At 43.8% G+C, this 72,089-nt stretch overlaps 1 protein-coding gene and 1 long non-coding RNA gene across 7 annotated transcripts in view; both read right to left on the bottom strand.

Moving 5' to 3' along the window:
* Positions 1-19,943, bottom strand: part of LOC116580798 — a 29,717-nt gene extending 9,774 nt beyond the window's left edge. Inside the window, exon 1 of one of the 3 annotated variants that reach the window (XR_004281794.1) lies at positions 19,437-19,943. This is a non-coding gene — a long non-coding RNA (uncharacterized LOC116580798). Of the gene's footprint in view, positions 1-5,220; positions 5,233-19,113; positions 19,236-19,436 lie in introns of those variants that run through there. The other 2 variants (XR_004281792.1, XR_004281793.1) reach the window with 2 other exon arrangements.
* A 12,762-nt stretch (positions 19,944-32,705) lies between these two features.
* LOC116580788 (transport and Golgi organization protein 1 homolog) lies at positions 32,706-53,828 on the bottom strand. Of its 4 annotated transcripts, none has more exons than XM_032327489.1 (17): positions 53,777-53,822; positions 52,773-52,860; positions 49,527-49,658; positions 44,792-44,813; positions 43,945-44,033; positions 43,641-43,712; positions 42,628-42,691; positions 42,324-42,462; positions 40,021-40,122; positions 39,311-39,371; positions 39,167-39,202; positions 39,020-39,087; positions 38,804-38,898; positions 37,858-37,922; positions 34,991-35,144; positions 34,331-34,413; positions 32,706-32,884 (listed from the first exon to the last, which is right to left on the bottom strand). In XM_032327489.1, exons 2-17 carry the CDS (start codon positions 52,836-52,838, stop codon positions 32,864-32,866), a joined length of 1,269 nt encoding a protein of 422 aa, XP_032183380.1. In that variant the 5' UTR covers positions 52,839-52,860; positions 53,777-53,822; the 3' UTR covers positions 32,706-32,863. The 4 variants fall into 4 exon arrangements, with proteins under 4 accessions (XP_032183380.1, XP_032183381.1, XP_032183383.1 ...); XM_032327490.1 differs by lacking the exon at positions 53,777-53,822 and adding an exon at positions 53,515-53,562; XM_032327492.1 differs by lacking the exon at positions 52,773-52,860 and having other exon boundaries at positions 53,777-53,828.
* Between the last annotated feature and the right edge of the window lie 18,261 nt (positions 53,829-72,089).

Here is a 72,089-nt window from a genome sequence, read left to right as displayed (position 1 = left end):
TGTCTGCCCCTGGTAAGGGCTGTGCAAATCTGACTTGGGCAAACACATTTGAAAATCACTGCAACACGCCCCTCCCCCAGAAGATCAGCAAAAACTTCCAGCTTAGACCAAGTTCCCCTATTCAACGAGAACTGTGGCACTCCAGAGCTAGGGGAAAGCAACACACAGAATTCATGGCGTTTTCCCATGATCTTTTAGACTTGAAAAATTAATTTTTTTTAATTTTCTTTTTTATTATTCTATTTTTAAACTTCCTCTTTATTCTTTAATGTTTTTGAACTATTTTATCACAACTTTTTTAAAAATCTTTTAAATTTTCATTGTCATAGTCATATTTTATCCCTCATTATATTTAAACTTATTTTTTGTATACATATTTATCTTTGAAATTTTGGGATATAATTTCTTGTAATAGATCAACATATACCCCAAATCTAGCTCCAGCCTGATCACATTCCCTCCTTTTTTTTTCCAACCAAGTAATCAATTCCTTTTTTAGAATCTTTTCTAATTTTCATCTTTAAAGTCATATTGCAGCCCTTCATCATGTTTACCTTTATTTTTGTATAAATGCATTTTTATTTCTTTAAAATTTGAGAGGCTGGGTGCCTGGGTGGCTCATTTGGTTAAGTGACTGCCTTCCGCTCAGGTTGTGATCCCAGAATCCTGGGCTCGAGGCCCTCATCAGGCTCCTGGTTCCATGGGGAGTCTACTTCTCCCTCTGATCTCCCTCTTATGCTCTCTAACTCTGTCTCTCTCTCCCTCTCAAATAAATGAATAAAAATATTTTAAAAATATATATTTTTTAAATTAAAAAAATTAAATTTTAAAAAATAATGATAAAATTTTGAGAGGAAGTTTTTTCTAAGAGAATAGAATACACCAAAAATAAAGTGAGTGACTCTGTTCTATTCACTAGTCTAACATATAGATATATAGATAGATAGAGATAGATATATGGTTATATAGATATATAGATTTCCCCCCCTTTTACCTCCTCCACTTTCACGTCTCTTCTGAAATAGTTAGCGTATATTTTTCTGGGGTCTTTGCCACCCTCTAAGTATTTTATTCTCTCATTCATATATTCTTAACTGGATAAAATGACAAGGTGGAAAAACTACAAAAAAAGACAAGAGGCAGTACGCACGGCTAGGGAACTAATCTATACAGACATTGGTAATATGTCAGATCTAGAGTTCAGAATGACGATTATCAAGGGGCTAGCTGGGCTCGAACAAGGCATGGACGATATCAGAGAGTCGCTTTCTGAGGGGGAGACAAGATGGCGGGGAAGCAGGAGGAGGCGCCCTTTCAACCTGTACCCTAAAGTGAGCTGATTACCTTCCAAAGAACTCTGATCATCCACGAAATCAGCCTGAGATCAGAATTATACACGTCTGGATCTCTACCGGAGCAGAAGACGCCAGTGGGCAGGTAAAGCGGAGTGGGAAAGTCGGACTGAGAGCAGAAGATAAACAAAAGGGGGAGGGGGCCACCAGAGGCGACCCGATGGAAAGGAATATCCCGATACGAGAGTGCCCTGCGCCTGGGACCAGCATTAACTCGGGAGTCTGGTAGAAAGCACTCAAAAAGAGCAAAGGATCACTGGGGGGAAATTGTGGGGAATCGGGGTGTTAGGGTCAGGGCTTAAGTCCCCAGAGCCAGGACAGCCACCCCTGGCGCAGAGCCAGAGAGACTGCAGCAGAGAAACCAGGTCTCAGTCCCTGAACCACAAGCGCGCCTGAGAGTGCGTGGTGCCCGGCTCCCGTGAGGGGCTGGGAGCCTCACCAGCCAACAGAAACACAGCCGTTTTGCAGTCCCCACGCGAGTGCCCTGCCGTGCCATCAGAGTCCGAGTCGTGCCCCACGCCCTCCCCTGAACGAGGTGCCCACAGGCGCCAGCCCGGTGCTCTCAGACCGGAAAGACCAGGCACTCCCAGCCCGGGCCAGGGGGAAAATCTCAGTGTGCCATCGCTGCTTCGAACCTCTCTGGCGGTCTGGAGCTTCCCAGACAGCCGCCACGGACGTGGTTTTGGGTACAAGCAAAAAATCCTGAGTCCCCAGGGACCACGACTGGGAACCTGCTCTGCCAGGAGCCAAGGGGGGATTTATTTGCGCTCTGCAGCCAGACTGAGGCTTCTCTCTGAGAGGGAGGTCAGGGTGCAGTTTTCTTTCCTATAAACCTACAAAAACCACCAAAAGCGGTCCAGATGAGAGAGAAAAACAAAAGTGAACAAATATAAAAAACTCCAGAGAACAAAAGCCTGAATAAAACAGTTTCCTCAGAGCCCACCCCCTTGAGGGGGGCGGGAGGACTTAACTCAGAGAACATCATTGACTGAAAACCCACGTGGCAGGCCCCTCCCCCAGAAAAACAACCAGGAAAGGGGGGGGAAAAAAAAAGATGACAAGAGAACAACCAGCACTACTTCATAGGACAATTTTTATTACTAGTTCATTCCCACTATTCTGGCTCTTTTTTTTTATATAGATAATTTTAAATTACATAGATAATCTTTTAACCTATTTACCATCACAGTGAGATGTCCAGTACATTAAATTCCATTATAACCTTCTAACCTGAACTTTTTGATATATACACCTGTGTTTTCCTTTTGCATTTCTATTTTTTAAATTTCTTTTTTTAGTCTAGTTTAGTCCTTTTTTAAATTTTTATTTTCTAATATTCATATACAGTTAAACTTCAAGGTAATCCCCTTTCCCCAATAAATGCCACCCCTATAGGTAAACCAATTTTTAATCCCCCTTTATCTTAGAAAGTTGAATCCTTTAACAAAGATATGAAGATACATCCAGGCAGAATCAAAACTACCTTCCTCACCCACATTGAGAATTTACAACCACTCTCCCATCTTTTTCTTCCACCAGTGTTTCTGTGTTTTTGCGTTTGTCCTGATAGTATATAAATCTTACACTCAGGGTTCTTTTTGACGAGGTTCTTCCTTTATTTGCATATATATATATGAAAATATATATGTATTATTTTTTTTCTCTTGTCATATACTTTTATCAGTCTTTTTGTTTGTCTGTGTTTGTTTGTATACTTCATAAATCTTACCTTGGGGCCCATTTGGGCTGAACCTTCTCTTTTATCTCACCTTTCATTCATCTCTCTCTCTCTCTCTTTTTCTTTTCCTTTTCTTTTTCCTCTCATTTGGGTGGGGAACCCTGATTGCTCAGAAGCATTTCAGGGTGCACCTTGACTGCACCACAGTCAATACATCCAGGACACCTGTTCAGGCATCTCTCACCAAAATGACTAGGAGGAGGAATGCCCAACAAAAGAAAAATACAGAGGATGAACCTTCTGCAACAGAGCTAATGGTTATCAACATAGACAGTATGTCTGAAAGAGAATTCAGGCTAACAATTATCCAAGCAATAGCTAGGTTGGAGAAAGCCATGGGTGACCAAAAGGAATTGATTAGGGCCGAACTGAAAATGACCAGAGATCATGTTTTCAATGTTAGGGAAGAGCTGAAAGCTACGAGGGATGAGCTTCACAATGCTCCCAATGAGTTCCAATCTAATCTAAATTCTCTCAATGCTAGAGTAACTGAGAAAGAAGATAGAATTAGTGATCTGGAGGACAAACAGATAGAAAGTATCAGGAGGAAGCCTGGAACGAACAGCTTAGAATCCACAAAAACAGAATCAGGGAAATAAATGATGCCATGAAACCTTCCAACGTCAGAATTATTGGAATCCCTGAAGGGGAGGAGAAAGAAAGAAGTCTAGAAGATATAGTGGAACAAGTTCTTCATGAAAATTTTCCGAATCTCGTGAATGGAACCAGCGTTCATGTACTAGAGGCCAAACGGTTTCCCCCCAAGATTACAGATTCTCAAAAGTCCTCGAGACACCTAATAGTAAGAATGAAGAATTATAATTGTAGGCAGAACATTCTGAAAGCAGCTAGGACAAAGAAGATCCTTATGTACAGAGGAAAGCCCATCAGAATAATGTCAGACCTGTCCACAGAGACCTGGCAAGCCAGAAAGGGCTGGCAAGATATATTCAGGGCACTGAATGAGAAGAACATGCATCCAAGAATACTTTATCCAGCAAGACTGACATTCAAAATGGATGGAGAGATAAAGAGTTTCCAAGACCGGCAAGGCTTAAAAGACTATGCAACCACCAAGCCGACACTGCAGGAAATATTAAGGTGGGTTCTATAAAACAGGAAAAATCCCTAGAATAGCACTGAACAGAAATATAGAGACAATCTACAGAAAGAAAGACCTCAAAGGTAACACGATGTCAATAAAAACATATCTATCAATAATCATCCTCAATGTGAATGGCCTAAATGAGCCCATAAAACGGCACAGGGTTGCAGATTGGATAAAACAGGACCCATCCATATGTTGTCTATAAGATACCCATTTTGAACCTAAAGATACACCCAGACTGAAAGTGAAGGGATGGAGAAGCATCTTTCATGCCAATGGGCCTCAAAAGAAGGCCGGGGTAGTGATTCTCATATCAGACAAATTAGATTTTAAACTAAAGACTGTAGTCAGAGATACAGAAGGACACTACATCATTCTTAAAGGGACTATCCACCAAGATGATCTAACAATTGTAAATATCTATGCCCCCAATATGGGAGCAGCCAATTACATAAGAAAACTGTTAATCAAGATAAAGAGTCATATTGATATGAATACGCTAATCGTTGGAGATCTTAACATGCCTCCCTCAGAAACAGACAGATCATTGAAGCAGAAAATCAATAAAGAAACAAGAGCATTGAATGATACATTGGACCAGATGGACGTCATAGATATATACAGAACATTCCACCCTACAACAACAGAATACTCATTCTTCTCAAGTGCACATGGAACCTTCCCCAGAATAGGCCACATACTGGGTCACAAATAAGGACTCAACTGATACCAAAAGACTGAGATTATTCCCTGCACATTGTCAGATTACAATGCTTTGACACTGGAGCTCAATCACAAGGAAAAGTTCAGAAGGAGCTCAAACACCTGGAAGCTAAAGACCACCTTGCTTAAGAATGCTTGCATCAACCAGGAGATCAAAGAAGAACTGAAACAATTCACAGAAACCAATGAAAATGAAGACACTTTGGTCCAAAATCTATGGGATACAGCAAAGATGGTCCTAAGGGGGAAATACATAGCCATCCAAGCATCCTTCAAAAAAATTGAAAAATCCAGCACACACCAGCTGTCTCTACACATTAAAGAACTGGAGAATCAACAACAAATCAAACCAACTCTATGCATAAGAAGAGAAATAATCAAGATTAGAGCTGAGATCAATGAGGTAGAAGCCAGAGATACAGTAGAATGTATCAATGAAACTAGAAGCTGGTTTTTTGAAAGAATCAATAAGATCGATAAACCACTGGCCACACTAATTCAAAAGAAAAGAGAGAAAGCTCAAATTCATAAAATTATGAATGAAAAGGGAGAGATCACAACAAACACCAAGGAAGCAGAAACGACCATCAGAAGTTATTATCAACAGTTATATGCCAATAAGCTAAGCAACCTAGATGAAATGGATGCATGGATGAAATGGATTCCTGGAAAACTATAAACTCCCAAAACTGAACCAGGAAGAAATTGACAACCTGAATAGACCAATATCTAGTAACGAGATTGAAGCAGTGATCAAAGACCTCCCAAAAAACAAGAGCCCAGGACCTGATGGATTCCCTGGGGAATTCTACCAAACTTCCAAAGAAGAAATAACACCTATTCTCCTGAAGCTGTTTCAAAAAATTGAAACAGAAGGAAAACGTCCAGACTCTATGAAGCAAGCATTATCGTGATCCCCAAACCAGGCAAAGACCCTACCAAAATGGAGAATTTCAGACCAATATTACTGATGAATATGGATGCTAAGATTCTCAACAAGATCCTAGCAAACAGGATCCAACAGCACATTAAAAAGATTATCCACCATGACCAGGTGGGACTCATCCTTGGGCTACAAGGATGGTTCAACATTCGCAAATCAATCAATGTGATAGAACAAATTAATAAGACAAGAGAGAAGAACCACATGGTCCTCTCAATCCATGCAGAAAAAGCATTTGACAAAATCCAGCATCTGTTCCTGATTAAAATGCTTCAAAGTAGAGGGATAGAGGGAACATTCCTGAACTTCATCAAATCTATCCATGAAAGACCCACAGCAAATGTCATCCTCAATGGGAAAAAGCTTGTAGCCTTCCCGTTGAGATCAGGAACACAACAAGGATGCCCACTCTCACCACTCTTGTTCAACATAGTACTAGAAGTCCTAGCAACAGCAATCAGACAACAAAGAGAAATAAAAGGTATCCAAATTGGTAATGAAGAAGTGAAACACTCTCTCTTTGCAGATGACATGATTCTTTATATGGAAAACCCAAACTACTAGAACTCATACAACAATTCAGCAACATGGCAGGATACAAAGTCAATGTACAGAAATCAGTGGCTTTCTTATACACTAACAATGAAAACACAGAAAGGGAAATTAGAGAATCAATTCCATTTACTATAGCACCAAGAACCATAAGATACCTGGGAATAAACCTAACCAAAGAGGTAAAGGATCTGTAGAGAACACTCATGAAAGAAATTGAAGAAGACACAAAAAGATGGAATACCATTCCATGCTCTTCGATCGGAAGAATAAACATTGTTAAAATGTCTATACTGCCTAGAGCAATCTATACTTTTAATGCTATTCTGATCAAAATTCCACCGGTATTCTTCAAAGAGCTGGAGCAAATAATCCTACAATTTGTATGGAATCAGAAGAGACCCCGAATCGCTAAGGAAATGTTGAAAAACAAAAATAAAATGGGGGGCATCATGTTACCTGATTTGAAGCTTTACTACAAAGCTGTGATCACCAAGACAGCATGGTACTGGCATAAAAACAGACACATAGACCAGTAGAACAGAGTAGAGAGCCCAGATATGGACCCTCAACTCTATGGTCAAATAATCCTCGACAAAACAGGAAAAAATATACAGTGGAAAAAAGACAGTCTCTTCAATAAATGGTGCTGGGAAAACTGGGCAGCTATATGTAGAAGAATGAAACTCGACCGTTCTCTTACACCATACACAAAGATAAACTCAAAATGGATAAAAGACCTCAACGTGAGACAGGAATCCATCAGAATCCTAGAAGAGTACATAGGCAGTAATCTCTTCGCTATTGGCCACAGCAACTTCTTTCAAGATATGTCTCCAAAGGCAAAGGAAACAAAAGCGAAGATGAACTTTTGGGACTTCATCAAAATCAAAAGCTTCTGCACAGCAAAGGAAACAGTCAACAAAACAAAGAGGCAACCCACGGAATGGGAGAAGATATTTGCAAATGACAGTACAGACAAAAGGTTGATATCCAGCATCTATAAAGAACTCCTCAAACTTAACACACACAAAACAGACAATCATATCAAAAAATGGGCAGAAGATATGGACAGACACTTCTCCAATGAAGACATATAAATGGCTATCAGACACATGAAAAAATGTTCATCATCACTAGCCATCAGGGAGGTTCAAATGAAAACCACATTGAGATATCACCTTACACCAATTAGAATGGCCAAAATTAGGGGCGCCTGGGTGGCTCAGTGGGTTAAGCCGCTGCCTTCGGCTCAGGTCATGATCTCAGGGTGCTGGGATCGAGTCCCGCATCAGGCTCTCTGCTCAGCAGGGAGCCTGCTTCCTCCTCTCTCTCTCTGCCTGCCTCTCTGCCTACTTGTGATCTCTCTGTCAAATAAATAAATAAAATCTTTAAAAAAAAATATTTAGAATGGCCAAAATTAGCAAGACAGGAAACAACATGTGTTGGAAGGGATACGGAGAAAGGGGAACCCTCTTAACACTGTTGGTGTGAATATAAGTTGGTACAGCCTCTTTGGAGAACAGTGTGGAGATTCCTCAAGAAATTAAAATAGAACTTCCCTATGACCCTGCCATTGCACTCCTGGGTATTTACCCCAAAGATACAGATGTAGTGAAAAGAAGGGCCATCTGTATGTTTATAGCAGCAATGGCCACAGTTGCCTAACTGTGTAAAGAACCAAGATGCCCTTCAATGGACGAATGGATAAGGAAGATGTGGTGCATATACACTATGGAGTATTATGCCTCCATCAGAAAGGATGAATACCCAACTTTTGTAGCAACATGGACGGGACTGGAAGAGATTATGCTGAGTAAAATAAGTCAAGCAGAGAGAGTCAATTATCATATGGTTTCACTTATTTGTGGAGCATAACAAATAGCATGGAGGACATGGGGAGATAGAGAGGAGAAGGGAGTTGGAGGAAATTGGAAAGGGAGGTGAACCATGAGAGACTATGGACTCTGAAAAACAATCTGAGGGTTTTGAAGGGGCGGGGGGTAGAAGGTCAGGGTACCAGTTGGTGGGTATTATAGAGGGCATGGATTGCATGGAGCACTGGGTGTGGTGCAAAAATAAAGAATACTGTTATGCTGAAAATAAATAAAAAATAAATTAAAAAAAAGAAAATCTCTTTCTGGAGAAATAAAAGAAAATCAAAATAAAATAAAATAATTAAAATAAAATAAAATTTAATGAAGTTGAAATTTCAAAAGCTATTAATGAAGTGCAATAAAAAAATGGAACCTCTTGGGGCACCTGGGTGGCTCAGTGAGTTAAGCCTCTGCCTTTGGCTCAGGTCACATCTCTGGGTCCTGAGACCAAGCCCTGTATTGGCCTCTCTACTTAGCAGGGAGCTTGTTTCCCCCATCTCTCTGCCTGCCTCTCTGCCTACTTGTAATCTCTGTCTGTCAAATAAATAAATAATTAAAATCTTCAGAAAAAAGGAATGTCTTACTTCTAGGATAAGTGAGGCAGAAGAGTGAATTAGTGATATGAGGACCACATGACAGAGAATAAAGAAGCTGAGCAAAAGAGAGACCAACAACTACTGGACCATGAGGGGAGAATTCAAGAGATAAGTGATACCATAACATGAAACAATACTAGAATAACTGGGTTCCCAGAGGAAGATACAGAGAGAGGGCAGAAGGTATATCGGAGTGAAATATAGTAAAGAATTTCCCTAATATGGCAAAGGAAGCAAGCATCAAAACCAAAGAGGCACAGAGAACACCCCTCAAAATCAATAAAATAGAGGTCTACACCCCATCATCTAACAGTAAAACTTCCAAGTCTTAGTAACAAAGAGAAAAATCCTGAAAGCAACTCAGGACAAGATGACTGTAACATACAATGGTAGAAATAGTAGATTGATAGAGGACTTATCCACAGAGACCTGGCAGGCCATAAAGGACTGGCATGATATATTCAGAGCACTAAACTAGAAACAGAGCAGCCAAGAATACTATATCCAGCTAGGCTGTCATTGAAAATAGAAGGAGAGAGAAAAAGCTTCCAGGACAAACAAAAACTAACAACTTGAAAACACCAAACCAGCCCTACAGGAAATACTGAAAGTGGTCCTCAAAGCAAAGACAGAGCTTAAAAGTAATAGACCAGAAAGGAACAGAGACAATATACAGTAACAGTCACCTTACTGGCAATACAATGGCACTAAATTCTTATCTTTCAATAGCTTGCCTGAATGTAAAAGGGTTAAATGCCTCAGGGAAAACACACTGGGTACCAGAATGGATTAAAAAAACAAGACCCATTGATATGCTGTCTACAAGAAACTCATTTTTGGCATAAAGACACATCAAGATTTAAAGTGAGGGGGTGGAAAACAATTTACCATGCTAATGGGCATCAAAAGAAAGCTGGGGTGGCAATCCTTGCATCAGATAAATTATGAGCCAAAGAGTACAATAAGACATGAGGAAGGAAACTATATCATACATAAAGGGCCTATCCAACAAGAAGATCTAACAATTTTAAATATCTATGCCACTAACATGGGAACAAAAAGGTCTCTCCAACAAGATGATCTAACAATTTTAAGGATCTATGCCTCTAACATGGAAGCAGCCAATTATATAAACCAATTAATGACAAAAGCAAAGAAACGTATCAACAATAACACAATAATAGTAGGGGACTTTAACAAACTCCTGAATGAAATGGACACATCATCTAAGCAAAAGATGAACAAGGAAATAAAGTCTTTAAATGACACACTGCACCAGATGGACATCACAGATACATTCAGAACATTCCATCCCAAAGCAACAGAATCCACTTTCTTTCTAGTGTACATGGAACATTCTCCAGAATAGATCACATCCTGGGTCATAAATCACATCTCCACTGGTACCAAAAGACTGGGATCATTCCCTCCATATTTTCAGACCACAATGCTCTGAAGCTAGAACTCAATCACAAGAGGAAAGTTGGAAGGAACTCAAATACATGGAAATGAAAGAGCATCCAACTAAAGAATGAATGGGTCAACCAGGAAATTAAAGAAGAATTGAAAACCTTCATGGAAACAAATGCAAATGAAAACACAACTGTTCAAAATCTTTGGGACACAAAAAAGGCAGCCCTGAGAGGAATGTATATAGTGATACAAGCCTTTCAGAAGAAACAATAAAGGTCTCAAGTACACAGCCGAACACTTCACCTAAAAGAGTTGGAGAAAGAACAGCAAAGAAAGCCTAAATCCAGCAGAAGAAGAGAAATTATAAATATCAGAGTAGAAATCAGTGAAATAGAAACCAAAAGAACAGTAAAACAAAACGACAAAACTGGGAGCTGGTTCTTTGAAAGAATTAATAAGATTGATAAATGCCTGGCTAGACTTATCAAAAAGAAAAGAGAAACGACCCACATTAATAAAAACATGAATGGAAGAGGAGAGATCACAACCAACACCCAGGAAATACAAACAACTATAAGAACATATTATGAGTAACTCTATGCCAGCAAACTTGACAATCTAGAAGAAATGGATGCATTCCTAGAGACGTATAAACTAACAAAACTGAACCAGGAAGAAATATAAAACCTGAACAGACCCATATCCAGTCAGGAGATTGAAGCAGTCATCAAAAATCTCCCAAAAAAACAAGAGCCCAGACGGCTTCCCAGGGGAATTCTACCAAGCATTTAAAGAAGAATTAATACCTATTCTCCTAAAACTGTCCCAAAAAAAAGAAATGGAAGGAAAGCTATCAAACTCATTATATAAGGCCAGCATTACCTCAATCCCAAAACCAAACAAAGACCCCATCAAAGAGGAGAATTACAGACCAATATCCTTGATGAACATGGATGCAAAAATTCTCACCAAAATACTAGCCATTGGATCCAATAGTATGTTAAAAGGATTATTCACCATGACCAAGTGGGATTTATTCCTGGGCTGCAAGGATGGTTCAACATCCGCAAATCAATCCATGTGATACAATACATTAATAAAAGAAGAAGAACCATATGATACTCTAAATAGATTCTGAAAAAGCTTTTGACAAATGACAACGTTTTGTGATCAAAACCCTTCACAATGTAGGGACAGAGGGTACATCCTGAAATACCATCAAAGTCATCCATGAAATACCCACAGCAAATATCATTCTCAATGGGGAAAAATGAGAGCTTTTCCCCGAAGGTTAGGAACACAGCAAGGATGTGCACTATCACCAGTGCTATTCAACATAGTACTAGAAGTCCTAGCCTTAGCAATCAGACAATAAAGGAGATAAAAGACATCCAAATAGGCAAAGAAGTCCAACTCCCACTCTTTGCAGATGATATGATACTTGATGTGGAAAACCCAAAACACTCCACTCCAAAACTGCTAGAACCCATATAGGAATTCAGTCAAGTGTCAGGATATAAGATCAATGCTCAGAAATCTGTTGCATTTCTAGACACCAACAGCAAAACAGAAGAAAGAGAACTTAAGGAGTCAATCCTATATATAATTACACCCAAAACCATAAGACACCTATGAATAAACCTAACCAAAGAAGTTAAAGAACCTTTCCTTGGAAAAACTATACACTACTCAAGAAAAGAGTTGAGGAAGACACAAAGAAATGGAAAGACGTTCCATGGTCATGGATTGGAAGAACAAATATTGTGAAAGTGTCTATGCTACCTAAAGCAATCTACACATTTAATGCAATCCCTATCAAAATACCATCCATTTTTTTCAAAGAAATGGAACAAATAATCCTAAAATTTATATGGAACCAGAAAAGACACCGAATAGCCAGAGGAATGCTGAAAAAGAAAACTAAACTTGGTGGCATCACCATTCCAGACTTCAAGCTCTATTACGAAGCTGTCATCATAAAGACAGTACGGTACTGGCACAAAAACAGACACGAAGATCAATGGAACAGAAGAGACAGCCCAGAAGTAGACCCTCAAATCTATGGTCAAGAAATCTCCAACAAAGCACGATAAAATGTCCAATGTGAAAAAGACAGTCTCTTTTTTTTTTTAAAGATTTTATTCATTTGACAGAGAGAGAGAAATCACAAGTAGGCAGAAGGCAGACAGAGAGAGAGAGGGGAGAAAGCAGGTTCCCTGCGGAGCAGAGAGCCCGACGCGGGGCTCGATCCCAGAACCCTGGGATCATGACCCGAGCTGAAGGCAGAGGCTTTAACCCACTGAGCCACCCAGGCGCCCCAAAAGACAGTCTCTTCAACAAATGGTGTTGGGAAAATTGGACAGCCAACACAGAAAAATGAAACTGGACCATTTCCTTACACCACACACAAAAATAGACTCAAAATGGATGAAAGACCTCAATGTGAGACAGGAACCCATTAAAATCCTTAAGGAGAACATGGACAGCACCCTCTTCGACCTCAGCCACAGAAACTTCTTCCTAGAAACATCACCAAAGGCAGGGGAAGCAAGGGCAAAAATGAACTATTGGGACTTCATCAAGAGCAAAGCTTTTGGACAGCAAAAGGAAAAGTCAACAAAACCAAAAGACAACAGACAGAATGGGAGAAGATATGCTCAAATGACAGAAGAGATAAAGGCTTGTATCCAAAATCTATAAAGACCTTATCAAACTCAACACTCAAAGAGCAAATATTCCAATCATTAAATGGGCAGAAGACATGAACAGACATTTCTTCAAAGAAGACTTCCAGCAACACTCAGCATCAGTGAAATATAAATCAAAACCACAATGAGATACCACCTCACACCATTCAGAATGGCTAAAATGAACAAGTCAAGACATGACAGATGTTGGCGAGGATGTGGAAAAAGGGGAACCCTCCTACACTGCTGCTGGGAATGCAAGCTGGTGTAGCCACTCTGGAAAACAGCATGGAGCTTTCTCAAAAGGTGGAAAATAGAGCTACGCTATGACCCATCAATCACACTACTAGGTATTTACCCTACAGATACAAATGTAGTGATCCGAAGGGGCACGTGCACCCAAATGTTTATCACAGCAATGTCCACAATAGCCAAACCATGGAAAGAACCTAGATGTCCATCAACAGATGAAGGGATAAAGAAGATGTGGTATATGTACACAATGGAATACTATGCAGCTACCAAAATAATGAAATCTTGCCATTTGCAATGATGTGGATGGAACTAGACTAAGGTTAAACGCTGAGCTAATTAAGTAAATCTAGAGAAAGACAATTATCATACAATCTCTCTAATATGAGGAATTTGAGAGAGAATGGTGGGGTTGGGGAGTAGTGAAGAAAACAATGAAATAAGATGGGACCAGGAGGGAGACAAATCATAAGAGATTCAATCTCAGAAAACAAACTGAGGGTTGCTGGGAGGCAGGGGGGTAGGCAAAGAGTGGTTGGGTTATGGACACTGGGGAGGGCATGGGCAATAGTGAGTGCTGAAAAATATGTAAGCCTGATGAGTCACAGACCTGTACACCTGGAGGAAATAATAAATTATGTGTTAAAAAAATAAGATTCAAAAAATTAACAAATTTTTAAAAAATGGTCCCTCTGCATAAACATTTACAAATCAATGGCATGACAACCAGAAATAAAACTTCAAAGGCCACGATGAAGAAATTTTGATCATCCCAACATTAATTTTCTCAAAGCTGAATTGGACAACCATGGCTCTAAAATGGGATGCCTATTTCAATCAGTATTTTGAAGCTTCCAAATGCTATCAAAACTACAAATGCATCTCTCTGTATACAATTTGTAAACTAAATGAGATAATCATACAACTAGAGAGATAAAACAGCTTATGAGTCCTCTTTTTCCCCTCTCTCACCTTCTTTGTCTACACAGCAGAGGCAACAACCTTGTGCTCAGGCCACACCATCAGGCCCCATCTGGCACCATCTCCCTCTGCTCTCTCTGCGCCCTCTCATCTCCCCTGATCCTACCCTCTGATCCCTTCACTACCCTGCTTTTTCCTCTGAAGCTCCCTCTGCTCCCTCCTTTCCCAAACCTGTTGAAATCGGCCCCTTTGGAGTTACGACTTCTGAGGATCTAAAGAGACTCCAGATTTCCAAGTTATCTCTTGTTCTTTCTCTTACTACAGTTGACACCCAATGTTACATTCGTGTCAGGCTCACAATTAGTGATTATGGAAGTTTAAATGTTTAAATGTTATGCTATGTTCACAAGCAGACCTACCATCTATGCCATTCCATTACAATGATTACTGACTGTATTCCTTGCGCTCTGCTTTATGTTCCTGTGACTTACTCATTTCACGGCTGGAGGCCTAGATCTCCCTCTTCCCTTGGCACATGTTGCCCACCACAACCAGGAAGTGTGCTGTGGGCTCTCCTTTGTTACAATTTGTAAATGATTGGCATCTCTGCTTCCCTCCTGAGAAGAAAGCATCCACCTGGGATAACTTCTGGCCTTAAAAGGGACATAACGGCTCCGAAGAAAAACTGCAGTTTGCTCAAATACATGATAGGTATTTAGGTCACCTGATCTCAGAACAAGGACCACATCTGGATCCAAGTAGACTCAAGGCATCCTCAACTTCTCACAACCTAAAACGAAATGCCTATACCCAGGCTTTCCTAGACTAACCGGCTACTGTCAACAGTGGATTCCAAACTTCTCAGCCACGACAGGCTTTACTAAACACTGACAAACCTAACACTATTAATCAGAAAAAGGGGGATGACACAGCCTTTGAAACCTGAAACAGAAGTCGACCAACAGCCCCTTCCCTCGGGCTTCCTCACTATCAACTTCCCTTTTCCCTCCCTCCGTGTGACAGGGAAGGGAATGCCCTTGGAGTGCTCACCCCAGGACACAGGGAGCACCATCACCCCGTAGGCTATTGGCATCAACAGGCAGATGCCGTGGCTGGGGGATACGCCCCCCACCTCAGAGCCACCCTGCCCCCGCCCTCTGGGATGAGGCCACTGAAGAACTCGTCACAGCATCCCCTTTCACCATCCCCATGCCCCATGTAGTAGAAGCCCTTCTGAATTCGCCTCACACTCAGCATTTTCCAGCCGGTCACCTCACCTCCTATGAAATCCTCCTGCTTACCACTCCAACAGAACTCTTTCTGGTTCCAACAGCCTCACCCCTGCCACCCTTCTGCCCCCCTTCACGTATGAAACCCTCACAGCCGCTTCACACTGACAGATCACCTGCTGGCTCCCTGTGACAACCTGCAGCAAACTGCTCTAACCGATGCAGACTTTCCATGCTCTTCTGATGGTTCCTCTTTAAAGGAGGAAAATGACAAATATCATGACAAGTATGCTACTGCAACTCCCTTTGAACACACTGAGGCAGCACCTTTCCCTCTGGCTGCTTCAGGCCAGCAGGATGAGTTACACGCCCTTACTCCAGCTTCTACTTTAGCCAACAGCACGACCACAAACATGGATGCGGATACTCGGTTTGTGCTTTGGGTAGCTCGTTCATGGTTCTGGAATATTATGGAATCAATGAGGTTTCCATCCCTACAATTGGGATGAGATGGAAAATGGTGCCCATGTTCAAAACGCATCAGATGCCACACTTCTGCCTGCAGATCTGGCCATTATTAAGGTCCCAGGGATATTCTGCACTTGGATCCCGGGAAGCCAAAGGAAACCCCCTCGTTGATATTCTGTCCAAAAAAGCTTCTCAAAAGGACACAAATATCCAGACCTCTGCCACGTTCAGGAGGGATTTCCAACCAACTGAGAAGTTGGAATAATTGACCAGACATGCCCAAAAAATGGGGCCCAGACAAGGAGAAACAATGTTGTAAATCTAATGACACCTGGATAAAAAGAGATATTTTGGGCTTGGAGCAAAGAACAATCTGGCCCTGCCCAACGTTCTAAAATTCCCACTCCTAACAACTGTGCCAACAGCAAACAATTGCTCTGCTGACAACTTGAGAGCATTCATGAACCACTATGGATGGGGAAATGTTACAACACCTGCAAAAATGGCATACCTTGCTTGTCCCACCTGTCCAAAATATAATCCTGGGAAATAAGTCCATACCTCCCCTGGGCATTTTGAACCACACAGTGAACCATCAGACATTTGGCAACTGGATTTCATGCAATTTCCTCATCTCATGGATATAAGAAGGTGTTAGTCAATGTGCCTATAGGTCTTCTCACTGGACAAAAGCTTTCCCTTGGAGAAAGGCCAATGACTCTTCTGCAGCTAAAATCCTGTTAGAAAAAATTACCCTTCCCTGGGAAACCCTCTTGAACTATACACAGTGACCAGAAAATCCATTCTACCATGCAGGCGTTTCACCAATTTGTGATGTTTCCCTAGTTTTACAACAATGTCATTGTACATTACTGTCCTCTGTCTTCAAAGTTAGTCTCACACAATGACCGCAATACTAGGGACTCAACTGGCAAAAACAACACAGACTTCCCAACTACCTGGGTCAAAGGGATTGCCGTCACTCCTAAATCTAGAGCCCACCCCTTTTTGGAAACCAGTCTCTCCCCCTGGGAGATAGAAACTGGACACTGTGCATTCAACCTCTGCCTCTTTGGACCCACAGTTGGAAAAGGGATATATTTCAATAAAGCAAAGATCGAGTTGCCTCTCTTCAACCTAACCATGCTGCAGTAGAGCAGACTTTTCCCAGTGCACTCCCAGGGACACTAACCGTGACCGTCACACCTTGCAACCTGGACATTCTGTTGGGAAAGACACCAACACAAAGATTCTCTCCAACCTCCCCTGAGAGGCCCCTCTCCAATACTGCTAACTAAACCTTGCACTGCCAAACCCCAGGAATGCATTCTTGGGTCCCCAGGATACCTTAAATGAAGGCACCAAATGCCTGACTTGACCTGTACATCATCTGGTCACAAGAAGGTTATTACTGCACCAACTGAAATACAAAACATCTGGGGAGACCCCTTTCCCCACATGTCCCGACAAGGCCTGCATTCCTCTCCTCACTATTGCTCCTTCTCCATATTCTGTGCAAAGAATATGCCACTTTCTGCATCTCCCAGTCTCTTCCAAAAGGAGGAAACTTCTTTGGATTATCACCTTTCCAGAAAAAACTCACTTTGATCTTGTGAGCATTTCTAGATGTTTAGAAGGTTCAGAGTTCAAAAGTCGTTCCTTTACCTCTACTACTAACTGAATCCTGATTCGAAATCCAAATGCATGGTTCTGAAGTTACAACATAGCAGATCACTTTTGATAACACATAGAGTTCTAAACAGTTCTTCTGAAAAATCAATACTGTTTGGAAATGTCCTGGAAGTATTCCTATTCTTGCAACATGTTCTCTAACGAATGCTTCATGTTTTTCAGTGTACTCTATGTCCCCAAACGTGCTCCCTGATTTCAGTCAGTGCGCTTTCCCAGTATTTCACTATTTCGCTCATAGCCACTCATGGAGGACACTTCCAGGAGACATACAGGACTCTGGGTGGGCCTTCATAGGGAGAAAACCTTCCTCCTTCAGCCCAAACGAGTGCCAATAAATATTTTCAGCTGGCTCCTTTCATATATAGGGTCCTGGTATAGAACCAACATATGGTTTGGAATCGTCACCTTGCTTTGGTTCTGCACTTGCTGTCTCTCAGATCCCGAGAACCAGTGAGGGGATGTGGGCTCACTGATCTCAATCTTGAGCAGATACAGACTTCACATGGGGAGCTGGTGAGATTTTCTCCCTTCTAACCCTCCCTGCTCCTCAGCGGTCACCTGAGTAGTTTAGAGCTGTCATGCACATACCCTCCAACATGAGACAGGCCAACCAGAGAAGGCTTTGCTAGCACTGAAACACAATACCACTAAATACAAAAAACTTGACTGTTGACTTAAAATTCTTCCAGGGAAATTTCCCTAAAGTTTTAATTTACATTACTGTTAACTCACATACACTGTTCTATTCATTTCAGGTGTAAAATCGTGACTCAGCACTTCCATGCAACACCTGGCACCCAGAACAAGAGTAAGGCTCAATCCCCTTCACCTGTTGAACCCATGCCCCCAAACACCACCTCTCTGATTACCAGCAAGTTGTTCTCTAGCTAAGAGTTGTTTCTTGGTTTGCCTCTTTTTCCTTCTCTTTTATGTTTTATATCATATAAAGCAAAGATCAAGTTGCCTCTATTCAACCTAACCACACTACAGTAGAGCAGACTTTTCACAGTGCAACTCCCATGTTTTATATCATAAATTCCACAAATGAGTGAAATCGTATAGTACCTGTCTTTCTCTGACTGACTTATTTCGTTTATCAAGGCAAATCTTGGTCAGAACGAGCAAAGTCATAAGGGGAACGTCACAGCAGAGGGAAGAGGCTTTGGTAGGGGGTGTTCTGACACACTACCACTCCATATAAACGGGGGAACCAAAAGCAGGACATGGACTTGAACTTGCACATGGGTACTACACTATTCTAGCTAGCAGAACTCTATTCTCATCTCTCTATCTAACCCCCCACCTCCTCCAACAGACTCACCCATGAGAAGCCATAATGATTTGAACTACCAGATGCCTCCAATACACTTCTGGTTCTTAACAGCCTTTCAAATTTTCCTTTCTCTGACAACAGTGAACCTCGCCCAAATCCCCCAGTGTGCCAAAGGTTTAGTCACAGCTTCTGTGGCCTACATTCAGTTTTCCTTCCTTCTCCACAAACCCAACATTTGCTGGTAATTCTAACCTTGAAGGTTAGAAACTGGACGGCACACTGTTTTTACCTGGGGCTCTGATTCGAGCAGTAATCAGCAAGTGGGTCCCAAGTGCATTCTTCTAGGGCGCCCCGAGAGTCAGCAGTTGGGGTTTTCACCTCACAGCTACATGCTGCTCCTGTTCCTCTTAATTTGAGTCCCGATTTCTCCCCAGAAACAAGCCTGCATCTGTAACCAACCAACCACGGCATCTCCGGGATGGCACTACGCGACCCCTGGGGCCAGGGATCAGGCCCTGAGTAAAATAGGTCTTATTCAAACACCCTCGGGGAAAATGAGGACCAAACTGTGGGAACAACACGAAAAATGCAACAACGAGGCGGCTCACCTACCAGCATGTCTCGGGAGGCCGCCCAGAGCTCTCAGCCAACAAGGCCACTCCAGCATCACACCACAGGAGGCACCAAGCTGCTGCAAAGACCCGAGGGTCTCTCCGGGGCAGCGTCAGAACTTGCTGTAAATGCAGCCCTGAGGGTCTGAGGGTCTGAGGGTCCTCAGCTGGCGGCACAAACCCTTCGTGCCCTGAGGAACCCAGCGTCAGATGACGTCATGGCGCACCGCCTACCCCTAAGGCTCTGAGCACAGGAGCAAACAGCCCCGCTGGCTGGAGGCATGCGGGCGCCCTCTGCCGGCTGCCCTGGGAATCTCCGCAATGCTCTAAGGGGACAATGAGGGGGTTGAGGGGACTGGGGGCACTGGGGGACTAATGGGGTGCAGGGGTGTGGCGCTGCTCTGGGGGAGGCACTGAGGCTGCTCTGGTCCCAGGAAGCCTGTCCCTACACTGGGACAGGCCTTTACGACAGCACCTCAGATCCAAAAATCGATTCCTTCTCCTCTCTGAGTGATGAGTGAAGCCAAATTTGACAATGTCATTACATAAATTGGAGTGCTTGCCCTGCTCCCTTCAAAAATACAGAATGCAGGGCACCTGGGTAGCTCAGTTGGTTGGGCAAATGCCTTCAGCTCAGGTCATGATCCTGGAGTCCCAGGATCAAGTCCCGCATCGGGCTCCCAGCTCCGAGCTCCGAGGGAAGTCGGCTTCTACCTCTGAACTTCTCCCCTCTCATGCTCTCACTCTCTCTCAAATAAATAAGTCAAGTCTTGAAAACAAAACAAAATACACACTATGGAAGTACAAATGTAAAGGAACAGACACCTGTGTTTACCCACCAAAATGTTCCTACGACATAAGTCACTGACACCCGTTACACTCTTTGAATTTTTCTTTCCTTCTTCCTTTTAGGAATAATTTCCGCTCAGGTCACGATATATGAAAGTCCACTGATACAAGACATCATTTAGCACCAAGATCTTGATTGCGAGAATTTTCGACCATGCCAATAAAATGTTTGGTGACACATAGGTGACAGAGTCAAAATGCAATCCTAGAGGGACCTACAGATGCGTTATGAATTTACTGCATGTCTCTTTAGATCCTATTTTCAATGAAAGGGACTTTAGACATGGTAGATGGATGAAATCCTTTCCACCAGTCTGGTAAGGAACCAATTTTACCTTCGACTACTAACTGCCATCTCTTCACAAGCAGGAGGAGGTGAAGTAGACGTTTCTGCTTGGATGTAAGAGAAGGCTGCACGGGTTGAAACTGTCCACCTCACATCCCACGTCAGGATGGGCAGGCAACATGACGATAGCAACCCCGCATCCTGCTGCACATTGCCAGCTCCAGAGGGAGAACATGGACCTTATTCTCAAATACTCTGGGTTGAGATCAGCTGTGCCTCTGTGCCAGATCCAGACTGCAGGACTGGGGCCTGGTTTTGGAACATGAGCTAGGCCCTGCTGGTGCAGGAGGAACGCAGCAGGGACAGGGCAGGGAGGGAGATGGCTCGGGGTCACTTCCCCACAGGGCAAGCACTAGAAACTACCTGCCAAAGAGCAGCATCCTCTCCCTCAAGCCACCTCTCTCCCTGACGAATCCTGAGGCTGGGCCCCACATCCCCAGGCCGAATGACAGGGACTCATCCTCCCAAGTGCAATGGCCCTCGGAGGGAGATCAGAGCCCTGGACTCAGAGAACTCTGATGCCCAAGATTCCTGCCTTTTCTTGCCCCAAGACTCAAAGCCCCTCCTCCGTGGGCCATGATTCTCCTTCCACACTCCGGGGCCACGTCCCACCTATCTTCCTTGAAATTCCCCCTTGTCCCTTCCTCTCTCTATCCCTGTCACCTCTGGCTCTTCCTCTCCCACTCTCAGACTCCTGGTGCTGCCACACTGTCAGGGTGTTGTCCAGGAGTCCTTGAGAGAGAAGCTGATGAACCGATGACTTAACTTAGTAAGTGTCATGGAGTTCCCACACAGATCAAGCATGAGAATCAGTTGGACATCTTCCCATTTATGTATGTAATGTGAGCCCCACACTGACACCCAGTGAGGTTACAGAGATAAGTGGCCTTTCTAGAGATGTTTTAGGTCTCATACCTTCTCCATTAATATGGGATGATTTGAAAACCACAAATCTTTCTATCCAAAGGTGAATACCCAGGACTGAAGAATATTTTAATGCCACATATGCAGTATCATTTTCATACAGATCAGACCAATTTTTCTTTGAGATTCCCTTTTAGAGTTGTGTTCAAAAAGCTATTCAATTTGCAAATATATGTGGAAACCCTAGTTATCCTTTCTTGATTAATCTAGCACATTTGCAATGATGATCAAAGAACAAACCTTGTGGGTTTCATTCTTCTGAAACATATTGAGACTTCCTTTATTCCCAATTTATAGTTATATTTAAATTCAATTCCTTCTTTGCTATAGGCTAATATCCAGGCAATCCAGGACTCCAGAATTGGGCCCATGGCCCTCGGAGGGCCAGGACATAAGGGAAGGTAGAGCAAGACCTTCGTTTATACTCACACCACCTCCTACTAACCAGAGGGGATCAGGAGAGATGGTGGACCCAAGGAACCTCAGACACCTGAACGGTGGGAGTCTGGGGCCATGATGGATCTTGGGAAACCTTGGGGAGCAGAAAAGGAGGAAGGGACATAGAAAGTGGGAACAGGGGAGGCAGGGTTGGATGCCAGTGAGTCTAGGACTGGATCCAAAGATAAGGACTGGGCATGAGTTGAGGGTGAGCCTACCGTCAATAAGTACCCTTATGGACAAAATGGGAGTCAAAGAAGAACCTTCGAGGGGTAGGATATTTGAATTCAATAACAGTACCACTGATAACGATACTACAATAAATGTCTCCTTCCAGCCCGAGTGTTCCACTTTGAGTGACAAGCTGAATAATCTCGCTATTCTCTAGGTCATTCTACTGCCTTGCATGTGTGGATTTTCAGTTCTCCTACACAAGGGAAAGTGGAGGTTGATTCTCACGACTGAGCTTGGAGATCTCCCAAGAATGTGTGTCTTTTAAAAGGCAGATTCTCTCCTGGGGCACAGAGGGACAACACCCACCATTCTTGGCAGCACCAGGAGTTAGGAGGGGTTGGGTGCCTCAGAAAGTGACTCTGAGACAAGGATGTGAGTATAAGTAGTTTCTCTGGAAGGGTCTTTGGTGGGAAGAAATAATGGGAGCTAAGACGTGAAGGAGGAGTGCAGCCAACACACAAGACAGGGTGTGAGTTTAGAGCTCACTGCTTGGGCAACTCTGTCTCCATCCATTGCGAACTTCCAAGAGATGTGCAGAACAGCCCTGAGTCATCCCATCCAAGTGCGAAAAGACCCTCACGGGATGAGTGTTGCTCTTATGGACATTAATTACCCAGCTGATGACCTCACTGCCGTGGCCAAAGAAGCCAAGGAAGCCAATGGACACCTTCAGGCAAAGAGCTGCAGGCAACTGCGGGAGGCAGCCACTGTGTGGACAAGACAGAGCTTGCCAGTGAAGACCCCAGAGGGCACCAACCCTCTTCTCTCATGGGTGTATTCCCTAGCACGACCAACGGTATCTGAAATACTGAGAAATTAGTGTAGTACTGCACATCACACACCAAATGACTGCCAGGATGCCTTCCTTTCATTATTGTTTACAGTCGCAACACTGATACTTCTTACATAACAAGTAACGGCTGTCCTATGACTACTCCAACCCCACTCTTTCACTCCAGAAGTTTCAATTGAAGCAACTCTTCTTCCAAGCACTCTTCAAATCTTGCCAAAGACAAAGATATGAACCTTTACCAAGGGATGCAGTATTATCGACAGTGTATAACTTGTGCCAAGAACAGTGAACAATTTTGTCCTCCAGGAAAAAATTCCCATTCCTTAGAGTCTCAGAAGACATGATCTTAGGCTTAAGATCCTCCCTATCCTTGAAATTAGTATTAAGAAGTGCAGCTTTAGAAGCTGAACAGCAACTGACAGTATGCTGAAGTAGTGAAAAAATAAAAACTCTAATCATGTTCCCTTCCTATACACATTAACAAATAACTGTGTATCTTGAAATCGACCATACACACACACACACACACACACACGCACACACACACACACACACACTTTTTTTTTTTAGAAAGAGTGAGAGAAAGAAGACTGAATGGGAGGGCTGGGCTAGAGAGAGAGGGAGAATCTTTTTTTTAAAGATTTTATTAATTTTTTTGACAGAGAGAGAGAGAAATCACAAGTAGACAGAGAGAAGGGAGAAGCAGGCGTCCACCAAGCAGAGAACATGATGTGGGGCTAGATCCCAGGACCCTGGGATCATGACCTGAGCTGAAGGCAGAGGCTTAACCCACTCAGCCACCCACCCAGGTGGCTGAGAAGGACAATCTTCAGCAGACTCCATGCTCAGTGTGCAGCCTGATTTGGGCTTAGTCTCATGACCCTGAGATCATGACCTGAGACAAAATCAAGGCTCTGATGCTTCACCAACTGAGCCAAAAAGGCAGACCCCCGTATCAACTCTCTTTGATCCCCTCCAGTAAACTCTAAATAGACTTTGTTGGTATTAATCGTTCTAGTATTACAACCATGATTTTTCTCTCCATGAGTAATTAGCCCCTAGAATGGCAGGCACCAACTTCACAGGGAGCCACGTGATGACACACACACATTCTAGATTAGAAAACTACATTATGATAGAATCCATAATGTTATATATGTTTTGCCTTAACATAAAACAGATGTAATAGCTTTCTGTGATTTCTATATGGTTGTGTATTACTCAATTTCTGTAACATACATAGATGCTATCATTTAAATAAAACAATAGGAGAGAATAGGTGTCATTACTAGTAAGTAATGGTAGGACTAATTATGCAACATTATGCATTAAAAAATAAAAAGCAATGATAACTAATAAACCTTTCAGTGTATAATAGGTTTAGACAAACCAACAAAACGAAATAGGAAAGACAGGACTGAACATTTCCATACATACATACAGCTTGCCAACTACATTCCTTTCTTACAATTCTTCAATGCCACTAGAGTTCACATATAATAGTTTCTGGAATACAACAGAGGGATTCACCACTTCCATGCATTGTCCAGGGCTCATCAGGACAAGCAGTTGCTTCATCCCCATCACCTATTTCTCCCATGCTGCTAACCATCACTTTGTTGTCTGTCATGAAAAGTCTGGATAAAAGACCTCAGACTGAGGCAGGAATCCATCTAAATCCTAGAGGAGAATAGAGGCAGCAACCTCTTTGACCTCAGCCACAGCAACTCCTTGCTAGACACAATCCAAAGGCAAGGGAAACTAAAGTGAAAATGAACTTTTGGGACTTTCTCAAGATCAAAAGCTTCTGCACAGCAAAGGAAACCATCAACAAAACAAAGGGCAACCCACAGAATGGGAGAAGCTATTTGCAAATGACACTACAGACAAAGGGCTGAAGTCCGAGGCCTACAAAGAACTTCTCAAGCTCAACACCCAAAAAACAAATAATCGAGTCAAAGAATGGGCAGAAGATGTGACCAGATACCTCTGCAAAGAAGACAGACAGATCACCAACAGACACATGGAAAAATGTTCATCATCATTAGCCATCAGGGAGAGTCAAATCAAAACCACATTGAGATACCACCTTCTACCAGGTAGAATGGCAAAAATTGACAAGGCAAAAAACAACCAGTGGTGGAGAAGTTGGGAGAAAGGAGAACTCTCTCACACTGTGGGTGGGAATGCAAGTTGGTGCAGCCATTGTGGAAAACAGTGTAGACGTTCCTCAAAAAATGAAAAACAGAGGCTAAGATATTTCACACCAGAGCTGAACCTGGTCCAAAAATTATATGTGGCCAAGGGATTCATTGTGGCTTGCTCACTTGTTCTCAGGACCCCTTGTTTTTCCCTTCTTCCCCTTCATCTTCTTCAGAACTAATAGGACAATCAAATATTTCAAATTTACAAAGACATGCCAAGACTGGAAGAATGCAGAGTGAGTTCAATGAGTTTCAGGCTGAAGGAAAAAGATATGACCATGAGGTGGCAGTAACTTGAAATCCCCTTTCCTGGGGGACTGACAGGTTTGCAAGAGGGGGGACCCATCACAGTATTAATCCTTTCAAGACTGGGGACATTGAACAGGGTACACATGTGCCTAAGTAATGCCTTTCTGCAGCCTGACTCGGGGGGGGGCGGCGGACTCTGCACCAAGGATTTAGAAATCTAACAGCTGTTCAGGGACTTTTAGAGCTGAAGAGTTCATCTCGATTGCTTAATTGACTCACTGACTTTATTTATGATAAGAAAATGTTGGTCACGTTCACGACCTATGGAACTCAGGCAGGCAGTCAATACTTAAACATCTGCTCTCCAGGGTTATGTTCTTAAAAGACTGGATGTGTAGAAAACAAATCTGTCTTAGGCACCAGCAAGAGGTCTTTAACTCATGGGTTGCAACTGCCAGTACACAGGGGCCATCTCTGGCTCACTGATATCACAGAACAGAAACAGAATCTGTCACCATGAAGATGTAATATATTTCATCATGAAGGTTTTCTTTCCAAACAAAGTTCAAAAAGTATCCAAACTCTTAATTCATTTGATTGTGCTTTGTAGCAAGTGAAAAAAAATTTTTTTAAATGAAAGAATATTTACTTTAACACTCCCCTCACTGAAGTAGACAGATCATCCAAGCAAAAGATCAACAAGGAGATAAAGGCCTTAAATGACACACTGGACCAGATGGACATCACAGATATATTCAGAACATTTCATCCCAAAGCAACAGAATACACATTCTTCTCTAGTGCACACGGAACATTCTCCAGAATAGATCACATCCTGGGTTCTAAATCAGGTCTCAACCGGTATCAGAAGATTGGGATCATTCCCTGCATATTTTCAGACCACAATGCTCTGAAGCTAGAACTCAATCACAAGAGGAAATTTGGAAAGAACCCAAATACATGGAGACTAAACAGCATCCTTCTAAAGAATGAATGGATCAACCAGGAAATTAAAGAAGAATTGAAAAAATTCATGGAAACAAATGATAATGAAAACACAACTGTTCAAAATCTGTGGGACACAACAAAGGCAGCCCTGAGAGGAAAATATATAGCGGTACAAGCCTTTCTCAAGAAACAAGAAAGGTCTCAGGTACACAACCTAACCCTACACCTAAAGCAGCTGGAGAAAGAACAAGAAAGAAAGCCTAAACCCAGTAGGAGAAGAGAAATCATAAACATCAGAGCAGAAATCAATGAAATAGAAACCAAAAAATCAATGGAACAAATCAACGAAACTAGGAGCTGGTTCTTTGAAAGAATTAATAAGATTGATAAACCCCTGGCCAGACTTATAACAAAGAAAAGAGAAAGGACCCAATTAATAAAATCATGAATGAAAGAGGAGAGATCACAACGAACACCAAAGAAATACAGACAATTATAAGAACATACTATGAGCAACTCTACGCCAACAAATTGACAATCTGGAAGAAATGGATGCATTCCTAGAGACATATAAACAACCATAACTGAACCAGGAAGAAATAGAAAGCCTGAACAGACCCATAACCAGTAAGGAGATTGAAACAGTCATCAAAAATCTCCAAACAAACAAAAGCCCAGGGCCAGACGGCTTCCCGCGGGAATTCTACCAAACGTTTAAAGAAGAACTAATTCCTATTCTCCTGAAACTGCTCCAAAAAATAGAAATGGAAGGAAAACTTCCAAACCCATTTTATGAGGTCAGCATCACCTTGATCCCAAAACCAGACAAGGATCCCATCAAAAAAGAGAACTACACACCAATATGCTTGATGAACACAGATGGGAAAATTCTCACCAAAATATAGCCAATAGGATCCAACAGTACATTAAAAGGATTATTCACCATGACCAAGTGGGATTTATTCCAGGGCTGCAAGGTTGGTTCAACATCCGCGAATCAATCAATGTGATACAACACATTAATAAAAGAAAGAACAAGAACCATACCTTCCTGATCAAAACTCTTCAAAGTGTAGGGATAGAGGCTACATACCTCAATATTCTCAAAGCCATCTATGAAAAACCCACCGCAAATATCATTCTCAATGGAGAAAAACAGAAAGATTTTCCGCTAAGGTTAGGAGCACGGCAGGGATATCCATTGTCACCACTGCTATTCAACATAGTACTAGAAGGCCTAGCCTCAGCAATCAGACAACGAAAGGAAATTAAAGGCATCTGAATCAGCAAAGAAGACATCAAACTATCACTCTTTGCAGATGATCTGATACTATATGTGGAAAACGCAAGACTCCACTCCAAAACTGCTAGAACTTGTACAGGAATTCAGTAAAGTGTCAGGATGTAAAATCAATGCACAGAAATCAGTTGCATTTCTCTACACCAACAACAAGACAGAAGAAAGAGAAATTAAGGAGGCAATCCCATTTACAGTTGTACCCAAAATTTTAAGATACCGAGGAATAAACCTAACAAAGAGGCTAAGAATCTATACTCAGAAAAGTATAACTACTCACGAAAGAAACTGAGGAAGACACAAAGAAATGGAAAAATGTTCCATGCTCCTGGATTGGAGGAATAAATATCGTGAAAATATCTATGCTACTGAAAGCAAACTACACATTTAATGCAATTCCTATCAAAATACAATCCATTTTGTTTTTCAAGGAAATGGAACAAATAATCCTAAAATTTATGAGGAACCAGAAAAGGCCTCGAATATCCAAAGGAATATTGAAAAAGAAAGCCAAAGTTGGTGGCATCACAATTCCAGACTTCAAGCTCTATTACAAAGCTGTCATCATCAAGACAGCATGGTACTGGCACAAAAACAGACACATAGATTGATGGAACAGAATAGAAAGCCCAGAAACAGACCCTCTACTCTACGGTCAACTAATCTTCGACAAAGCAGGAAAGAATGTCCAATGGAAAAAAGACAGCCTCTTCAATAAACGGTGTCAGGAACATTGGACAGCCACATGCAGAAAAATGAAATTGGACCATTTCCTTACACCACACATGAAAATAGACTCAAAATGGATGAAGGGCCTCAATGTGAGAAAGGACTCCATCAAAATCCTTGAGGAGAACACAGGCAGGAAGCTCTTCAACCTCAGCTGCAAAAACATCTTCCTAGGAACATTGCCAAAGGCAAGGGAAGCAAGGGCAAAAAGGAACTACTGGGATTTGATCAAGATCAAAAGCTTTTGCACAGCAAAGGAAACAGTTAACTAAAGCAAAAGACAACTGACAGAATGGGAGAAGAGATTTGCAAATGACATATCAGATAAAGGGCTAGTGTGCAAAATCGATAAAGAACGTAGCAAACTCAACACCCAAAGAACAAATAATCCAATCAAGAAATGGGCAAGAGGGTGCCTGGGTGGCTCAGTTGGTTGAGCAACTGCCTTCGGCTCGGGTCACGCATCAGGCTCCCAGCTCCATGGGGAGTCTGCTTCTCCCTCTGACCTTCTCGCCTCTCATGCTCTCTCTCACTGTCTCTTTCTCAAATAAATAAATAAAATCTTAAAAAAATGTTTATAAAAAAAAAGAAATGGGCAGAAGACATGAACAGAATTTCTGCAAAGAAGACATCCAGATGGCCAACAGACACATGAAAAAGTGCTCCATATCACTCGGCATCAGGGAAATACAAACCAAAACCACAATGAGATATCACCTGATACCAGTCAGAATGGCTAAAATTAACAAGTCAGGAAATGACAGATGCTGGCGAGGATGCGGAGAAAGGGGAACCCTCCTACACTGTTGGTGGGAATGCAAGCTGGTGCAACCACTCTGGAAAACAGCATGGAGGTTCCTCAAAATGTTGAAAATAGAACTACCCTAAGACCCAGCAATTGCACTACTGGGTATTTACCCTAAAGATACAAATGTAGTGATCCGAAGGGGCACGTGCACCCAAATGTTTATAGCAGCAATGTCTACAATAGCCAAACTACGGAAAGAACCTAGATGTCCATCAACAGATGAATGGATAAAGAAGATGTGGTATATATACACAATGCAATACTATGCAGCCATCAAAAGAAATGAAATCTTGCCATTTGCGAGGACGCGGATGGAACTAGAGGGTATCATGCTTAGCGAAATAAGTCAAGCGGAGAAAGACAACTATCATATGATCTCCCTGATATGAGGAAGTGGTGATGCAACATGGGGGCTTAAAGGGGTAGGAGAAGAATGAATGAAACAAGATGGGATTGGGAGGGAGACAAGCCATAAGTGACTCTTAATCTCAAGAAACAAACTGAAGGTTGCTGGGGGGAAGCGGGTTGGGAGAAGGGGGATGGGGTTATGGACATTGGGGAGGGTATGTGCTATGGTGAGTGCTGTGAAGTGTGTAAACCTGGTGATTCCCAGACCTGTACCCCTGGGGATAAAAATATATGTTTATTAAAATTTTTTAAAAAATTAAAAAAGAAAAAAGAAAAAGAAAAGAAGGAGATAAGCAGGGGCACCTGGGTGGATCAGGTCTTGATCTCAGGATCCTGGGATCGAGTCCCACGTTGGAGTCCCCACTCAGTGTTCAGTCACCTTGTCCCTCTGCCTCTCCCTCCTCACCACTGTAGTTGCATAAAATCGTTAAAAAAGAAAACAGAAAAGGAGATGGGTAAAAGGTACCTTTTGAAGATTTTATTGATGAGTTTCCTTCCAATGAAGACTGGAAAGGATAAATAAAACAATTCCTGTTGTCCTTGTAAATTTAATTCTAAAAGAATAAAAGGATTATGGTATCAGGTACCTGCCAAGTTTTCCCTTGGTTTCCAACTACTGTAACAATGTTGGAAAAAATAAACACTGAAAAGTAACAAAAGCATGTTCCAGTGGAGGAAAGTCTGTGCTTTTACCTGGGGCACTGGTTCTAGCAGAACTCAGAGAGGGGAACGCCAGCTCCTCCTTCTAGAAGGTCCTGAAAGTCAGCTATAAAAACTATAAAGTACTCACGAAGGAAATTGAAAAAGACACAAAGAAATGGAAAAATGTTCCATGCTCCTGGATTGGAGGAATAAATATTGTGAAAATATCTATGCTACCGAAAGCAAACGACACATTCCTGCATTCCTGTCCCAACGCAATGTAGCTCCAGTTCCTCTGAAGCGGAGTCACGGCTTCTTCCCAGAAACAAGTCAGGATCGGTAACAAAGCAACCGCAGCATTTCTGATGTGGTGTCCCCTGACCTCTCAATCCAGAGACCCCTGAGTAAAATAGGGCTTGTTCAAATGCCCTCAGGGAAACTGAGGACCAAACCATGGGAAGAGCCCCAGTATGGAAGCGCCTGTATTTCTCACCTACCAGCACGTCCTGGGGAAGCTTCCAGAGCCCCCTCCTCAGCACTCAGCCAACAAGGCAGTTTCTCTGTCACACCTCAGGAGGCAACAAGTTGCTGCAAAGCCCCAAGGTCTCCCCAGGGGTCGGGGGAACTGGCTGGAAATACAGCTCTGACACTCTATCCTGGGGCAGTGAGAGTGGAGCTGGATCCCTGGGTGGCTACAGAAGCCCTTCCTGCGGAGGCCCCTTGGGTCAGAGAAGCCAATGGCGCGCCCTCTGCTAGCCAAGGCTGCGCACAACAGAGATACCGCCCCCTTCCTGTTGGAGGTGCGCGGGCTCCCTCTGCTGGCCTCCCTGGGAATCCCTGCAATGCTCCAATTGGGGCATTTCAGTAGGAGGGACAGAGGGCGCTGTCTCTCCCCTGACAGATCCTGAGGCTAGGCCCCACAACTCCATGCAAAAAGAGGTGCGCTCATCTTCCCAAGTGGAAAGGCCTCTGCAGAGCTCAGCCACTGAGAGGTCGGAGCTGTGGGCTCAGGGAAATCTGATGCCCAGGATTCCCGCCTTCTCTGGCCCTAATGCTCAGAGCACCTACCTACACCTGCTCCACTCTGGTCCTTTATCCACCACCACACAACTACACCACCAAGCGCTGTTCATCCTTGAAACTCTTCTTTGTCTCTGCTTCTGTCTACCCTATCTCCTTGCTTCCTCTCCCTTGCTAGCACTTGCCCAATTCCCCCTACCATTCACTCAGTGTCTCATCCTGACAGTCTTTTTTTTTTAAATATTTTATTTACTTATTTGACAGAAAGAGAGCACAAGCAGGCAGAGAGGCAGGCAGAGAGAGGAGGAAGCAGGCTCCCTGCCAAGCACAGAGCCTGATGCGGGGCTCGATCCCAGGACCCTGGGACCATGACCTGAGCTGAAAGCAGAGGCTTAACCCACTGAGCCACCCAGGCACCCTCCTGACAGTCTCTTGATCACTCCCCAGACCCCCAGGCCTCCCGCTCTGTGCAGCTCTGTCTGGGAACACCGCAGGGAACCACCTCTCCTGTCAACCCCTCTCTCCTGCCCTCCTTCGGCCTAGGCCCTGTCACAGGACGTGACAATCCCACTGACAAAGGCTGCTCAGGCTGACCCTGACTGCCGCAGTGCAGTTACCAGCCTCTCCTGGGCAGCATGTGAACAGACTGAACTTGATCCTTCGGTGGCCCTGCCATGACCCCAAAGCTGCTGGAGGATGGCTGCGTCCATGACCTGGGAAGAAGGAGGGCTTTGCAGAATCCAGCAGCTCTGCTGCAGAAGGGATTGGCAAAAAGGGCCTAAAAGGGGACAGAAGCATACCCCCAACTCCTCCTGCTGCTGAGGAAGGGATGGGTCTCTTGTCAGTGACCTCTGCCCTGCCCATCCCTCCACAGGGAAACTGTGGGAGCACTGTGGGGCATCATGGGTCTCACCAAGAAAACTGCCACCATCAGCTCCCCTCAAGCACCCCTGTGGTTGGGGGGCAGCTGAGAAGGTGAAATCACTGCACAAAACCCAGATTAATGCTGGGCCTCCTCACCAGGCTCTCAGGGCCTCAACAGACACCTCATTCTCTGCTCACTGTCACAGCAGACCACTGCCTGGGGACAGGCAGCTGTCTTGCCAATCACTACCCCCTCCCAAACTAGCAGGTGCCATGTGCTCAAGGGGATCTGTCACCAGAGTTAATACAAGCACCAGTGGATCTAAATTCAAGTTGGGCCCCCTCCCCGGAAGGATTCCTGGGGTCCCTTGCAGTAGAGGTACCACGAAGCGTAGTCTTGCTCTATCCTCTGTCACCACCACTGCTGCCAGGGTGTTATCTGTGTGTGAAGGCATGACCCTGTGCACTCGAAGGAGAGGGACTGTAGGTCCTCCTAAAGGCGCACGCTGACACAGACACAGAACCGTGAACGGTTTATTGGGGGGATACCAGGAGAGACGAAGCACAGGGGAGAGGATGGGCAGGGAAAGCACTCAGACCACCAGGCAGAAAGCATTCATATTTTTACTAAATAAAAACTCATTGGAGCCTGGTTGTTGGAGGTCAAGGAAGTCTTCAAATTAGAAAATGATTAGCCTGTAAGGCAAAAGGATTTGGGTTAGTACACTAGGACCTTAGATTTTCCCAAACGCTCTTTGCCTCCCATAGTGTATCTGAGGCCTTGGATGAACACTTGCATGTGTGGCCGCCTCTGCGAGTCTATTTGTAATAGACAATAATTGTCTTCACATCTCACATATAAAGCTCTGATTGTACCCGTTCTCCTAACGACCTTTTACTTCATTGTGGCTGTGACCTGACATTTAATAGAAAAAGGGGGCCCTTTGCCTTGTCTTTGAAATGAGAATGGCCACTACCTGGGCTGAGGTGATACACTCTTAGTGCATTTTGTGGACTTAAGTGAACATCTTTTGACGCTCTTCTGCATGGAGCGATTTTCATTTAAACAGAACAGTGAATGGTCAGAGCCCATGTATTATGCATATTACTTGCTTTAGGGAAAGGATTAGAGGGAGAAAGGGCGACACGTGAGCCAAGAGGGAAAGGGGAGATGGTGAGGGAGACAGAGGATCCCAGAGAGGCTCCACACTCATCACCCAGGCCGGCTGGGGGCTCAATCTCAGAACCTCGAGATCATGCCCTGAGCAGGATTCAAGATTCTGCTGCTTCACCGACTGAGCTGCCCAGGGACCCCTGCAGGTTCTTTATGGACTTCAACTCCTATTGCTCTAGTGACCTCAGAATCCAGTATGCTCCCCCTTTCACAGATTAAAAAAAAAGCAGATGTCCTGAGAAGGCCACACTGAGATTTGGTTTTGGGGCTGAGAAAACTGGAACACAGGCAAATCTGCAGGACACTGGGACTGAAGTCCCGGGGGAGGTGCACAGCTGCAGGCACGGTGGTGACATACATACAGAGGCCTGGTGACAGGACTCTAGCTAGGGTGGCTCCTGGTCAACCCTGACTCCCCCACGAACAGTCTGACTCTGGCTGACGAGGCGAGGGCAGCCAACCTTCGCCAGACCTCGGTCCCGTCTTCCCTTTTTCTCAAACCCCACATGCTGCAGATGAAGCGAGAGGTGTTTCATCCCTCCCAGAACAACAAAGGCGGATGCTGGACACGCACGATGGTAAGAGACAGACGTCTGCCATTGTGCAACAGAGACACTTCCTGCCCAACAATGGCACCTGCCCACTGCTCAGTGTGTGCAAATAGCCAGGCACACACATGTCTGTGCTGAGGAACTTCAGAATCTTCAAAGCGCCCCCAGCATGGTTTCCCCTTGAATGTCAAGCCCTGAGCACAAACTCTGCCTTTTCTCCACTGACACAACTGCAAGGTGATGATCTGGAAACAGAGACGCCTGTAATCTCTGCATGACGACTTGCCACTTTGAGCAGGAAAGGACACCACCCACGACCCCAGGATATTCCCAACACACACAGGTCAGGACACTGTGAGGCCCAAAGAGGAACAGGACTCCAGAAATGGGTACAACTGAAAACACCCCTGTACTTACTTGGTTTTCCTCTGGGGCCTTCTTGGGCACAGCGCTGCTATTGTCCCGTGGAGCTGCACAGGCTTCTGAGTGGAAAGGAAGCCCTAGAAGGGACGGAGGTGGATTCAGAAGGGCGATGGCCACGCAGGATTCAAGCCAACCCTCTCCCCCTGCGCCAGCCTATTCCATGCTCTCCCTCTGGAAGGTCCTTCCTGTTTCTCACGGGACTCCCCTGACCCCTGTGGATGAAGGTGGGAACAGTCCCTCACCCTCACACGTACGACCACTCTGCCTGGGCACAGATGTTTCCAGAACTAATCTATAACGCTGGACAACTGGGGCCTCCACACATGAGGGTGATGGGAAGGTTGTGCTTCATCCAGCCCAGAGCCCAAGACCTCGTGTCTGCGCAGTGCCCCTGGGCAACGCGTCTGTGTCTGTCCTCTGCGAAATGTCACCTTTCTTCTCCATGGCAGACACCTGCTGCCCAGTGCTGGGCGGTGGACCAGACAGTCCATGAGATGGACGTCCACACAGAGTGGAGGAATGTGACCATGTCCTCACTCGGGCTTATCTTTGCTTTGCAAAGCCTTGTGGTACCACCTCTCCATCCTCTCCACCGACAGAAGTGGCTAAACTGTGAATGTGCTTTATGACTCACATCAGTTCAGATCATCTCACCGAGGGGTGGAGGAACGAGGTGGGGCTGAGGCCCCCAGGTCCCCCAGTGTGGAGGGGGAGGAGGAGGAGGAAAGCCTGGTATATTCTGCCCCACGTGGTAGGGCATACGGAGGGGCCCTGGGCAAGGAGGAATCACTCTCACACCTGTACCGACCTGCAGAACAGACAAGAACATGTTTTAGTAAAACAGACAAAAGTTGCAACACCAAGAGAAGAAACCAAAGCAAAGAGCTCTCAGCACCCGGCTTCTTCCGGAGAGCTGCATCTGCTGCAAAACTGACAAGCCCCTCCCAGCTGGTGCCAGTATAAAGACGGGGGAGAGGGCAGTGGCTGTCACAGGAATAGGCTGTCACCAAACATCACTGCCCTGGTCTGCCCACGTTCACCAGCAAGAAGTCGTGTCTTAAAGATGAAAAAGGATCATTGCAAACTAGTCAAGCAGCACATTCCAGACACGGGGGCATCGGCATCCAGGACAACACTTCGTCTTTCCTCCTCGGTCCCCGGAGAAGATTCTGGTTAGGTCAGAATAGAGGGAATGGGACGAAACTGAATGCCCTTTCTCCACAAAGTTCCTGAGCCACTCCAGGGGAATCATGCGCTTGAGAGTCCCCAACTCTCCCCACGCTGCCTCGCCTCCTGACAAAGGGTTCTCTCCTCTCTACAGTTTCTGGCCATGGACAAAGACTCTTGAGGAATTAGGGGCTTGTGGTCTGACAGAGGCCCTGGAAAAGCGTCTTCCGAGGAACATGATACCAATAACCCTTCTTTACACTCAGCAGCTGTGTTTGTCTTAAAACACCGTCATTTGGAAATTTCAACCCACTGAGTTCCAGAGTCATTTTGTCCAATGGGAAATGAAGATGGGTAGGCCAAATAAGAGAATTCACAGAAATGTATATGCTTCCCGATGGAAAACTCCACACGTATGATGAGAACAGAAACCAGCTCTTAGGAAAGTTAGGACCAAAGGACCTGCTCCTGGAAGCCCAGTTCAAGGGCTGGGAGGCAGTGGTCAATACAGGTCATCACTGACGTCCCCCATTAGAACGTGTGCGCGGGTTGCGATTCCGACAGTGCACCTGAGAGCTCTGATACTTCAAAATACTTGTAGAAAGGGTGTGAGTAGGTGGTTCTGCATAGCATGTTTTTCAGAGAGGTAAAACAGGGATAACTCGTGAATCTTGCTGTGAGAACGTTCTAGACTGCAAAGGAGACAGTATAAAATTCAGAGAGATTTTCCACAGGCTCCATTATTGAGGATTACCGGACCCATCGAACCCCGGCGTGAGCACAACACCAGCTGCACATGAAGGAAACCTAAAGGAAGTCGGGCCGGCCAGAGGACTTCACTGGGGAGGGAGCGGTCCTCCTCCCCCACTTACTTCCCAGGGGTGCACTGTAGGCAGGCAGGGGTGCACACACACGCATCCTCCTAAACACCAAGTTGCAAGATGGTAGCACCCATGCCAGAACGGCTACCCACCCCCTGGGGTGAACAGAGGCGGTGGGGAAAACTGCCGTCACCGCATGTTAATCTACGTCTGCACCTCAACACAGACAAGGAGTCTTCCGCCACGGATAATCCACTAAGGAAAAAACTCCATTCCGGACAGGCCGGGATCTACATCTAGGACTACGCTTCCCCATCATGGCAAGCAAAGCATCTCCTTCTGTACATTGAGAACACACACAATGAGAGGCCATGGGAAGCCCAGTGTCCACGCGTGGAAGTGCAGCCGCTCGTGGGTCAACCGGCGGCCCACCAGCCCCCGACTGAGCGGCTCTGCTTCCCCCCCTGACAAAGGGGTCTTCTACTCTCCACAAGGACTGTCCATGGCAACAGACACCACCAGGAGGTAGGACTGTCTGGATCCTGCAGCGGACCTGCAAGAGTGATTTCTGAGAGAAGCACGACCCCTACGAGTGAGCGAGACCAGCTCTGTGGATCCGCGTCCCCGACTTTCGGACTCTCCTCAGCTCAGGCGCAGAGCAAATGCGTAGTCCTTGGTGCTGAGAACCACGGAGGGGCCGATTCACCAACCCCAAGTGCAAACCAGTGTGTCTGGAGAGCACATGTGACGCTCCCAGGATGGGCCGGGAGAGACACTAGGAGCTGGCACAGCCACCAGACCCCATCTGAACCCGCTCACGGGAGCACAACTGAAACACGTGTGAGGGGTGGGCCCTGAGGGGAGTCACCGGGATTCCCTCTTCAGGGCTGCTGCTCCGGGGGGCGTTTCTAAGACACACCTGCACCTGGCAGCGTGCCCCATCATCTCGCCCAGGCGCCAACTGGAGGGATTCCAGCTCACGTCTTTGTCCGCACAATTGGAAAGCAGAGGAGGTCTCACAACTCACCATCTCCACCAACACTCAAGCTGCCCAAAGCACGTGGCACAAGTGTGAGGCTGTCCTGGCTTTTCCCATTTTCGCGCTGTGAGGACCTCTGCAAACCTCCTCCCGGGTTAGTCTCCTGACCCGAAAACCAAAAATGCTCCTGCTCCCGCAGGAAAGCAAACCACAAACCAGCCAAACTAGCTGACTTCACTGTGGAGTGAGACGTCATCCTCCTCGAGATATTTACACACATGCACACGTGTGCGCACACACACACACACACACACACACACACACACGAGGTGAGCATCCTACCACCACGTGACTCTAAGCATCTACAGCTTGGGGAGGAAGCGCGAAATTGAGGATCTCTAATGGAGCAGCCCAGAGGCTCCTGGGTGAGCGGCGTGCACTCTGAAAGGGATGATCGCAGATCACATGCAACACTACAAGGCCAGGACAGGGTGCTGTCCACACTGCAAAACATTTCAGAAACGGACACAACTCAAAACGCCCACACCACTTACCGTAGGCATCTCTGGGCCCTTTTGAGGGCCGGTGCGGCTGTTCATCCTGGGAACCGGTCTAGGTGCTGGATCAGACAAAGGACAGACGTTTACTGTGGTTTGCATGCCCTCCATGCCTTCCTCTCCCATCTTGCACTCTTTCCCACACACGTGTCCCTTATCAGAGGGTTTCCCACATGACTCAAGTGACTCCTTTGCTAGGAGAGACACCAGTCCCCTGACTCTTGCGGGAGACACTCCAGGACCCCGGTTCCAGTGTTTCCATAAGTAATGCATCCCGTGTGGACAGGTCAGGGTACAACTGTCTGGAAATCAACACTAAAATTGGGGTGCTCAACACACATCAGGCAAGTCACTTTTTCTTCATAGATTAAACATCTAAGCGAGAAGAGCCTTGGGTGGGTGACATCCACAAACCCCCACCGTGAACGGCCCATATTCTCTTCTCCAGCCACAAAGGATGGTTCGTTTGTCCAGCCTGCGGATGAGACCTAGCATGCGTGACTGACCAACAAGTAAGCATTTCAGAGAAGAAACAGACTCTGACGGTTGTAGAGTCACGAACAAAGAAAGCATAGGCAGATGGAGCAATAAAGCTATGGCATGACACCGACAGCATGAGAGGAATAAAATACATTTCACTGATGAATATGGTCCTATAGATTACCAATAAAACAAAAATATAGGAACCTCCATAACAAGCAAATAAATGCCCTTTTTCACAAATAGTCTTTTTTCCCCCAAGGCTTGACTCCTGAGTCCAGGTGGGAAGGGAGCTCGGCTCCCACCTTCTCAGGCGCAGCTCTTCAGAAGGGGGTGGCCGGGGGGAAGGTGTGGAGGGGCGTGAGCTCCACCTGTCACAGGGGCAAGTGTCCAGGAATGGGAAAGGCACCGTGTGGTTTCACAGCAGAAATCAGGCTGCTGCATTTCACATCGTGCTCCCTACCTTGCCACAGAGGCTTCTGGAACTCAGGCCTTCCCGGCATCGGTCCGCGCCACGTGGGTCCCACAGGCAGCATCTCCCCTTCCATCATGTGCAGTCTTGAACACAGAAAAAGAATGGACATTTCTTAAGAATTAAAACACCACATCCTCTCCTAGGCGCTAAACAGCAGAGCCGTCACCCCTCCAAACCGTAAAAACACACGTCAAACTCTCACACCTGTGTCTCAGGTAGGCGTTCTCCCTGCTCTGCTGCACTATCCTCCTCTCCCAATCCCGAGCCCTCATCTGTGGGAGAAAAACACACCCATCATCGGTTGTGCCAGACTGTGCCCCAAGAGAAGACGAGGAAAAGGAAAACACTTACCCAGTTAGCCACAGCATTCCTCTCCTGCACTGCGATCTGAAAAAAGCCAACACACCAAAAGCCCATGTTCAGGGCTCTAAGGGCCACCACCGTCACCTGCAGGGGGCGCCAAGGGGTCAGTGTGTTGGGCACAACTCAGGTTACCTGGCCTTGGAAGGTGAACTCCGCCTCTGAAAGCTCATGTTGCATGTCTTCCACTTGTTGTCTGAGGGACAAGTGTTTTCATCAGACAAAACCCAACATGGGGTGTGATTTTCCATCATCTGCCCAAGTGACCAACCTCCTCTATCAGTCCCCTCATACATCAGATCCCGACACAAGAACCACTTTCACCTGATTATAACTGGACAGTAGGATCAAAGCTATTGCTACAGCCTTCCTTAATCGTTTTCCTTCACCTGCAGGCTCAGAATTGAATCATTTCCTTACCCATTTTCAATCCTTCCCTCAGTTATCACATGACAAGTGTCTTTGGTCATGAAGCTCTATTCTCCTTGAACTTCTATCCTCGCCATGGTTCCCAGGGTTGCAAAGACCACCACCATCAGATGGCACTACAACGTTTATAAGGAAGATTCATCCTAGGACAAACTGCTCTCCTCAAGATTAGGACAACTGACACCAAGGACACTGGTGTGGAGTCAGTTTCCACAGAGTCACGCCAGCGCTGGGGATCAGGACATGTTTAGTAACGTAATTGTTTTGTTCCTTATCTTTCTGTGGCTGTTAATTCTCTCTGGATATATCCTCTGAATTTTTGTGTATATGACCTGAGTCCTAATAATGTACAAAGATGAGGAATCCAAAAGGAACGGGGATTTCAGGAGCCAGTAGTAGGTAGTGTCTGGACTTACCGATACTTCTCCATTTCTTCTTTAGTCGCCTTCAGAGTATCCTCAGCAGCTGACAGCTCATTCCTGGTTTCATTCAGATCTTTAATGGTCTCTTCTAACTTCCTAAGATGGGAAAGGTATGTACATTGTCCAGGAGACAAGGTCCTGAATTTCTACCATTTATCCTCCCAAGCACACTTGGTGGCCTAGGTTGGAATGTCCCCGCTAAAAGCACAGACTGACAACACAACAGGGAGAGGAATGAAGGCCCCATTTAGGGTTCAACGACAATCAAACTCTGGCTGCTGCCAAGTTCCCTCCAATCGGGACTGTCTTTATACTTCCCTACTTCAATTCTTTCACCATGTCACCAAATAACATTGCACTCTGTGCCCTCTCAGAGTTGGTCTTCGTGTTGAGTCGGTGAAGGCTCATTTCAATTCAAAGTGAAAAGCCAAGCCTGACCAGCCACACCCATTAGGATGAAGCAGTGGCCCATCATTAGTCTCACACCTCCATGGGGAGCCCTGATCCTCAGACCAAGGTTGGGCAACACAGTCAGCCCAAAAGGAACCTTCCAGAATGGGGACTCACTGGCATGGAAACTCACTCCACACATCTCTAGGCTTGAGAAGTACAACCCCTGCCCCCTCTTGAGAGATCCTGGTGTAGGAAAAGGCCAACCGTACTGCCAAAAATAGGTCCTCAGATAATCCATGGGAACTGTCACATACTCAGGGTGTTTTGTCCAGGGAACAGACTTCAGATGGAAAACTGTCAACTCCATTGAGTCAACCTTCTCGAATACAAGACCAAGTTCATGGATGGTGAAGGCAGCAAACGGTGATGTTAGCAAGGCTGGTTGGCTGGGCTGCCTCGGACTCTTGTTCATGGTGTTGATTCAAAGGTTTCAACAGGACACATGTCAAGAATCACGTGCAGAAAGACTTTAGAAACTGAGACAAAACCTCTAGAAAGAGAAGGACATGAGCATCTGCTTCTGGCCTCTCAACTATCCTGCAGCAAATGGCTTCTGGAGCGGCAGTCAATGTGTGGCCCAGGGATATGGTGTTGAAGAGAGAAAGGTGGTGAGGACACTAGACCCGCCCCAAGAAGAACTTACCAATGAACAGAACCCAGGTGCCTGTGAGAGAGAGCGGCCCCTACCCCTGGAGAGGGAAGAAATAACACAAAGCTGTTTTCCAGGGAAGACAGGGAACAGTTTTGCTTTTCAACAGGAATGAGGGCCTCCAACGTCCTGATCTCCTCCTGAGAAACAAAAGGAAACACTGGACAAGAGAGCAAACTTGTGAGTGAGTGCACCCAATTTCTAAAAAGCACATGAGGAAACATGAGAACCAGATGGAGAAGGAGGGAGCCTAGGAGAAAGTCAGCCTGGCAGTGGGAGCCAATCTCCCCAAGACACATCTGTGAATTCTGGAACAGGCGAGTGAATACAAAGTAAATGAACAAACAACATTTTGGGGACAGGTTGGAATGCAACAAGCAAAGTTCCGGTTCAGCCAGCAAAGATGAGACTTAGTAAAACTGCAGGCTTTGGATGGGATCCGGGAGAGTTCCACCTAGAAAATCATGTGGAGGGGCACAAAGGTGGCCTGGTCATTAAGTATCTGCTTAAAAGTATTTGATTCAGGTCATGATCCCAGAGCCCTGGGATCGAGCCCCACATTGGACTCCCTGTTCGGCGGGAAGCCTGCTTCTCCCTCTCCCACTCCCCCTGCTTGTGTTCTCTCTCTCTGTGTCTCTCTCTGTCAAATAGGTAGATGTACAGTCTTTTCTAAAAAGAAAAGAAAAACAAATCACATGGACAGGAAATACCCTGACCTTCTTAGCGACTGGGCTGCACTGAATGATCTCAGTTGTGCACCAGATGAAGGGACCCAGGATTGCTGGAGCCCCAGCCCACTTTCCACAAAGAAACTTTCCTGGTTTCTGCAGGAAGAGAATTCCATTGTTCTCTCCACATCCTGGACCCAAGTCTCATGCTGAACAAGAATTGGACCTAATGCAGGAGTGGTAAGAGCACGTGAGGAGAGTGAACCTGAAAGGACAGTGCAGACTGACCCAGAGGGGATCCAGGCATCCAAGTGACTAATGCTGCTACCTGCCCCCGCAAGTCCTTAGAACAGAAAGGAAAATGCAGGTTACACATATCAAAATAGAAAGGGCAGGCACAATTCTACAAAATGCCTTTGGCAAACGTACTCTACAATCCAATTCCAGAAGTTCCAAATACAGTTATCTAGACTTGACGCCACATAAATTTATACAACCCTATTTAGGACAACACAGCAAGAGCTTACTCTTCTGCAGTCCGTTTTTGTTGTTCCGTGAACTCCACCATCATATCCACTTTCTTCATTAGCAGGTTCAATTCTGCTTCTTTAGCTATTTTCTGAGAACTCAGGGCACTATAGCGGTCTTCCAGGAACTTTTCCTTCTCTGTAAAGGATGAGTTTCCTTTTGTGTGTTTGTGCCATGACCTGAGAACTTGGTTTTGATGGGGAAGGACAAGGGCAAGACCGCGAAGGCAGGAAGGGATTCTTTCCCTGCCCGATGCAAACTCATCGCCACCCTATGGAGATTCCTTCCCCCCAAACAACAGACCTTTCAGTTCTTGGTTTTCGCAACTCAAGGCTCTCGGCACTTCATCATCCAATTCATCTTGGACCTTTAAGACAGATTTAAGAAAAGACCTATGAGGGCACCTAGCAGGACAGCATCACAGAGGGCAACAAAGAAAGTCCTTGAGGCATAAATAGAATAAGGAGAAAGTAAGACACCTGGTTCATTTCAAAAAACGCACAAATGGCTTTCTCAGTGGAACAGATATTTAAAAAAAAAACCTTCTACTATATAATTGACTTGCTATCGCCCTTCATCGCTCACATATTTTGTGGGATTTTCTACATAACGTGGAGGGCAGCACTGAATGATGTGAAGCTTACCCAACTGTGAAATAAACCATATTTCCTAGACCTTGAAGTGGCAAACCTCATTGTGGTGGTCCCAAGTGAAATCGCAGCTCGCTGTTCAGTAGAAGCTGCAGTGCCCAGACGCCCACTCTCTACTGCGTAAACAGCGCATGGGTACACTGCACTGACCTCCCCCACTGAGTCAAAAGCCTCCCGAGCAGCATTCTAGGACAACGAACATTGACCTCTTACCACATCCACGGTCTGGATATCTCTGGCTCTCACAACCTCTGAGAGAGCCTGTTTAAGATGAAGGGTGTCCTTCAAATTTTTATTGATGATTTCCAAGTTTTTGATGTTCTCCTTCAAGAAAATATATGGAAATATATATATGTATTGAATGAGGAACAAGGACTCATTCCTTGGGGCACTTGGGTGGCACCTGGATGGTCCAGTCTGTGGAGTATCTGACTCCTGCTTTCATTGGCCTCAAGTCCTGGTCTCAGGGTCATGGGATTGATCCCTGCATCAGGCTACACACTCAACATGGTGTCTGCTTGGGATTCTCTCTCTCTCTCCTCAGGCCCCCCCCTCACTCTTTCCTTCTCTCAAATCAATCAATCTTAGAAATAATAATAATAAGAGTAATTCATTATTTTTATTTCCATTGTTAGAACACAATGCGGGCAAAGAAAGGATTCTTACTTTGCATTCATTTATTTCCGCAAGGGAAACCTTATGTGCTCTCTTCCTTTGAGCTTTCTTTGCTTCCCTGATCTGTAAAGCACAGGAAAAAGGAATCAGAATCCCAAAATAGCATCATGTTAGAGAATCCTATCTAACAATGTGTAACTCCTTTCTCAAAGAGAGAGGCAGTGCTCTACATTTGTGAAGCTTCTCTTCCTCAAGGACCACTCTGGATCCCATGAAATAGATCAATAGAATGAACTAGCCGAGGAGGAAGGAACCAAAATGAAATCACAAAAAATATTTGAAAGGGCACACATACCTTCTCCTCCCAACTGGCTATGTTTGTGCCAAGATATTTGTTTTCCTTTTTCAGCTCAACAATATTCATCTTTATTTGGTCTAAAGTAACTGAAAGGAGAAAAAAGAATTTTAAGATAATTAGCAAAACCAGCGACATTGAATAATCCCAGTGGGATTGAATAATCCTACCAGGGACACATTCTCTGACACGTGGGTGTCACTAACTTGTCAGCATTCCCACTGTGCCTGAAGAAAGCAAGAACTCACAGCGATGAACAACGGCATCCGACGGTTTCCACAGCGCCTGACGGCCACAGCCAGCACCACAGATCACCGCACTCCACGAGCCCCAGACACTATCCATTATCCCCGCTGGCACACATTCGATTCAATTCATTTTCCCTTGGCAGGAAAGGCTCCCTCCACTTCAGACTCAATACCATGCTTTGATCCTCTCCCGTGACACGTGCTCTGTGTGGCAATATCTGCCTTCTTCTCTGAGTGTAGCCTGTTTGCTAGACTCAGAGAGCTTTCTCCTCTTGACATTTCACCAAGAGCCAGCTCATGGCAAAGTACTCCCTCCAGACCTCAGGCTGTGATCATCACTTGCCTCCTAAACATCTCTCTGCAAAATGACACCTTGTATTCTCCCTAGTCCCACGAGGTGTTCCTCCTCCTGGTCTCTTAGACAGGGCAACTCCCTCCACATTGTCACAGACTCCCCATGGGGAAGAGAACCATTTGCAAGACTTAACAAGTCAGTGAGACATCAGAAGTCACCATATTTATCCCTCGTCAGATTATATGCACATCACACACCGGTACCGAGAATTTTTGGCGAAGAAAGCCGAAGCTGAAAATCTTACCTTCATATTGTCGAGGCTTTACCTAAGAGAGGAAGAAACAGAGATGGGCTGGATTTCAGAACATATTACAAGTAAAAATCTATAGTTCAGCTAAATACCACATTTGTAATCCAAAGATATTAAAAGAATCACTTTGCTTAGCAGAAGGAATTCGCAGGATTATAAAAGAAGACAAAATGGAATTTCCTGATTAGGTCATCATAGTTCACAATCCATTTCTGATAAAGAGCACAAGTGTGTATAACTTCCTTTTGAACCCCAAATCTATTCACATTCTATTCAATGAATGTTCAACCTATTCAATTTTGACAAGGGATCATGCAGATATTTACAACATATTCATTATTTCACCATTTCTCTAGCTTTTTTTAATGTTAGTACCATGCAGTTTGTGTTAGTTTTTTTTTTCATTGTATATATTTACTGAGATGGAATTTAAACATTGTCTCCAGCCTTACTGAGCTACAAGTATAACGTGTACAGTGCGTTGATGTGATACATTTCTGGATCACAAAATGATTACCACCACGGCTGATCCTTCAGCCTGCCCCATGGTTGCTTTTTGTGGTGTATGTAATAGAGTATTGCTATTCTGTGTCCTTGGATGAATTTAGTGCAGGATCCTGCCATGCTAATTACAACACAAAACATACCCATCACTGTCAGTTTGGTGAGTGCCTCTTTCCACTCAATTCTACCCTACAGGTGCTCGTGTGTCTTTTTTGTCTTTCATGGGGCATGTTTCTGGGATGCATCCATGTTGCATAGTTCTCGAATCTCCCAGATGGGATTCATCGCAAATCATTACAGTATGTGTAAACTTTTGAGTCTGGCTTCGCTCATTAAGTTCTTTGTGGAGATGAAGAACCAAGAGAATTAGCAGTAAAACATGTGGGAAGAATTTGAGATTCCATAATGGCACAAAGGGAATAGATGTTGGGGTCTTGGCAGCGCCCAGAATGCACTATTTTGTGGCCAACAGAATGGTCTGGGAGAAACTTCAGATTGGAGCATATGCTGTGTTGGAAGCAAGGTATAAGGTGATCTGTATAAACCAGGGAAGCTTGGTAGGCACCATGGGGGAAAACCGGAAGGGCATCCGTGGGTCCCTTGGAAGAGCTGGTCTTGACTTCTATTCCAGCTAATTGCTGTTTGGCTTTCCTGAGCTTTGCTCTGTGGTTCATGAACCAAACCGGCAGTATGGTGGGCTGGATCTCCAGTTTCCAGGCCATTTCTTTCTGAAGGCTGGGGAGCTGGGTATGGGTTCCTGCTAAGCAAGGATTCCAAATCGGCCAGCTGTTTTTTGGTGAACATGATTCCTTTCCTTTGTGAATGCTTCTCGAGCTTTCCTTTAGGAAGGTCCCCTGTGCTGCGACATCCCAAGATCTAGCTGTGTCCCCATGCTCTGGTCCTGGGTCTCTCTCATCAGTTTTTGATGCAGTGTTCTAGGATTCACGGTTTGTGTATAACACCCAGCGCTCCATGCAACACGTACCCTCCTTACCCATCACCTGGCTCACCCATCACCTGGCTCACCCATCTCCCCACACCCCTCCCCTCTAAATCGCTCAGTTTGCTTCCCAGAGTCCATAGTCTCTCATGGTTCATCTCCCCCTCGGATTCTGCCCCCCTAACTCATTTTCTTCTTCCTTCTCATAATATCCTCCATGCTATTCCTTATGTTCCACAAATTAGAGAAACCATATGACAAGTGACTTTCTCTACTGGACTTCTTTCACTTAGCATAATTCCTTAACTTTTTTGCAACACAATATCTGCACTGAAGTATAGAACCTGGGACTATTTTAAAGTCCTGGAAGGAAGGAGAAAAGAAGGCAGGGAGGCAGGCAGGCAAGGGAGCAAAAGCTGTGTCAAAGATATGACTCTTTCCTTCTCTAGAAAGCTTTCCTGAAACTTTCCAAAGAGTTGGCTGTTTACTGAATTCACGCACAGTTAGAGCACATCAGGTGCTATGAAGTTCCCCAGACTGTTAGAAATGGAGTGTCATCAAAAAGAAGTCAAAGCCATCGAATGAGGAAAAAGAGTGGCCCATGTTGAGAGATGAAGCATAAGCCACCACCGAAAGACAGCGGATGTGTCCAGAAAGGGGAGCCAGGCAATTCAGACTCGAGTGACACTGGTCTTATTATAGCTCAATAACATCTAGGCAAGACCTCATTTTGCACCATTAACATATTTCCCCATTCAACAGTTTTACAGGATGATGAGAGGCTGAGGCCAACCCCCACATCTTGCCAGGATATTGGAATATCACCATGCTATCACAAACCAGTCCTAATAATGTTGGTGGGGAGAGTGCATCAGGGCAGGGCAATCAGAAAACCATAGTTATTCCTTTAATTTCACATGTTGATTAGGAACCTCTGAGCTCCCCTGGCCCTTGTCACCAACCCCATAGGCAGGGGAAGTGTAAAGGTAGATGACTACACCGAATAAATAATATTTTTCTTTTCTCTTTGAAGGGAAGTTTTCTCCATTGACAGGGAGAGGGGGAAATATTTCCATGTAGAGAGAAACTCAAAAGAGTTCTTCCTTCTTAGAAAGATCAGCCCTCAAGTGAAATTATGTCACAAGAGTCTAATTCAGGGTTTCCCAGAGACTAAGCCACAAAGGGAAGGGAAATACTCAACTCCAGTGCCATCTCTCCCTGCCTCACCAGTGAATACCTCAGTCTAAACCTGAGCCAGAGGAGCAAACAACCTCACCCTAACACCCACCTACCTCAGGTCCTTTACCAGGACACAGTATCTTGCTTTCAACACAACCCTACAAGACATACTACAGGTAAAAACCATGAGACCAAGCACGAGAATCACACTTCTTGTGGCAGAAGTGATGGGTTAGCAGGCTGGGGCTTTAAAGTCCCTTCCATGTAGGATACTCAATCTAAGGGAAAATTGCACAAGACGAAGAAGAGGTGGTACCTGTAAGCATAGATATGAAACTCTAAGACTGTAACATGATTCTAGACAACACCACCAATACAGAAATCAAGAGTGCTTGTGCTGGCTTCATGAAGAGGCTCAAAATAAACCAGAGGAAATAATCATTGACAGTAAAGAATGTCCAGCAGAAACTTCCAAAAAGGAAACAGAAAGGGCGCCTGGGTGGCTCAGTGGGTTGAGCCTCTGCCTTTAGCTCATGTCATGATCTCAGGGTCTTGGGATCGAGTCCCGCATTGGGCTCCCTCTTCCGTGGGGAGCCAGCTTCCTCCTCTCTCTCTCTCTCTGCATGCCTCTCTGCCTACTTGTGATCTCTCTCTGTCAAATAAATTTTTAAAAATTATTAATAATAAAAAAATCAACACAAAGACAAAAATTACAAAGACAGCACAGAAAATCCAAGACTGGTAGGTCACTGCAAAATGTGTCACACACACATAATAGGAATACCTATTCCTATAGGAGTGTGGACAGAGAGATATTTCAATCAATAATGACAGAGGATTTTCTGAAATTAATGGAGTTTCCAAATCAAGATCCAGGGAAATAAAACATCAAAAGCAGGAGAAATACAAACACACACACACACACAAACAATGAACAAAAAACACCAATGATGTCTGTTATAGAATATTCAGCTACAGATCATTAAAGACAAAGAAACAGTTCTGCAAATCTGGAGCAGGGCTGGGAGTGGGTAGGGGAAGGGGGAGAGGGGAGCAGTAACACCTTACTCCTGAGGAAGAAAGATAAGAACGACATCGTATTTCTTTTCAGAAAAGATGCCATGAAGAAGGATGAAATGTGTACACTGTTTAAAGAAACATCGAACTAGAAACCTTTTGCCAGTGAAAGGATCCTTCAAAACACACCTCAGAGTAAGTAAGGAAAACCATCAGGAATAATGACGGGCATTATTTCAATGATGAAGGGGTCTCCATTTCTCCATTGTCCATTTCTCCAAAAGGACACAACAATTTCTAATGTGCATGCATCAACAACAGAGTATCAGAGCACATGAAGCAGAAACTGAAAATATGGATGGTGGGAACAGATGAATCCATTCCTACAGCTGGAGAATTCAAAACCCTCTTATCAGTCACTGACAGACCCAGAGATACACAAATTCCAGGAGAACACAGGTGCACTGACGAGCATCACCCATCCGCTGCACCCACTAACATCGGCGGAATACTTATTCAACGACGAGGTATAGACACTCTTCTCAAGCTCACGTGCAACGGTCACTGAGAGAGGCCATATTTGGGGCCATACAACACATGGGAACCACCAAAGGGATCAAAACTACAGGAATTATGCTCTCAGACCACAGATGAGTCAAACTAGAGATTGAGAACACAAGATAGCTGGAGAACGGCCAAAAAATGGAGGTTCCACAGCACACTTCTAGAGAAGACAAGGGTGGGAGGGAAGGTGTGTGGAGGGATGGGGGAAAGAGGGGAAGGGGAAGAAGAGTCCACCTTTTGCGGCGAGCACTGAGAAATGTACAGAATTGTGGAGCCATGTTGTACACCTGAAACTCACATTACACTGTTTGTCGATTATGCTTGAACTTAAAAAAAAAAAAAAGAACATATGGATCAAGAAGGCACTTCAACAGAAATCTAAAACTCCATGAATCCAGGTGATCATCAAAATTGACATATTAGAGAGAAATCTGTAGTACTGAATGGACATAAAAATATCCAGTGACTACAAAATTGTCTGCTTATTTATGAATGAAAGTACAGAAGGTACATTAGTATACTTACAGCGAGGATGGTTCTCCACAGGTAAATGAGAAAGGCACAGGCTCCCAAGCAGGCAGTCATGATGAGAAGCTTCCACAGAACTTCAATCACATCAGGGCCAACACAGAAATGGTCAGGCAAGGAAAGGACAAGCTGAAATACCATTTGAGAAAATAAGAAATCTCAAAGACATTAACGGTGTATCTGTCACAAAGAATCTACTTTACAAACCCTCAACCGGCCTCCAGGAGGTAAGCATACCTCGCAACTACCTCCTCCTGGAGGAGAAGGAGCACAGAGGGATGACCAAGGAGCTGGGGCAAACTTTGGGGAGTGATACGTGTGTTTATCATCTTACCGTGGTGATGGTCTCCTTGTTGCTTACCTATGTTCAATATCAACAAACAGTATCCTTTGAAAAGATGTTGTGATCACATATACATTATAACACACTGAAGCTGTAGGCAAAATCTAACAGACAAATCTTAAGAGATCTTACTCTACCTACAAGCACGTTGCAAATTTGTTTCTACGGCTAACAGAACTTGAGAATGGATAAGCCAACATAAAATAGACAAGATAAGTCAATGTAAACTTAGAATAGGTAAGAAGTCAGTGACTTCTACTGTACATCCATGAAGGAGCTGGATAAACTCCTTTGGTACATTTCCAAAACTACACCCAAAATTTATGGAAGAAGGAGAGAAAGCATGAATATAATGTACTAGAGGTACAAAGGAGCATGTTATGTGGACAGGTGTTTAGAGATTAGGACATTTGTGACAGAAAAGGGAGGCTGCTCGTTAATGTGATATGTAATTATTTTCCAGTAAAAAATTATAATTAGAGTTATTGCTTAGTTTCTGAAAACATTTATGTTTTCTTTCAATGCTCACATTGCTTCTGAATCACAGTCCAAGATGTCCGATTCCTGAACTACGTAAGGATTTGCATAATCAGGTGATCATGTGTGCTCTAAGGATATCTGTGAAGTTTAGGATCTCCAAAATGCTGATGGAAGGAATTCCTGTTACTATCTCTTAGTACTGTAATTAAATCAGGCAATAAAAGCTATAAAATTTAACTTTTTAAAGAGAGAAAATATTAAAGAATGTATTTATTTCTTTGAAAGACAGAGGGGGAAGGGCAGAGGGAGACTGAGCAGCAGACTGCCAGCTGAGCAGGGAGCCCAAGCAGGGCTCAATCCCAGGACCCTAGGATCATGACCCAAGCCTAAGGCAGACACTTAACTGCTTGAACCACCCAGGTGCCCAGGAATTCTAAAAAAATACAGAATTCCTGGATATGAACACCAAGGCAAGGAACACATCATTTTACAAAAACTAGATTTAGAAGTATTACAGGTTAAAAGACACTAACAATGCAATTCATACTAGCTCACACAAAGCTTGAATTTTGTGTACACACACCTCTCTAGAAAGGAGCTCCTGAAATATGTAACATTTTCCCCTTCAGCCCACACAACGGAGGTAAGGAAAATGTGTGCTAGCGGGAAACGTACACTGTCTTTGAATAGCTACTGTCTGAAAGAGAGCAGTAGCTGTCAGCACAATGGTTGATCATGGGTATCAAATGCACAAGAGAAAGAGGCCATCTTGTCAGGAATGTAAAACACGCCCAGTCGTGGGCACTCAGTACATCTGGCAGCTGTCTGGATGCTGATACGAGTAGCTGACTCTGCACTAGATGACAGCCACTGGGGCCAAAAACACTAGGTTCTCGACAGCGGCCATGAGCAGGTGGAGGTGGGAAATGCAAGAGCAGTTCATTTAGGCAAGAGTTCAGAGACAGGGTAGAATGAGAAAGGCGAACGGATGCATGAGATGCAGCCTAGGTAGAGGGGAATAATTGAAATCAAGATAACCAAGAAATTCCCTCTTCTGAAGACTCCAGTGAAACAGAATGAAGCCTATTTGACTAGAGGTCTCCACATGGGATAGGTCTGCCTCAATAAAAGGGTCCTTCTTGAACAATGACACTTCCGGACCCCTGTTTCATAATCTGGTACAAGGAAGTCTACTTATTTCCAGGGGTGTCCCCTAACTGTTCTCTCTCTCTCCCTCTCTCTCTCCTGGGGTTACAGGTTTTACTTTTTCATCATAGAGTGAAATATTCATGCTGGGAACCACTTATTTCTTTATATTTGGACAATCCTAAGGATATCCAGAACCTTCTTATCTTGGGGAAATCAACACTCTGCACATACTTGGCCAAAGAAAGAACAACTCTTTCACTTCCTGATCACATCACTCCTAGCGATGTTCCTGTGACATATATCCCAGCAGGATGCGGTCCCTTAGTGTCTTCTGGGATTCTCAGGTCTCCAAGGACCAGGAGGGACACTCGGTCCCTGGGGACAGCCTCCAAGACCAGAAGGAGAGGGCTGATTCAGAATCTGCTGAAAGTCAACAAACCCAGAAGCACAGAGCACAAAGGACCTTTCACTTTTTAACACTCTAGTCCCAACACCAAAGCTTCAGATACCCAGGGTTGTCAAACATGACAAATATAAACAATGTGCTGATAGGAAAACTAACTATACAGAAAATGGACCCTGAATTTACCAGGCTTGAAGTAGGATCATCATTGGGCTTCCAGAGGCTGATCTAACACCCTTAGCTCCTATTAAATTAGAGTTCTGACATTTTCAAAAACAATTTTAATGAGATAGAACGTACATATCACACAAGCCCCCTATTTAGGACAAAGAGCTCAATGGTTTTCAAATCTTCACAAAACCTTCCTCTTGACACTATAAACCTGGGGGGTGTTCAGGTTTCCATCCTACCAAAGCGGCTCTTCTTGGCCCAAGCAGCACAGACAGGACCCAAAACTTGATGGAAATGGCTGTGGCCACAACCCCTTAAGCTTGACTGAAAAACCTTCCCTGTTGTGCCCGGTCTTCAGGAAGAACTATCCTTCTTCTGAGGTTCCCATCAGGAACCCCACAAAAAAGCTGTTATTTAACCACCATGTGAAGGAACCCAGGCAGAAGGAAGACACCGCTAGTAGCTCAGTCAGTTAAGTGACCAAGTCTTGGTTTGGATCCAGTCATAATCTCATGGTCCTGAGATTGAGCCCCTCTTTGGGCTCTGGGCTCAATGAAAAACTGCTTTATGATTCTCTCCTTCACTCCCCCGCCCCTCCATTCCCCACCACCTGTGCCCTTTCTTTTGCTCAAAGAAATCATATTTAAAAAAATAAGAAGAAGAAGGAAGACACCACTGAAGTGTCATGTTTACTCACAGTTGGGTTTGGGGAACTGGGATATGGGAACACGAGGAGCCAGAAGAGTAGCCTTTGCACCATCATGTTCTTGTCCTTTAAAGGGGCACTGTGGCCCCAGGGAGGAGGTGAAGATGGTTGGGGGGCAGGGGAGGGAAGGGTGGGAGGGGTAGGGAGGGGTGGGGAGGGGAGAGGGTGGTAATTAAGGATGGGAATAGGGAGGAAATAGGGGGTAGGATGGGGAAAGCGTTGGTCAGGAGAAGAAGGGGTCAAGGACAGTGTCAGGGTCAGATTAAGTATTGGAGGGGAAGGGGCACGGTTCACAAAGGTTAGGAGGTCAGCAGGTCAGTAAAGCACGAGGTCAGCAGGACAAATTAGCAGGTAAAGTAAATTCTCAGGAGCAGTTGGTATGAAGAATCCAAGTTCCACCAAACCTTCCCCTGTTTGAACGTTTCCTTAGCAACCTAGAACCCTTCTGATCTCTCCACCAATCAGCTGCCTTTGCCCCTAGTACCTCAACATGGATGCCACAGGTGACCTCGTTGATACAAAGCCCCTTCCCCCCCGATACCCCACCACGGGCCATCCCGACGACAGGTCCTCTCTGGAACTTTGGCCATCCTACCTGTTTGCTCCCTCCAACCCAGGTCCCTCTTCCCTCTTCTGGGTGCGCTCTCCTTCCTCTCCACACTCCCGGCCCAGAGCCACTGGCTGAACAACGGAGAAAGCAAAGGAGGACCAAACCGCAACAACAATCACATACACAACCAGAGTAGGAGGTTCCAGCCTTCTCACAGCAACTCAACGCAGTCTACAGAGCATACATAAGATACAGATCTTGATGGCAAACCATCAGGCGTGCACACACACACACACACACAAACACACGCAAACAACACACACACACACACACACACACACACCCATACACACACACACGGGTGAGGCCCCACTGCCCTCTGCTGACCACACGGTGTAAATGCGCATGTATGTCCCCTGGGCCTCCCTCCAAGGCATCCCCATACCTGCATTAGTGCCCACGGACAGACACAAGGACCTCTATGTCCTCCTCACCTCCTTCAAATCAGGTCCTGGCTGCTCCTCACAGCTGATCCTGCCACGCCGGATGTTCGCTCAGGGCTTTCTCCACCTCCGTGCGCCCGATGCGGTTCCTGCAGGATCAATGGCTCTTGTTTGGTTTCTGAGCAGCTGCCCAGGTCAAGAGACCCAGGCCCTCAGGTCTCCTGTTTTGGAGGGTCCCATCTACCCCTGGCCTGCAGGAAAACTGTCACAGGGAGCCAGATACCTGGGACCTGGCTCTGTCATGGGCCCCAAACATGAAGAATGCGCACTCCGTGCTGAGACATACAACACTCGCATGCTCCCCAGAGTTTCTCACCTCACTGCCTCTGCTCAGGGAGGAGGGTGACTATTTAGCCTTGCCCTAGCTCTGGGCATGGCTCAAGCAGCTTCCTTTGGCCTGAAACCTAATAGAACTCTCAACATTTATCTTGAAAATTTATGCGAATTCTGAATACTTGTCCCCATTAGATTAGCATGTTTCCATCTGACCCTGCATTTACCCCATCCAAGTGTGAGCCTTTCAGGGACTCCTGTGGTGTCGTTGGTCAGAGGGAGGATCTTGCCACACTCGCCAGCCAGTCCTGGAAAGTGGTTGCAGGATCACGGAATGGTTCACGTGGTTTAGAGCAGAAAGCTGACATCAAGGCACTGCTCTCATCCAGGAAAGAGGACGCATGACACGCCATTAGAACTTTCATAGGAATTGCATTGAATCCATAGATTGTTTTGGGTAGTAGGGACATTTTAACCATGGTAATTCTTCCAACCCCTGAGCATGGACTATGTTTCCATTTGTTGGGGTCTTCTTTGATTTCTTTTAGCAGTGTCTGGTAGTTTTCAGTATACAGGTCTTTTACGTCCTTGGTTAATCAGATTCCTAAGTGTTTTAATCTTTTTGATCCAATTGTAAGTGAGATTGTTTTCTTACTTTCTCTTTCTGATAGTTCACTTGCCTTTCCCTCTAACGGGTCTCAAGTTTTACTTTTATGTCTCTTGCCATCAGCAACCATTATTCTGACTTCTAAAACCATAGATCGATTTTGCCTGCTCACTGAGACAAATGGAGTCATTCAGTCTGTACGTCTTTGTGTCTGACTTCTTTCTCTCCAAATAATGCCTGCGAGATTTACACATGTCATTGTCTGTATCAATAGTTCATTCTTCATCATTATGTAGAATCCCATTCTATGAACATACCTAAAATGTACTTCTCCACTCTACTTCTGGGGAGAGAATGGAATTGTTTCCAATCTGGGATAACGTGAATAAAGTTGCTATAAACATTATTGTACATGTCTGTTGCTGAATGCTTGTAGGGATTTTATGATTGATAAATATCTAGGAGTAGAGATGCGGAATCATAAGATGTACGTAGTTTAAGCTTCATTAAGTTATTACCACACAGTTTTCTAATTCCTAACTTGTACTCGTACCACAGTGGAAGCTGAATAAAAGTTGAATAAAAGCTGCAATTGCATAGTTATGCTGAGCAAAATAAGTCAGTCAGAGAAAGACAAATATCATATGATTTCACTCATGTGGAATTTAAGAAACAAAACAAATGCACCTAAAGAAAAAAGGGAAAGAGACAGAGAGAGGGGGGCAGACCAGGATAAAGACTTCTAACTGCAGGAACAAACTGGTAGTCTCCAGAAGGGAGGTGGGGACATGGGTGAAATAGGTGATGGACATTGAGGAGGGCACTTGAGGAGCACTGGAGTTTGTACTGTTTGCTGAATCACTAAATCCTACACTTGAAACTGATAGTGTACTGTATGTTAACTAACTGGAATTTAAAATAAAATAAAATTAATTATAAAGTTCTATTTGCTCCATACCCTCCACAACACTTGTTATTATGAATCTTTCCAACTTTCGTTATTCCTATAAGCGTGCAGTATTATTTCATCAGAGTTTTCACACCATTTCAAGGGCCATATAGTAGTTCCTTCTGTCAAGATGATAAAGTTTTTTAGTTTACTAATCTTTAATTGTTGGAGGCTTTTATTTTTTTAATTCTTTACTTTACAAAACACTTGGATGATCATCCTTTAATATAAAATTTTTGTGTGCCAATATCAGAAATTAAAAGAGAGTTATCACTACAGATCTTACACACTTAAAAATGTTAGGGGCGCCTGGGTGGCTCAGTTGATGAAGTGTTTGCCTCAGCAGTTTTGGCTTAGGTCATGATCTCAGGGTCCTGGGACTGAACCCAGATCGTGCTCCCTCCTTCCCCCTCCTCCTCTACCTGCCAGTCTACTTGTGATCTCTCTCTCTCTCTCTGTCAAATAAATAAGTAAAATCTTTTCATTTTACAGAAAAATATATAACAACACAAAATAAAACAAAATCTGAATGATTCAATATCTATTTTAATAAATGAAATAATTATTAACAAACTTACCAGAAAGAAAGTCCTAGATCCAAGTAGTTTTACTGGCAAATCCTATCAAACATTTATGGAAGAAATAACACGAAAATTACAAAAACCCTTTCAGACAGTAAAGGAGCAAGTAACACTGGATGTTATCAGGTTTTAAGCCTTTACCAACATGAAAAGTGAAAAAGCTTCCATGTTAATCTTATTTTTCCTTTGGTTACTAGTAAGATTGCAGTGTTTCTTTTTAAAGATTTTTTCTTTTTTTACAGAGAGAGACAGTGAGAGAGGGAACACAAGCAGGGGCAGTGGGAAAGGGAGAAGCAGGCTTCCCACTGAGCAGGGAGTCCAACACGGGGTGCGATCCCAGGACCCTGGGACTATGACCTGAGCCAAAGGCAGATGCTTAACAACTGAACCACCAAGCCACCCGAAACTGTTTTTTTTTTTTAATGTATTTATTTGACAGAGAGAGAGAGAGAGAGAGATCACAAGCAGGCAGAGAGGCAGGCAGGGAGAGAGAGAGAGAGGGAAGCAGGCTCCCTGCTGAGCAAATGCCTGATGTGGGTCTGGATCCCAGGACCCTGAGATCATGACCCAAGATGAAGGCAGAGGCTTAACCCACTGAGCCATGAAGATGCCCCAGATTGAAGTGTTTTGTATATTTACTGTCCTTTTCCCATTTTAAAGTCTGAATGTTTGTCTTTTTCTGACTGGTTCTTTAAGGTTTCTTTATTTCTTGGAGAGAGGGATGGAGAACAAGAGAGAGAGAACACGAGGTCAGAGGGGAAGACAGAGCAAGAGACAGAGACAGAGAGGAGAGAATCTCAGGCAGGCTCCCCACTGCACAGGGAGCCCGGCACTGACATGGGGCTCAGTCTGACAACTAAAAGATCATGACCTGAGCCAAACTCAATCAAGAGTTGGACACCTAATTGAGGGACACTGAGCAGAGGGTGGCGTGCTCATTATGAAAGTAAAAGTCCTCAGTTCGCAGTCCCTCTACCGACACACAGTGGTCTAAAATACCGGCTCTTCGGGGCGCCTGGGTGGCTCAGCAGGTTAAAGCCTCTGCCTTCAGCCCAGGTCATGATTCCAGGGTCCTGGGATCGAGCCCCGCATCGGGCTCTCTACTCAGTGCAGAGCCTGCTTCTCTCTCTCTCTCTCTCTCTCTGCCTGCCTGTCTGCCTACTTGTGTTCTCTGTCAAATAAATAAATAAAATCTTTAAAAAATAAAATAAAATAAAATACCTGCTTGTCATTAGAGCACTTTTGACCTAAGGTATCATTCAAAGACCAGAACTGTGGGAGAGATGGATCACGAATCCAGTCACTCCTCACTTACTAGATTTTCAGTAGCACACTAAGGCACAAGGAGACAAGATAGTTTGGTTTTGATGGAGAAAGGAGATAGGTCGTGAAAAACCAGAATATAAAAACCATACAACTTCAGAGTCCCGAAGGAGGTCCTATGCACCCAGGTAAGTGGAGATAATGAAGCAACACATGCCCTTCTGGCACAATATTTCATTACACACCACGGCCTGTACCATATTTGTCTGGGGGATCATCCTTCCAGGGAGCCAGAAAAGTAATAAGACAAAGAGATGTGCAGTATTATCATACTTCTCAGAGAGACTGAGAGTGTGTGGCTGGAAGGAATTTGGGATAGTGTCTAAGAATCGCATAAAAGACACAGCAGTGAAAGGAGGAAGTTGCTCACCACCTCCCTAAGCAACGTAGATCCGACCAGCTGCAGGGCTTTGCTTCTGACTGGGAGGGACACGTGAGTTTGGGGCCAGAGCTGCTTGGCTTGGCACTCTGGGGACGAGGCTGCGCGCTGTCACCTAGGCCTTTCTTTGCATCCCTCCCCATGCAGCAAACAGCTTTTCCTCCAAACAGAGGCTGAACAAGTGTATAAAGGATGTTGGTTAAGTATTCGCTATGAAGAATGTTGGGCTCCCCGCGGGGCTGCACATCTCAGTCTCCCCCTGGCTGCGGGAAGGTGCAGAGAAGAGGAGAGAAGCCGCGCTTTTCCTGGTGCTCACTTGAGTCCTCACGCTCTCCAGCGTGCTCCCTCCTCCCTTCCTTACACAACAGAGAGAAAAAGAAGAAAAGCATGAAAGTCAGAGGATGTATTTGGTTAAAAGACACCAGAACTCCTTTCCCCGGCCTATGACAAAAGGATGAAAGAGCCCCAACATCTCCTATCCCCCATTCCAAAATCAGAGAAGCTCTGAAAAATAAAACTGCTTCTCCTATCTCATTTGATGCAAACCCTGACCTATCAGGAAGTGAAACTCTCTGCGGTCTTTATCCTAATCCCTTGGCCGAGTCCTATGTTTCAATGCAGAAATACTTATTGGTATGATTTCAAGATGCAGCTCCATAAAAGCTGGGAAACAATGAATTCTAAAGCACATTAGCCATATGGTTTTCAGGTAAGAAAGAATACAGAAAGATATTTCAACAGCAGCGACGGAGAAAATGTTCACAAAGCTCCCTGAACAGTGCCTGGCACCCAAGAAACAGGAATTCCATTTTCTCCTGCCCATGTTTTGCTTGTATGGAGAAGGAGCCCTTCTTCAGAAATTAGCTCCAGGCTGGCTAATGGGGATCACATATTACGGATGAGGTACTGAGTGAAAATATTTGCAACTTATGCAACAGACAAAGAGCTTATATCTCGAAGATATCCAGAATTCTTAAAGAAGAAAAAGACCAAACCTGGTAGGAAAATAGGCAAAATACATGAATAGACAGTTTACAGAAAGAGATAAGCAAATGTTCCTTAAACATTAAAAAAATAACAGACGGTTACAGAAGGGAAGGGATGGAGTGATGGGGAATCAGGTGATGGGTCCTGAGGAGGGCAGGTGTGGTGATGAGCACCGGGTGTTACACGCAACTAATGAATCATTGAACACTACATCAGAGACCAATGAGGTACTATATGTTGGCTAATGGACATAATAAATAAATAAATGAATTATAATAAGAATAATGATAAATAAGCCACCTTTGGGAGCCTGGGTGGCTCAGCTGGTTAAGTATCCGACTCTTGATTTGGTTCAGGGATGTTCTCAGCGTCCTAAGAGCCCCACAATCTGCTCTGTGTTCACTAGGAGTGTGCGTAGGATTCTCTCTCTCTCTCTCACTGCCTTTGCCTCTCCTTCCACTCACTCTCTCTCTCTCTCTCTCTCTCTAAATTAAATAAATAAATCTGGAAATAAACCTGCCTGATAAGTTTGATTTGAAAATTGTTTTTCCCAGTTCTGTGTACTTAAAATGTCCTCAAAGCAATGGCATCTAATAGCAATGAATCAATATAGCCCAGATCATGACTTCTAAATATCATTGCCCATTCAAGGAGCTCCTACGAGAAACTGATGTTTCCAGGTATGGAGCAGAGCAAATACCAGGTACGTCTAGGACCTCTTGTTAGATCAGAAAGTAAAGAAGTAATCGAACAATGGTGGGGGCACATCAAAGCAACACAAAAGTCCACCGAAGGGTCCTCTGCCTCAGAAAGTTGGATGCAGTCCTGTGATGAGCTCTGACCAGTGAGACATGTGAGGGAGTGAGACGTGCCACCTCAAACAGAACACCTGGGACTGAGTCTGGCTCCCCTTCCATCCATCTCATATAGCACCTGGCAGTTCCCTATGGTGGGTGCTCTTTGATGCTAGTCCCACGAAGACCATGTAGATAGAAGGCAGGTGCTAGAAACATACTTCCCTAGTAGAAGCTGCTAAGACACAGGGCTACAGGTTACTCACAGTAACATCTGGCCCTTCCTAACTGGCATGCATCCTCCTGTCTCCTCTCTATGAGGCAGCACAGCCTTACAGGTGAAGCATGAACTCTGTTGTCTGAGACACATGGTTTTGACTTCCGGCTCTGTCTGTTCCTTCACTTCAACCTCAGACAATTTACTGTGAGTCTCTGAGCCTCCACTTCTACTCTATAAGGTGGATGGTTATACCATCTCAGGTATGGGGGGATTAAATGAAGTAATAAGACATGTCAAGTTTGAGTCAGCACCTGGTGCACACACAGTAAATGTTCAATAAATTTTAGCTGTATACTTTTGTATCTCAAGTGTAAATATTCCGAAAGCTCAGAAACGTATTATGACAAAAGAAGGACTTGTTCAATTTCTCGCTTGGGTTTCCTTCTGAACAGTGTTTTTCAACAAATCCTGTGATATTTACATTCATTGACAGTATTTTTTCCTCTTAACAAGATACTGTGCTCTTTTTAAGTTACGAATGATAGCTCTGCATCAGCTTTTTAAATTATGTAGTATTAAATATTGTCAATAACTTGATCATTTCTCTATTGTTGGGCATTTTCAGAGGCTGCACATGGCATCAAAAACAAATGAAATAGATGAAAGTCTATCACCATGTATTGTAGGCTAGAATAAATTATTAACTTTTGTTTGTCATGTATCTATATATGTATATATGTATAAAATTGAAAATGTACTCCCAGGGGTGCCTGGGTGGTTCAGTGGGTTAAGCCTCTGCCTTCAGCTCAGGTCATGATCCCACAGTCCTGGGATCGAGCCCTGCATCAGGGTCTCTGCTCGGCAGGGAGCCTGCTTCCCCCTCTCCCTCTGCCTGCTGCTCTGCTTACTTGTGATTTGTCTCTCACTGTCAAATAAAATCTTTTTAAAAAAATTCCTCACTCTATCTGATTAAAAAAATAATGATAAAAATAAATAAAATGTACTCCCAGAGACTCTAAGATGGTGGAGAAATAGGAAACCTTAATTTCATCTGGTTGCAGGAATTCAGTCAGACAGTTATCGAATCATTCTGAACACCCGTGAACTCACCCAGAGATGTAAGAAAAGAGTAGCTGCAACTCTAGAAATATAAAAACGACCAGCAAGGCTCTCATTCAGAATAGAAGGAGAAAGAAACAGCTTCTAGGAGAAACAGAAACTAAAAGAAGTTTTGATCACTAAATCAGTCCTGCAAGAAATACTAAAGGGGATCCTTTAAGCAAAGAGAGAGCCCAAAAGTAACACAGACCAGAAAGGAACAGAGACTATATACAGAAAGAGTGCCTTTAGAGGTAATACAATGGCATGAAATTCCCATCTTCTAATAGTTACTCTGAATGTAAATGGAATAAATGTACCATCAAAGGTATGGGGTTTAGGATTGGATGAAAAGGCCAAGACCCATCCAGATTTCATCTAAAGAGAATCGTTTTAGACCCAAAGACACCTCCAGATTGAAAGTGAGGGCGTAGAAAAACATTTATCATGCTAATGGATATCAAAATAAAACTGGAGTAGCAAACCTTATCAGACAAATTAGGTTTTATTTTTTTAAAGATTTATTTATTTGGCAGAGAGAGAGAGAGATCACAGAGAGGCAGGCAGTGAGAGATGGGGAAGCAGGCACCCTGCTGAGCAGAGAGACTGATGCGCGACTCGATCCCTGGACCCTGAGATCATAACCTGAGTCAAAGGCAGAGGCTTAACCCACTGAGCCACCCAGGCGCACCCAGACAAATTAGATTTTAAACCAAAGATGTCATAAGAGATGAGGAAGGCTATTATATCATATTAAAGGTTCTATCAAACAAGATCTAACATTTGTAAATATTTATATTGTTAACACAGGAGCAGCCAATTATATAAGCCAATTAATAACAAATTAAAGAAATACAGCAACAATGAAACAATAATAGTAGGGGACTTGAACACCCCATTCACAGGAATGGACCTATCATCTAAGCAGAAGATCAACAAGGAAACAAGTATTTTGAATGACACAGGGCACCAGATGGACTTCACATATATATTCAGAACATTCCATCCAAAAGCAAAAAAAAAAAAAAGATATTTTTCTGAGTAAACATAGAACATTCTCCAGAATAGATTAAATACGATGTCACAAATCACATCTCAACTGGTACCAAAAGTTTGGGATTATTCCTCACATATTCTTAGACCCTAGTGCTGTGAATCTGCAACTCAATCACAAGAGGAAATTTGGAAAGAACCCAAATACATGGAAGCTAAAGAGCATCCTAGGAAAGAATTTCTCTCTTATGAGATGATATGCTACTCTACAGAGAAAACACTAAAGAATCTACCAAGTAACTACTAGAGTGATTAATGAATTCAGTAAAATTTGAGGATACAAAATTAGTATTAGAGATCTGTTGCATTTCTATACACTCCTAGTGAAACTGTAGAAAGAGAAATTAAGAAAGCAATGCTGTTTACAATTACCCCAGAAAGTTAAAAACACCTAGCTATAAACTTAACCAGCGAGGTGAAACACCTGTACTCTGAATGCTATCCAACACTGGTGAAGGAAACTGAAGATGACAGAAACAAATTCATGAGCAAATGCCATGTTCATCAACTGGAACAACCAAGATTAAAATGTCCATACTACCTACAGGAACCCACAGTTTTAATGCAATCCCTATCAAAATATCAACACCAGTTTTCATTCAACCAGAACAAAGAATCTTATGGAACAGAAAAGACCCTGAGTGGCCAAAGCAATCTTGAAAAAGAAGAACAAAACTGGAGGTACCAAAATTCCAGATTTCAAGATATACTACAACATGGTAGTAATCAAAACAATACAGCCTGGCACAAAAATGAACACACAGATCAATGAACAGAACAGACAATCCAGAAATAACCCCACTCTTGTATGGCCAAATCATTCATGACAATGGAAATCAGAAATTCACAATGGGGAAAAGATCTATCTCTTCAACCAATGATGTGGAAAAACTGGACAGCCACTCACAAACAATGAAATCACACTACTTAATTACACCAAGCACAAGAACGACTCAGAATGGACTAAAGACTTCCATGTGAGACCTGAAGCCATAAAATTCCTGAAAGAATATAGGCTGTCATTTCTTTAACATCAACCATGGAAACAGTTTTCTAGGAAGGCCTCCTCTGGCAAGGGACACAAAAGCAAAATTAAGACACTGGCATTACAATGAAATCTAAACTTCTATTCAGTGAAGAAAACTACCAATAAAACACAAAGAGAACATATGGAATGTGAGAAGATGTTCGCAAATGATGTGTCTAATAAGAAGTTAATATCCAAAATATATAATGAACTTATAAAATGCCACACCAAACAACAACAACAACAACAACAACAAACCCAAATGATTCAATTTGATACACCTGAAAATCAAATGGAGAGCATGAAGAGACAGTTCTGTATAAGTAAATAAAGATGGGCAGTGGACACATGAAAGGGTGCTTACTATCACGAACCATGGGAGAAATTCAAAGCAAAGTAACAATGAGATAGCATCTCTCCCATGCCATAATGGGTAGAAGAAAAACCATAAAAAAGAACAAGTATTGAGTACTAGAACAAAAGGTACCCTCATGCATTGTTGGTGAGAGTCCAAACTGGTGGAGCCACTGTGGAAAACACGATGTGGGTTCCTCACAAAATTTATAAATACCATAGGATCCAGTAATCTACCTGAGGTCAGTGAAAATGCTCATTTGAGAAGAGAGATACATCCTCCTTTAAATGAAGCATTACTACCACAGCCAAGATAGGGAAGCAGCCCAAGTATCCATGCATATATTCATGGATAAATACTCGGGCATAAAAAATGTATGTGAACATTTGCAACAACATGGATAGATCTAGAAGATATAATGCTAACTGAAAGAAGTCATTCAGAGAGAGACAAATAAAATATGATTTCACTCATATCTGGAATTGAATAAACAAAGAAAAAAGATGAATCAAAACAGACTCTTCAATACAGAGAACAGACTGAGGGCTGACAGAGGAGAGGTGGGAATGGAGATGGGTGACAAAGGTGAAGGGGATTCAGAGGACATTGATGGTGATGGGCACAAGAGTCATGTGTACAATGGATGGATCATTATACCCCACACCTGACACTAATATAACACTTTGGTACTGAGATGTGAATAAAAACATTTCAAAAAGAATACTGGCACAGCAACCGATTTCTTGATTTCATTATCTTGGAATGAAAATGTGATATATCAAGTTTCTGAAATCATTATTAAGTTGGGAAAACGGCAGTGTGGTCATAAAGTTGCTCCTATCCAGATATATACTTGAGTAACTATAGCAGGTCTATGTGATATATGCTGTTACTTCTCCCCCCACATGATTATGCCCCATTGCATCTTCTTCAGCAAATTACCTTAATCCCACATGCAAAAGCTCTCTGTGTATGAATTCAAATGTGCAAATCTTAAACCTGTATACCTAGGAAATATCTCTTCTCAAAATCAGTGAATGAGGCAATGGCCTTGTGTCTAAAATATACCTATATTAACTACACACATACAAATAAACTATCAAATGAAATACACTAAGATGGAATGAAATCATATTGATACAGATACACTCCTTTTTTATAGGACTAGTCAATGAGGGAAGAAATTTTCACCTGTGTGGGAAAAGTTAGTCATAATCTACAGCAACAAATGCTGCTGTTATACAAAGCTGAATTCTCCTTAGATGGCCTATCTTCTTTCTTACAATAAGCCACAGAAAGGAGCCTTGACAGTATTAAGACTTAGGAAGATATATGAATATATTATGTGAATTCGAAAATAAGAAAAACAGAAAAGTGAAGAAATTGGAAATGTATGAATCAGTGGACACTAGCATCATTTTTAACATACTAAACAATACCATCACGTTTTTTCTTCTGAAAGAGATTTTAAAACTCTGCTTAGTACAATCTTCTCCATATTTAGAGCTTGTCTTCCTAATTTCTTTTATTATTTTTTAAAGATTTTATTTATTTGTCAGAAGGAGAGAGAGCACAAGCAGACAGAGTGGCAGGCAGAGCAGGCAGGGGGAGAAGCAGGCTCCCTGCTGAGCAATGAGCCTGATGCGGGAGGCAATCCCAGGACCCTGGGATCATGAGCCAAGCAGATGGCAGCTGCTTAACTGACTGAGCCACCCAGGCCTCCCAATAATTCTTTTTAAAATTTTATTTATTTTCTTATTTTAGAGAGTGATATCGATGACCAAATGATGGAGAATCAAGAAGCTGAGCAGAAGAGAGACAAACAACTACTGGACCACAAGAGGAGAACTGGAGAGAGAAGTGATACCATAAGAGGAAACAATATTAGAATAATTGGGATCCCAGAAGAAGGGAGGGCAGAAGGTATATTGGAGTAAATTATAGTACAGAATTTCCCTAATATGTCAAAGGGAACAAGCCACAAAACCAAGGAGGCTCAGAGAACACCCCTCAAAATCAATAAAATAGAGGTCCACACCCCATCATCTAACAGGAAATATTACAAGACTTACTGACGAAGAGAAAAGTCCTAAAGGCAGCTAAGGACAAGAGGACTGTAACATACAATGGTAGAAATATTAGATTGACAGCAGACTTATCCACAGACACCTGTCAGGCCAGAAAGGACAAGCATGATATATTCAGAACACTATACTAGAAAAATATGCAGCCAAGAATACTATATCCAGCAAGGCTGACATTGAAAATAGAAGGAGAGATAAAAAGCTTGCAGGACAAACAAAAATTAAAAGAATTGGTAAACACCAAATCAGCCCTACAGCAAATAGTGAAAGGGGTCCTCAAAGCAAAGAGAGGGCCTAAAAGTAATAGACCAGAAAAGAACAGAGACAGTGTACAGTGACAGTCACCTTACAGCAATACAACAGCAGGAAATTCATATCTTTCAATAGTTAGCCTGAATGTAAATGGGCTAAATGCCCCAGTGAAAACACACAGGGTACCAGAATGGATTAAAAACAAACAAACAAACAAACAAACAAGACCCATGATATGCTTTCTACAAGAAACTCATTTTAGACCCAAAGACACATCCAGATTTAAAGCGAGGGGGTAGAAAACAATTTACCATGCTAATGGACATCAAAAGAAAGCTGGGTGGCAATCCTTACATCAGATCAAGTAGATTTTAAGCCAAAGACTATAATAAGACATGAGAAGGACACAATATCATTCGTAAAGGGTCTATCCAACAAGAAGATCTAAGCATTTTAAATATTTATGCCCATAACATGAGAGCAGCCAATTAGATAAACCAATTAATTACAAAATCAAAGAAACACATCAACAATAATACAATAATACTAGGGGGCTTTAACAACCCCCACACTGAAATGGACACATCATCTAAGCAAAAGATTAACAAGGAAATAAAGGCTTTAAGTGACACACTGGACCAGATGGACATCCCAGATATATTCAGAACATTCCATCCCAAAGCAGCAGAATACACTTTCTTCCCTAGTACACATGGAACATTCTTCAAAATGAAACACATCCTAGGTCACAAATCACATCTCCACTGGTACCAAAAGTGAGGGATCATTCCCTGCATATTATCAGACCACAAAGCTCTGAAGCTAGAACTCAATCACAAAAGGAAAGTTGGAAGGAACTCAAATACATGGAGGCTAAAGAGTATCCTACTAAAGAATGAATGGGTCAACCAGGAAAGTAAAGAAGAACTGAGAAAATTCATGGAAACAAATGAAAATGGAAACAAAACTGTTCAAAATCTTTGGGACACAGCAAAGGCAGCCCTGAGAGGAAAGGATATAGCGATACAAGGCTTTCTCAAGAAACAAGAAAGGTCTCAAACACACAATCCAACCCTACACCTAAAGGACCTGGAGAAAGAAGAGCAAAGAAAGCCTAAACCCAGCAGGAGAAGAGAAATCATAAAGATCAGAGTAGGAATCAGTGAAATAGACACCAAAGGAACAGTAGAACAAATGAACAAAACTGGGAGATGGTTCTTTGAAAGAATTAGTAAGATTGATAAACTCCTGGCCAGAATAATCAAAAAGAAAAGAGAAAGAACCCACATTAATAAAATCATGAATGAAGGAGGAGAGATCACAACCAACACCAAGGATATACAAACAATTATAAGAACATATTATGAGCAACGATACACCAGCAAATCTGACAATCTGGCAGAAATGGATGCATTCCGAGAGATGTATCAACTACCAAACTGGAACCAGGAAGAAAGAGAAAACCTGAACAGACCCATAACCAGTCAGGAGATTGAAGCATCCATCAAAAATCTCCCAAAAAACAAGAGCCCAGGGCCAGAAGGCTTCCCAAGGAAATCCTACAAAGCATTGAAAGAAGTATTAACACCTATGCTCCTGAAACTGTTCCAAAGAATAGAATGGAAGGAAAACTTCCAGACTCATTTTATAAGACCAACATTACCTTGATCCCAAAACCAAACAAAGATCCCCATCAAAAAGGAGAATTACAGGCCAATATCCTTGATGATCACAGACGCAAAAAATCTCGCCAAAATACTAGCCAATTGGCGTCAACAGTACATTAAAAGGATTATTCACCACGACCAAGTGGGATTTATTCCTGGGCTGCAAGGATGGTTCCACATCAGCAAATCAATCCATGTGATACAATACACTAATAAAAGAAAGAACAAGAACCACATGATTCTGTCAATAGATGCTGAAAAAGTTTTTGACAAAGTACAGCATCCTTTCTTGATCAAAACTCTTCACATTGTAGGGATAGAGGGGACATACTGCAATACCATCAAAGCCATCTATGAAAAACCCACAGCAAATATCATTCTCATTAGGGAAAAACTGAGTTTTTCCCCTAAGGTCAGGAACACAGCTATTCAACACTATTGAGCCCTATTCAACAGCTATCACCACTGCTATTCCACATAGTACTAGAAGTCCTAGCTTTGGCAATCAGACAACACCAAGAGATAAAAGCCATCTGAATAGGAAAAGAAATCCAACTCCCATTCTTTGCCATGACACTTTGTGGAAAAAGCCAAAAGACACCACTCCAAAACTGTCAGAACTCATACAGGAATTCAGTCAAGTGTCAGAATGTAAAATCAATGCTCACATATCATTTGCATTTCTATACACCAACAGCAAGACAAAAGACAGTGAAATTAAGGAGCAAACCTATTTACAATTGCACCCAAAACCATAGGATACCTACAAATAAACCTACCCAAAGATGCAAAGAAACTATACTCAGAAAACTATAAAGTACTCACAAAAGAAGTTGAGGAAGACACAAAGAAATGGAAAGGCATTCCATGCTCATGGACTGGAAGAACAGATATTGTGAAAAAGCCTATGCTACCCTAAGCAATCTACACATTTAATGCAATCCTTGTCAAAATACCATCCATTTTTTCAATGAAATGGAACAAATAATCCTAAAATTTATATGGAACCAGAAAAGACTCCAAAGAGCCAGAAGAATGGTGAACAAGAAAACTAAACTTGGTGGCATCCCAATTCCAGACTTCAAGCTCTATTACAAAGCTGTCATCATCAAGACAGTATGGTACAGGCACAAAAACAGACACCTAGATCAATAGAACAGAAGACAGAGCCCAGAACTAGACCCTCAACACTATGGTCAGCGAATCTTCAACAAAGCAGGATAGAATGTCCAATGGGAAAAAAGACAGTCTCTTCAACAAATGGAACATTGGACAGCCACATACAGAAAAATGAAACTGGACCATTTCCTTACAGCACACACAAAAACAGACTCAAAATGGATGAAAGACCTCAATGTGAGACAGGAACTCATCAAAATCATTAAGGAGAACATGGGCAGCACCCTCTTCGACCTCAGCCACAGCAACTTTTTCCTAGAAACATCTCCAAAGGCAAGGGAGGCAAGGGTGAAAATGAACTATTGGAATTCATCAAGATCCAAAGCTGATGGACAGCACAGGAAGTGTCAACAGAACCAAAAGACTACTGACAGAATGGGAAAAGATATTCGCAAATGACATATCAGATAAAGAATTATCAAACTCAACACCCAAAGAGCAAATAATCCAATCAAGAAATGGGCAGAAGACATAAACAGACATTTCTGCAAAGAAGACATCCAGATGGCCAACAGACACATGAAAAAAAAATCACTCAGCATCAGGGAAATACAAATCATAACCACAATGAGATACCACCTCACACCAGTCAGAATGGCTAAAATGAACAAGTCAGGACATGACAGATGTTGGCGAGGATGCAGAGAAAGGGGAAACCTCCTACACTGCTGCTGGGAATGCAAGCTGGTGCATCCACTGTGGAAAATAGCATGCAGGTTCCTCAAAAAGCTAAAAATAGAGCTACCCTATGACCCAGAAATGGCCCTACTGGGTATTTACCCTACAGATACAAATGTAGCGATCTGAAGGGGAACGTGCACCTGAATGTTTGTAGCAGCAATGTCCACAATAGCCAAACCATGGAAAGAACCTAGATGTCCATCAACAGATGAAGGGATAAAGAAGATGTGCTATATACATACATATATATATATATACATATATATATATATGTATATATATATGTATGTATATATATATATATACAATGGAATACTATGCAGTCATTAAAAGAAACCCAATCTTGCCATTTGCAATGATGTAGATGGAACTAGAGGGTGTAATGCTGAGTGAAATCGGTCAATCAGAGAAAGACAATTATCATATGATCTCTCTGATATGAGGAATTTGAACAAGGCAAAGCAGGAGGTCTGGGGGGTAGGGAAGAAAATAATGAAACAAGATGGGATTGGGAGGGAGACAAACCATAAGAGACTCTTCATCTCACAAAACAAACTAAGGGTTGCTGGGGGTAGGGAAAGGGTGGTTGGGTTATGGACACTGGGGAAGGTATGGGCAATGGTGAGTGCTGTGAAATGTGTAATCCTGATGATTCACAGACCTGTATGCCTGGGGCAAATAATACATGATATGTTAATAAAAATAAGTTTTGAAAAAAATTTTAAAATGGTCCCTCTGCATGCACATTGACAAATAAATGGCCTGACTTAACCAGAAACAATGTAGAACTTCAATGGCCATGATGGGGAAGTTTTGATCATCCCAACCTTAATTTCCTCAAAGCTGAATTGGACAACCATGGCTCTAAAATGGGATGCCTATTTCAATCAGTATTTTGAAGCTTCCAAATGCTATCAAAACTACAAATGCATCTCTCTGTATACAATTTGTAAACTAAATGAGATAATCATACAACTAGAGAGATAAAACAGATTCTGAGTCCTCTTCTTCCCCTCTCTCACCTTCTTTGTCTACACAGCAGAGGCAACAACCTTGTGCTCAGGCCACACCATCAGGCCCCATCTGGCACCATCTCCCTCTGCTCTCTCTGCGCCCTCTCATCTCCCCTGATCCTACCCTCTGATCCCTTCACTAACCCTGCTTTTTCCTCTGAAGCTCCCTCTGCTCCCTCCTTTCCCAAACCTGTTGAAATCGGCCCCTTTGGAGTTAAGACTTCTGAGGATCTAAAGAGACTCCAGATTTCCAAGTTATCTCTTTTTCTTTCTCTTACTACAGTTGACACCCAATGTTACATTCGTTTCAGGCTCACGATTAGTGATTATGGAAGTTTAAATATTTAAAATGTTATGCTATGTTCACAAGCAGACCTACCATCTATGCCATTCCATTACAATGATTACTGACTGTATTCCTTGCTCTCTGCTTTATGTTCCTGTGACTTACTCATTTCACGGCTGGAGGCCTAGATCTCCCTCTTCCCTTGGCACATGTTGCCCACCACATGACAGGAAGTGTGCTGTGGGCTCTCCTTTGTTACAATTTGTAAATGATTGGCATCTCTGCTTCCCTCCTGAGAAGAAAGCATCCACCTGGGATAACTTCTGGCCTTAAAAGGGACATAACGGCTCCGAAGAAAAACTGCAGTTTGCTCAAATACATGATAGGTATTTAGGTCACCTGATCTCAGAACAAGGACCACATCTGGATCCAAGTAGACTCAAGGCATCCTCAACTTCTCACAACCTAAAATGAAATGCCTAGACCCAGGCTTTCCTAGACTAACCGGCTACTGTCAACAGTGGATTCCAAACTTCTCAGCCACGACAGGCTTTACTAAACACTGACAAACCAAACTCTATTAATCAGAAAAAGGGGGATGACACAGCCTTTGAAACCTGAAACAGAAGTCGGCCAACAGCCCCTTCCCTCGGGCTTCCTCACTATCAACTTCCATTTTCCTTCTCTCTGCATGACAGGGAAGGGAATGCCCTTGGAGTGCTCACCCCAGGACACAGGGAGCACCATCACCCCGTAGGCTATTGGCGTCAACAGGCAGATGCCGTGGCTGGGGGATACGCCCCCCACCTCAGAGCCATTCCTGCCCCCGCCCTCTGGGATGAGGCCACTGAAGAACTCGTCACAGCATCCCCTTTCACCATCCCCATGCCCCATGTAGTAGAAGCCCTTCTGAATTCGCCTCACACTCAGCATTTTCCAGCCGGTCACTTCACCTCCTATGAAATCCTCCTGCTTACCACTCCAACAGAACTCTTTCTGGTTCCAACAGCCTCACCCCTGCCACCCTTCTGCCCCCCTTCACGTATGAAACCCTCACAGCCGCTTCGCACTGACAGATCACCTGCTGACTCCCTGTGACAACCTGCAGCAAACTGCTCTAACCGATGCAGACTTTCCATGCTCTCCTGATGGTTCCTCTTTAAAGGAGGAAAATGACAAATATCATGACAAGTATGCCACTGCAACTCCCTTTGAACACACTGAGGCAGCACCTTTCCCTCTGGCTGCTTCAGGCCAGCAGGATGAGTTACACGCCCTTACTCCAGCTTCTACTTTAGCCAGCAGCACGACCACAAACATGGATGCGGATACTCGGTATGTGCTTTGGGCAGCTCGCTCATGGTTCTGGAATATTATGGAAGCAATGAGGTTTCCTTCCCTACAAGGGGGATGAGATGGAAAATGGTGCCCATGTTCAAAACGCATC

This window comes from Mustela erminea, chromosome 20, assembly GCF_009829155.1.
Source record: "Mustela erminea isolate mMusErm1 chromosome 20, mMusErm1.Pri, whole genome shotgun sequence".
In the NCBI taxonomy this organism is placed as follows: Eukaryota; Metazoa; Chordata; class Mammalia; order Carnivora; family Mustelidae; genus Mustela; species Mustela erminea.
Note: the sequence above shows the minus strand (reverse complement) of the source record. Positions and strands in the feature narration are given on the sequence as shown.

What these genes read in the sequence shown, in the direction of transcription:
- LOC116580788 (XM_032327489.1), bottom strand. Translation starts at nt 52,838, where the DNA reads ATGATGGTGCAAAGGCTACTCTTCTGGCTCCTCGTGTTCCCATATCCC. An exon ending in CCAGAAGCCTCTGTGGCAAG is followed by an intron (nt 37,923 to 38,803) that starts GTAGGGAGCACG and finishes TGTCTGATCCAG; the next exon opens with CACCTAGACCGGTTCCCAGG. An exon ending in AGGGCCCAGAGATGCCTACG is followed by an intron (nt 35,145 to 37,857) that starts GTAAGTGGTGTG and finishes TCTGTTCTGCAG; the next exon opens with GTCGGTACAGGTGTGAGAGT.